We start from the raw sequence: 72,089 nt of genomic DNA on the forward strand, positions 1-72,089 counted from the left end.
TTTATAAATTATAAAAATAATATATAATTTAGCCACCAGTCCAGGTTCAACGCACTTACTGGATGCTTGGGGCTGGTGCAATGGGACGACCCAGAGGGATGGTATTGGGAGCGGGGAGGGAGGAGGGTTCGGGATGGGGAACGCATGTATGCCTGTGGTGGATTCATTTCAATATATGGCAAAACCAATACAATATTGTAAAGTTAAAAAATAAAATTAAATTTAAATATGTATATATAATTGAGAAAAATATAAATTTAAAAATTTATATTTTAAAATACAAATTATAAAAATATAATTTATAAATATAAATTTATAAATATAAAATATATTCATAAATTTATATTTATAAATATAAATTGGAAAAATTAAAATATAAATTTTTTTTTGGGAAAATTAAAAATGTTCTCAATTGAAAAAATATATAAATTGAGAAAATTTCCTCTCAAAATCCAAGGAAAACCACAGCTTTACTAAAATATAATTACAAATATCTACTAATAGAGTAACCCAATACAATAGGTCTTCTTGACATTAAATAATACCAATTAAGTGGAATTTTCAAAGTTAAAGCTCTTGTACTTTTCAGCCTTAAAGCAACCGTTAAAATTATTTTATAAAGAAAGAAATAAGATGAATGGGGTTAAATAATGTACTCAAGATTATACACATAGAAAACTGTAGGGGGAAAAAGCTCTTGCTAACTCTGCTAAATTTGTTGATTGAATTTATTCAATTATTTATTGAGTGTCTGTTATATGCTGAGTCCCAAACTGAGGATACAGCTGAAAACAAAAAGGGCAAGATGTCGGTCCTCACGGAGTTTTCCTCCTGCTAAAAGGATACAGACAATAAAAAAGGAAACAGATAGGTAAGATGATTTCAGATATTGACATAAAATAAGGTAATGTGATAGAGAGTAATGGCAGGGGACCACTTAAGAAAGCATTAGAGCTTTAGAAATCATTTCCTACTTGAGGAAAGACATTTGATGTGAACTTTGAATGACAGGAAGAAACCTAGCAAGTAAAGATTTAAGGGCAAAGCATTCTGAGGGAAATCTATAAAAGAAGAGTGACAGTAAGGTGTAACTTAAAGCAATACTTAGTATGCTAATTTTTTAACTACCCAGAATATGAGATAATGAACTACTTATTGTCAGGATTTCAAGAAATAGCGATTTTTGAGTAGGTGACTCCAATTCAAAATGACACCAAAAAGAGTTTGGAAAAAAAAAGAGATGTCAAATGCCATAAATTTGAAGCTCATCTGTCTTCCAGTAACCCTTATATTAAACAATATTTCTGGGCTATATTACTTTTAAGAAAAATAATATGCGTTAGAGCATAGCATTAAGATTTCCTAATAAGGAAGCAGAAAGAATACAAAAAAATTCAAAAAACGTAAAGGTTAGCAGGTCTGTAGTCTTTGGTATTCACACATGATTTATGTTACAAACAAAAGCAGTAAGTCTGGGCCACAATACAGAAATGAAACCCTGATGAACTCAGAGCATTGTAACTTGCCCCAATAAATCACAATTACCAAACACCAATGATAAATAGCTTGAATCTCAGAGTATTTACTAGCTCTCACCATTTGTTGGTTTGTTAACTGTTTGACTCTCTTCCAGAAATTGGTGTTCGGTAGCTCAACTTCAATGCATTAATATTTAATTGTGAACACTTGGAAACATTAGTTATGAAATGCCTAAAGAGTTTACTATTATAAACAAGACTAGAATACTGGAGAAAATTCTTCTCCATGAATCTATCTTACATTTAAGAAGAAATAAAAGGCTCAATAAAAGCTTTAGATCCAAAAGAGAAGTTTAAAAACTGAAAAAATTTTTATGTACATAAACAAAGAAATGGTTCAATTTTTCAGCAGAATATCTCCAAAAAGAGGTCCCAAGTAAACTACTAATGTATTAAAAGAACATAACCCAAAAGAAAAGGTAAAATATGAGTTATCAATAAGCCCAATGAATATTTTCATTAACACAAAAAATTTTTCTAAAATTTTAATATTTCATTCTTGAAGAATGACTGTTATGACATTTCTTTTATTCTTCTTGTCTTATTGAGATATAATTGGCAGACAGGTCTGTATAACTTTAAAGTATACAGCATTATTATTTGACTTACATACATCATGAAATGATTACTACAGTAAGTTTAGTGAACATCTCATATAGATACAAAATAAAAGAAGAAAATATATATTTTACTTATAAGAAGAACTCAGGATTATTCTTTGAACAACTTTAATACAACAGAGTTAATTATATTACTCAGGTTGTCCATTAAATCTGTATTCCTTATTTATCTTATCACTGTAAGTTAGTTCCTTTTGAACACTTTCATCCAATTCCCCCTCTCCCCACCCCTGCCTCTGGCAATCACAAATCTGATCTCCTTTACTATTCCTTGTTTCTTTTTGAAATATAATTGACCTATGTTAGTTCAAACACAAAGCAACCCGATATTTCTATATATTTAAAAATGATCACCAGGATAAATCTAGTTACCCTTTATCACCATACAAAGATACTACATTATTATTGACTATATTTCCCACACTTTACATTTCATATCTTTACTCATTTGTTTCTGAAAATGGTACTTCTTAATCTTTCACACCTATTTCTTAAGTTGTTTTGTCTAGTATCCTCCTGAAGTAGCATTGATCTCCTCATTTCTGAGGTGACAAGAACTGAGGCACTCCGATTGCAAAGGAGGAAAATAAAATGAGGAAATTCCAGAAACAGGATTAAACCTAAAAATTTTTGTTTTTAACATTTTCTTTATAATTACTTAACTAAATTATCTCTTTGCACACTGTTAAAACATTTTGGTTGACCATAACTTAAAAGGATTTCCTTGACATGGTAACACCTGAATATAAATCTATTCTCCCACAAGATTTCCAGATTCTCCAGAAGTTGAATCTAGACTCAATGCTGCATCCATAACTTGAAAAAAACAAGTCTTCAGTCATCCTGAATGGGATTTCCCTCACAGTAAGAACCTGCACACCATCACTCTAACATTGCTATTCATTTTTGTCCCCACTGACACCAGAGGAAGTTCCAAGCAGGAGAAAGGCTTTTAATAAACCATGGATTGGTATTGTAAGCTTCTGTGTGACTTCACAGAAAAATGTTTCAGGGAAAAGTAGTCCTGACCACAACTTTGAAATGCAAGTGTTTTATTTCATCACCATCATCTCTGTCTCTCTTTTCTGGTTTGGTTTACTGGGTTTGGTGCAGTTAGTGAGTTAATTGTTGGTGTTTTTGAAACCAAACTGTTGCTGACATCAATTAGAAAAGACAAACAAACAAATGCTTGCAAATAGGGAGAATTCTGTTGTTCAGTTGCTCAGTCATCTCCTACTCTTTGAGACCCCATGGACTGCAGCAGGCCAGACTTCCCTGTCCTTCACCATCTCCTGAAGCTTGCTCAAAGTTGTGTCCATTAAGTCGGTGAAGACATCCAATCATCTCATCCTCTGTCATCTCCTTCTCCTCCTGCCTTCAATCTTTCCCAGCATAAGGGTCTTTTCCAGTCAGTCAGTTCTTTGCATCAGGTAGCCAAAGTATTGGAGTTTCAGCTTCATCATCAGTTCTTCCAATCAATATTCAGGACTGATTTCCTTTAGGATTGACAGGTTTGATCTCCTTGCAGTTCAGGGGACTCTCAAGACACCACAGTTCAAAAGCATCAATTCTTTGGCACTCAGCTTTCTTTATACTCCAAATCTCACATCCATACATAACTACTGGAAAAACCATGGCTTTGACTAGATGGATCTTTGCTGGCAAAGTAACGTCTCTGCTTTTTAATATGCTGTCTAGGTTGGCCATAGCTTTTCTTCCAAGGAACAAGCATCTTCTAATTTCATGGCCACAGTCACCATCTGCAGTGTTTTTGGAGTCCAAGAAAATAAAGTCTGTTACTCTTTCCATTGTTTCCCCATCTATTTGCCATGAAGTGATGGGACCAGATGCCATGATCTTAGTTTTCTGTATGTTGAGTCTTAAGCCAACTTTTTCACTCTCCTCTTTCACTTTCATCAAGAAGCTCTTTAGTTCTTCTTTGCTTTCTGTCATAAGTGTGGTGTCAACTGCATATCTGAGTTTATTGATATTTCTCCCAGAAATCTTGATTCCATTTGTGCTTCATCCAGTCCAGCATTTTGCATGATGTACTCTGCATATTACTGTCTTTCCCATACATGTTTTCCTAACATGTATGTGCTATCTCTGGAAGCCATTTTCCATAGCCTGTTGTAGGCACTTTACTTATATTACACACATTCAGATTAGATTAAGAGTAGCTAGACTAGTGATGTTTGTCATATAATCAGCAGAAGCTATGGTGCTGTAAAAGATAAATGAGAGTCATGGATGAATTCATGGAAGATGGAGCTTCCAAGTTGGGAAAGCTGAGGAGAGAGGGAAATGAGAAGAATCTCAAATCTTCTGAGGCTGAGTCTCCAAGATGGCGGAATAGAAGGAAGTGAGCTCATCTTCTCCTGTGAGAACTCCAAAATAATAACTCACTGCTGAACAAGATTGACAGGAGAATGTTGGATGCCACCAAAAAAAGATACTCCACATCCAAGGGCAAAGGAAAACCCACAGCAAGATTATAGGAGGGGCGAAATCATTTTTAGAATCAAACCCCATACGCCCCAGAGACACTCAGAGGGCTCAAACAAACCCTGTGCACCCCAAGACCCAGACACCCCACAGAGACTGAGCCAGAACTGTGTATGAGTGTCTCCTGCGGAAGTATGAATCAGCAGTGGCCTGCCAGAGGGGCAGGGGCTCTGGGTTCAGCAGACCTGGGTATGGCATAAGCCCTCTTGGAGGAAGTTGCCATTAGCCCCACCACAGAGACACCCGAACTCACACAGGACTGGGGAAACAGAATCTTGGAGGGCACAAACAAAACCTTGTGTGCACCAGGACACAGGAGAAAGGAGCAGCGACCCCACAAGAGACTGACCCAGACTTGCCCATGAGTGTCCAGGAGTCTCTGGCATAGGCATGGGTCAGTGGTGACCAGCTACAGGTTTGGGGGAACTGAGTGCCGCAGTGAGTGCACTTCTGAAAGAGGTTGCCATTATCTTCAATACCTCCACCATATTTTAGCCTCAGGTCAAACAACAGGGCGGGAACATAGCCCCTCCCATCAACAGAAAATTGGATCAAAGATTTACTGAGCATTCCCTGCTCATTCAGAAGAAGATCCAGTTTCCACCTCAGGTCTCCCATCAGAAAGCTTCCATAAGTGTCCTATCCTTATCCATCAGAGGGAAGACAGAATGAAAACCACAATCACAGAAAACTAAGCAAACTGATCACATGGACCGCAGCCTTGTCTAACTCAATGCAACTATGAGCCATGCTGTATAGGGCCACCCAAGACGGATGGGTCATGGAGGAGAGTGCTGACAAAGCATGGTCCACTGGAGAAGGGAATGGCAAACCACTTCAGTATTCTTGCCCTGAGAACCCCATGAAGAGTATGAAAAAGCAAAAAGATAGGATACTGAAAAATGAACTCCCCAGGTCGATAGGTGCCCAATATGCTGCTGGAGAAAAGTGGAGAAGTAACTCCAGAATGAAGAGATGGAGCCAAGCAAAAAAAAAAAAAAAAACACCCAGATGTGGATGTGGCTGGTGATGGAAGAAAAGTCCAAGGCTATAAAGAGAAATATTACATAGGAACCTGGAATGTTAGGTCCACGAATCAAAGCAAATTAGAAGTGGTCAAACAGGTGATGGCAAGAGTGAACATCAACATTTTAGGAATCAGTGAACTAAAATGGACTGCAATGGGTGAATTTAACTCAGATGACCCTTATATCTACTATAGTGGGCAAGACTCAGAAGAAATGGAGTAATTATCATAGTCAACAAAAAAGTCTGAAATGCAGTACTTGGATGCAATCTCAAAAACAACAGAATGATCTCTGTTTGTTTCCAAGGCAAACCATTCAATATCATAGTAATCCAAGTCTATGCCCCGACCAGTAATGCTGAAGAAGCTGAAGTTGAATGGTTCTAAGAAGACTTACAAGACCTTCTAGAACTCACATTCATAAAAGATGTCTTTTTCATTATAGGGGACTGGAATGCCAAAGTAGGAAGTAAAGGGATACCTTGAGTAACAGGAAAATTTGCCCTTGGAGTACAAAACGAAGCAGGTCAAAAACTAACAGAGTTTTGTCAAGAGAACACACTGGTTATACCAAATACCCTCTTCCAACAGCACAAGAGAAGACTCTACACGTGGACATCATCAGATGGCCAGTACCAAAATCAAATTGATTATTATTCTTTACAGCTGAAGATTGTGAAGCTCTATACTTTCAGCAAAAACAAGACCAGGAGCTGGCTGTAGTTACAATCATGAACACCTTACTGCCAAATTCAAACTTAAACTGAAGAAAGTAGGTAAAACCACTAGACCATTCTGGTATGACCTAAATCATATCCCTGATGATTATACAGTGAAAGAGACAAATAGATTCAAGGGATTAGATCTGATAGAGTGCCTGAAGAACTATGGGCAGAGGTTCATGACATTGTATAGGAGGCAGCAATCAAGACCATCTCCAAAAAAAAGAAATGCAAATATGCAAAATGGTTGTCTGAGGAGGCCTTACCAATAGCTGAGGAAAGAAGAAAAGCAAAAGGCAAAGAAGAAAAGGAATATATACCTATTTGAATGCAGAGTTCCAAAGAATAGCAAGGAGAGATAAGAAAGCCTTCCTCAGTGATCAGTGCAAAGAGATAGAGGAAAACAATAGAATGGGAAAGACTAGAGATCTCTTGAAGAAAATTAGAGATACTAAGGGAACATTTCATGCAAAGATGGGCAAAATAAAGGACAGAAATGGTATGGACCTAACAGAAGCAGAAGATATTAAGAAGAGGTGGCAAGTATACACAGAAGAATTATACAAAAAAAGAACTTCATGACCCAGATAACCACAATAGTGTGATCACTCACCTAGAGCTAGACATCCTGGAATGCCAAGTCAAGTGTGCCTTAGGAAGCATCACTATGAATAAAGCTAGTGGAGGTAATGGAATTCCAATTGAGCTATTTCAAATCCTAAAAAGATGATGCTATTAAAGTGTTGCACTCAATATGCCAGCAAATTTGGAAAACTCAGCAGTGATCATAGGACTGGAAAGGTCAGTTTTCATTCCAAGCCCAAAGAAAGGCAATCCCAAAGAATGTTCACACTCCCTCACAATTGCACTCATCTCACACACTAGAAAAGTAATGTTCAAAATTCTTCAAACCAGGCTTCAACAGTATGTGAACCATGAACTTCCAGATGTTCAAGCTGGATTTAGAAAAGGCAGAGGAACCAGAGATCAAATTGCCAACAACGGCTGGATCACCAAAGAAGCAAGAGAGTGCCAGAAAAATATCTACTTCTGCTTTATTGACTATGCCAAAGCCTTTGATTGTGTGGATCACAACAAACTGTGGAAAATTCTTAAAGAGATGGGAATACCCAACCACCTGACCTGCCTCCTGAGAAAGCTGTATGCAAGTCAAGAAGCAAAAGAACTGAATGTGGAATTCCAAATTGGGAAAGAAGTATGTCAAGGCTATACATTGTCAGCCTGCTTATTTAACTTAAATGCAGCATATATCATTTTAAATGCCGGGCTGAATGAAGCACAAATGGAATCAAGATTATTGGGAAAGATATCAATAACCACAGATATGCAGATGCAATCATACTTATGGCAGAAATCAAAGAAGAACTAAAGAGCCTCTTGATGAAAGTGAAAGAGGAGAGTGAAAAAGTTGGCTTAAAACTCAACATTCAGAAAACTAAGATCATGGCATCTTCATGGGAAATAGATGGGGAAAACAATGGAAATAGTAACAGACTTTATTTTCTTGAACTCCAAAAACACTGCAGATGGTGACTGAAGCCATGAAATCAGAAGATGTTTGCTCCTTGGAAGAAAAGTTATGATCAACCTAAACAGCATATTAAAAAGCAGAGACATTACTTTGCCAGCAAAGGTCCATCTAGTCAAGGCTATGGTTTTTCCAGTAGTCACGTATGGGTGTGAGAGTTGGATGATAAAGCAAGCTTAGCACTGAAGAATTGATGCTTTTGAACTGTGGTTTGGAGAAGACTCTTGAGAATCCCTTGTACTGCAAGGAGCTCCAACCAGTCCATCTTAAAAGAAATCAGTCCTGAATATTCATTGAAAGGACTGATGCTGAAGCTGAAACTCCTATACTTTGGCCACCTGATGTGAAGAGCTGACTCATTTGAAAAGACCCTGGTGCTGAGAAAGATTGAAGGTGGGAGGAAAACTGGACGAGAGATAATGAGATGGTTGGATGGCATCACTGACTCTATAGACATGAGTTTGAGTAAGCTCTGGGAGTTGGTGATGGAAAGGGAAGCCTGGCATCCTGCAGTCAATGGGGTCACAGAGTCGGACACGACTGAGAAACTGAACTGAACTGAACTCTGCATATAAGGTAAATAAGCAGAGTTGACAATATATGACTTGACATACTCCCTTCCCAAGTTGGAACCAGTCTATTGTTCCATGTCCAATTCTAAATGTTGCTTCTTGATCAGCATACAGATTTTGCAGGAGGGAGGTAAGGTGGTCTGGTAATCCCATATCTTGAAGAATTTTCCACATTTTGTTGTGATCCACACAGCTAAAGGCTTTAGAATAGCAGACTGAAGCAGAAGTAGATGTTTTTCTGGAATTCTCTTGCTTTTTCAATGATCCAACGGATGATGGCAACTTGATCTCTGGTTCCTCTGCCTTTTCTAAATCCAGCTTGAACATCTGGAAGTTCTCAGTTCATGTACTGTTGAAGCCTCGTTTGGAGAATTTTGACAGTACTTTACTAATGTGTGAGATGAGTGCAATTGTGCGGTAGTTTGAGCATTCTTTGGCATTGCCTTTCTTTAGGATTGGAATGAAAAACTGACCTTTTCCAGCCCTTTGGCCACTGCTGAGTTTTCCAAATTTGCTGGCATATTGAGTGCAACACTTTAATAGCATCATCTTTTAGGATTTGAAATAGCTCAACTGGAATTCCATCACCTCTACTAGCTTTGTTTGTAGTGATGCTTCTTAAGACTTCCTAAGTAGTACTTCTTAAGTGATGCTTCTTGGCTTCACACTCCAAGATGTCTGGCTCTAGCTGAGTGTCACAGTATGGTGGTTATCTGGGTCATTAGAGGCTGATACAGAATTGCCTGTGAGTGTCCAGGAGTCTCCTGCAGAGGCATGGGTCAACAGTCAAGAGCACTCAGTACAACAGTCCTGGGAGCCCTGGTGTGCTGGCATAATTCCTTTCAAAGGCAGTCACTTATAGCCATTAACCCTACCACAGTTTAACCTCAGGCCAAACTATAGGAAGGGAACACAGCTCCACCCATCAACAGTAAATTGGATTAAAGATTACTGAACCTGGCTCAGCCCACCCAAGCAAGACCCAGTTTACCCCATTGACAGTCCTTCCCTTCAGGAAGTTTCCACAGGCCTCTTATCCTCATACATCAGAAGGCAGACAGAATTAAAACCACAATCACAGAAAACTAACCAAACTGATCATCTGGATCACAGCCTTATCTAACTCAGTGAAACCATGAACCATGCCGTGTAGGGCCACGCAAGATGGGTGGGTCATGGTGGAGAGCTCTGACAAAATGTCTTCCACTCGAGAAGAGAATGCAAACCACTTCAGTATTCTTGCCTTGAGAACCCCATGAACAGTATAAAAAGACAAAAAGTTAGGACACTGACAGATGAATTCCGCAGGTCAGTAGGTCACAACTATGCTACTGGAGAAGAGTGGGGAAATAGTTCCAGAAGGAATGAAGAGATTCATTCCTTTCCACTTAGCCAAAGTGGAAACAGTGCCCAAGTGTGGATATGCCTGTTGGTGATATTAAAGTCTGATGCTAGAAAGAAGAATTTTGCACAGGAATCTGGAATGTTAGGTCCATGAATCAAAGTAAATCAGAAGTTGTCAAACAGGAGATGGCAAAAGTGAACATTGGCATTTTAGGAATAAATGAACTAAAATATATCAAAATGGGTGAATTTAATTCAGATGACAATTATAACTACTGCTGTGGGCAAGAATCCCTTTGAAAAAACGGAGTAGCCTTTATAGTCAACAAAAGAGTCTAAAATTCGGTACTTGGGTCCAGGAAAAGTTCTATCAGCTATTGCCGCATGGAATTTACTTCACAATTTCACATATGAATCATTTGTTCATCCCTTAGGTTTGCCCCTGATTTCTAACTATACCACTAGTAAAATCAAGAAAGACTTAGAGATCCAAGGAGCCCTGAACATAAGTGATTTTGACTGACTTCTATTCTCCAAGGAAATTTGTCTTTAATCTGGACTCACATTTTTGTGAGTTAAAATTTTTAACTTATATATTAAACACGTAAAATTATGGATGATAAAGTTTTTTATAATTTTATGTATTTATTCATTTATTTTAGCTGTCTGGGTCTTTGCTGCTTGGCAGTCTTTTCTCTGGCCCCAGCTTGTAGCACTTGGGCTTCTCACTGAGGTGGCTCCTCTTGTTGTGGACCACAGGCTTCAGTGGTTGCAGCTCCCAGGCTCTGGGGCACAGGCTTAATAGTTATGGTGCACGGGCTTTGTTGCTCCTCAGCATGCAGAATCTTCCCAGGTCAGGAATCAAACCCGTATCTCCTGTATTGGCAGGCGGATTCTTTACCACTGAGCCAGGTAAAGCCCAGTGATAAATATTTGCAACAACTTATTAAAACAGAAAATTTCTCTCCATGATGTGAGGTGAGTGCCACCTCATTTTCTACCCTTCCCCACATGCGTAACCCCAAGCAGCACTTAGTATGAGTTGAAGTCTTCTTTCCATTCCCTTTTTTTCTTTTTCTCAGTTCTCCATTACCTCTTACAAAGAAATAATTATTACATTCTTGTGGATCCTTCCAGAGGTTCTGAGATAAATTAGCTATATATAGCCATGCACCTTCTATTTTATTCAATTGTGAGCATACTATACCAAGCACTCTGTATTTCTTTTGTTTTATTCTGTGGGATCATTCCATACAGGTATACGAAGAGCTTACTCATTCTTTTATAAGGACTCAAGACAACCCATCTTGAGAACTGACTCTTGTACTAGTAAGAACCCAAATGAAAACTCATTTATCAAAGCTTTTCTTGCTACCTCTACACTGGGTTCTTACAATTTTCCCCAGCCACCAACCAAAGTTTCAGCCCTACTATTACCCTTGCCTCTGTGGCTCAAATTGCCATCTTGGACATTGTTCATTCTTGCCTCTGATGAATGCGTAAGTCTCCAGCTCTTGGGCCTTCCAATCTGTGTCTAGAGTTGGTCCTCATTAACTATGTGCCTTTTGTGCTCCATCACTCAGTTGTGTCCAACTCTTTATGATCCCGTTGACTGTATTCTGCCAGGCTCCTCTGTCCATGAGATTCTCCAGGCAAGAATACTTGTGTGGGTTGCCATTTTCTTCTTCACTCATTAATTATAGTATTTTCTTAAATTACATGACTTTTAGGCAAGTCACTGAATCTGAGTCCCTTTTCTGCCATAAGTTTTTCTCTTGTCTTACCAAATATTAGCCTGGGGTATCAGTTACATTTCAGCACATCTTGTCTCAGTTGTCTATCCTCACCCATCATCAGTTCCCTTTAGTAAGTCTAAGACAAGTGCTCAGATACATATACATATCTTTCTTTATGAGCCCAGAATCATCATCTTGCTCCTGCCCTTCTTTTTAAAATACCATTGTTGGCTTTAAAAAGAAGTTTCTTCTTTTCTTTCATATACCTAAACAATTCCAATAGCAAAGACTCTCTGTTCAACTATGAAAATATTGCCTAGAGAATAACTTCTTTGACTGCCTTCTTTCACAATTTTTTTTTACATAATCCTTCCAAAAGCTTTCAGCACCTCTTAGATGTTTTCTGAGATCCTCTGAGACACAAAAAAGCATGTCAAACAAGCAGCCATTTTTTCCAGGACTCTGAGCTTACTTGCCTCTTGAAAAAAACCTACCTTCCTATTTCTTATTCTCTAGAAAAAGAGTAAAAGGTCGTTTCATCCTTCCCTTTCTCTTAATATTGTAATATTAACTGTTAATTAACTTGTAGCCCTTCTTTGCCTTCAGGGTACAGCATTTATGTTTTAAGACTACAGTAAAATTGCAAAATAAGAGAAATATCATGACCTCTTTGTTGCTTATTTCATTTAGTGTAGTAACACCATCCTCTCAGTCACAAGAGATGGGGAAATGATAATCATCTTCAATGTATCTCTCATCCAAACATCTGATCAGATTCTTTGACGTCTTTGAAATCAAACTGTCTTTTCTCATAGTACTGACCTCACTCAAACTTTCTGTCTCTAACAGCTCTCTATAAGCCATCTTTCAGGTAGGACTCTGAAAATATAAACATTTGCTTTCCCCTGAACCTTTTATTTTTTTTCCTCTAGGAGGAAGGACACTCATTTAATGAGTCAGATTCTAGGCATGTGCCTAGGCTGCATTTACTAATGAGTAGCTCACTGTGGATTAATGATCACACCCATTGCCGTGGCACGTTCTTACACTTTCTCCTTTTATGGGCCAGGAGAGGCAAAGTAGCCCAGGACTTCTCCCACATAGAGGAGACTGAATCATCCAGTTGCCTTGATCATCAGTTCTCTTTCATATAAATTTCAGTCCACTAATCCCAAAAGTTTCTGTCCTTCCCTGAGACTGGCAAGAACACAGTTCCCAGGTTAGAGTCTAGGCTTAGGGAAAGCAAAGATGTTTATTAGGATTCTGTTCTATATGCCATTTTCCAAGCCCATCTTACTGGAGTTCTTGAGAGTTGAGGACAAAAAGTCCAGGTAATAATTTTTGACCGATAACGGGCAAACTTAGGAGTGGCTGTGGTCTTGTTAATATTGGATATACAATCATTATCCTAACATTCCTCAAAATCATAAAATGCATGGTCTTATAGTTCATATCCAATTACCAGATCCTTCTTGGAACTATCTGAGGTTCTGCTTGTCTCCACTGTTAAGTCACTGTTAAGTCGCTTCAGTCATGTCCGACTCTGTGTGACCCCATAGACGGCAGCCCACCAGGCTCCCCCGTCCCTGGGATTCTCCAGGCAAGAACACTGGAGTGGGTTGCCATTTCCTTCTCCAATGCATGAAAGTGAAAAGTGAAAGGGAAGTCGCTCAGTCATGTCTGACTCCTAGCGACCCCATGGACTGCAGCCCACCAGGCTCCTCCGTCCATGGGATTCTCCAGGCAAGAGTACTGGAGTGGGGTGCCATTGCCTTCTCCTGTCTCCACTGGTATCACATAAAATTTTAAACTGTAGAATGTCATTCAAGATGATCCAATATCTCAGACTAAACCTGCCTTGATAATTGCTTTATCACTGACTGCCAAAACATGAATCCACTAGCACAGACTTCCTCAGTTCAGTTCAGTCACTCAGCCATGTCTGACTTTTTGTAACCCCATGGACTGCAGCATGCCAGGCTTCCCTGTCCATCATCAACTCCTGGAGGTTACTCAAACTCATCTCCATAGAGTCGGTGACGCCATCCAAACATCTCATCCTCTGTTGTCCCATTCTCCTCTTGCCTTAAATCTTTCCCAGGATCAAGGTCTTTTCCATTGAGTCAGTTCTTCGCATCATGTGGCCAAAGCATTGGAGTTTCAGCTTCAGCATCATTCCTTCCAATGGATACTCAGGACTGATTTCCTTTAAGATGGACTGGTTGGATCTCCTTGCAGTCCAAAGGATTCTCAAGAGTCTTCTCCAAAACCACAGTTCAAAAGCATCAATTATTCGATGCTCAGCTTGCTTTAAAGCCCAACTCTCACATCCATATATGACTACTGGAAAAACCATAGCTTTAACTAGGCGGACCTTGGCTGACAAAGTAATGTCTCTGCTTTTTAGTATGCTGTCTAATTTGGTCATAGCTTTTCTTCCAAGGAGAAATGTTTAATCTTTTGATTTCATGGCTGCAGTCACCATCTGCAGGGATTGTGGAGCCAATAAAAATAAAGTCTGCTACTGTTTCTATTCTTTCCCCATCTATTTGCCATGAAGTGATGGGACTTGATGCCATGATCTTAGTTTTCTGAATGTTGAGTTTTAAGCCAACTTTGCACTCTCCTCTTCCACATTCACCAAGAGGCTCTTTATTTCTTCTTTGCTTTCTGCCATAAGGGTGATGTCATCTACGTATCTGAGGTTACTGAAATTTCTCCTGGCAATCTTGATTCCAGCTTGTGCTTCATCCAGTCCAGCATTTCACATGATGTACTCTGCATATAAATTAAATAAGCAGGGTGACAATATACAGCCTTGATGAGCTCCTTTCCCAATTTACAACCAATCTGTTGTTCCATGTCCAGTTCTAACAGTTGCTTCTTGACCTGCATACACATTTCTCAGGAGGCAGGTCAGGTGATCTGGTATTCCCATCTCTTTAAGAATTTTCCACAGTTTGCTGAGATCCACAGAGTCAAAGCCTTTGGCGTGGTCAATAAAGCAGAAGTAGATGTTTTTCTAGAACTCTTTTCCTTTTTCCATGATCCAGTGGATGTTGGCAATTTGATCTCTGGTTCCTCTGCCTTTTCTAAAACTAGCTTGAACATCTGGAAGTTCTCGGTTCACATACTGTTGAAGCCTGGCTTGGAGAATTTTGAGCATTACATTGCTAGCGTGTGAGATGACTGCAATTGTGAGGTAGTTTGAACATTCTTTGGCATTGCCTTTCTTTGGGATTGGAATGAAAACTGACCTTTTCCAGTCCTGTGGCCACTGCTGAGTCTTCCAAATTTGCTGGCATAGTGAGTACAGCAGTTTCACAGCATCATCTTTCAGGATTTGAAATAGCTCAACTGGAATTCCATCACCTCCACTAGCTTTGTTCATAGTGATGCTTCCTAAGGTCCACTTGACTTGGCATTCCAGGATGTCTGGCTCTAGGTGAGTGATCACACCATCATGGTTATCTGGGTCATTAAAATATTTTTTGTATAGTTCTTCTGTGTACTCTTGCACCTCTTCTTAATATCTTCTGCTTCTGTTAAGTCCATACCATTTCTGTCCTTTATGGAGCCCATCTTTGCATGAAATGTCCCTTTGATATCTCCAATTTTCTTGAAGAGATCTCTAGTCTTTCCCATTCTATTGTTTTCCTCTATTTCTTTGCACTGATCACTGAGGAAGGCTTTCTTATCTCTCCTTGCTATTCTTTGGAACTCTGCATTCAAATGGGTATATATTTCCCTTTCTCCCTTGCCTTTAGCTTCTCTTCTTTTCTCAGCTCTTTGTAAGGCCTCCCCAGACAAACATTTTGCATGTTTGCTTTTCTTTTTCTTGGAGATGGTCTTTATCACTGCCTCCTGTACAATGTCACGAACCTCCATCCATAGTTCTTCAGGCATTCTGTCTATCAGATCTAATACCTTGAATCTATTTGTCACTTTCCTTGTATAATCATACAGGATTTGATTTAGGTCATACCAGAATTGTCTAGTGGTTTTCTCTACTTCTTAAATTTAAGTCTGAATTTGGCAATGAAGAGTTCATGATCTGATCCACAGTCATCTCCCAGTCTTGTTTTTGCTGACTGTATAGAGCTTCTCTATCCGTGGCTGCAAAGAATATAATCAATCTGATTTTGGTATTGACCATCTGGTGATGTCCATGTGTGGAGTCTTCTCTTGTGTTGTTGGAAGAGGTTGTTTACTATGACCAGCGTGTTCTCCTGGCAAAACTCTGTTTGCCTTTGACTCGCTTCATTTTGTACTCCAAGGCCAAATGTGCCTGTTACTCCAGGTATCTCTTGACTTGCTACTTTTGCATTCCTATCATCTGTAACGAAAAGGACATCTTTTTTGGCTGTTAGTTCTAGAACTTCCTAAATGGATCCTTTTTATGCTTCTGTGCTTGGTTTATACTCTTTCCCCTCTAAAGAAGCTTTCCCCAAATACTTGACCTCCACCTGCCATACTTAGTCATTCCACATATAGCCACTGATTACCTTCTATGTTGCAGCCACTGAGCCAGATCCTGTGGAGAGTCAAGGTAAATATAATATTCAAGCCTCGCCACACTTAGAAATATTATCAGATCCTTCCAGTTGTTAAGAATGTCTACTCCCTTTGTGCTCTAGTCTTACATTATTTATTGTGCCTTGGACTATAGAAATGTGTATATATTCCATATCTCCGCCACTGAAGGACAAACCTCTTGCAGGCAAATACTACTTTTTATTCATTCTTTCATTTTCCAGTAACTTAAAAAGAGGCATATTTATAGATAATTTTTATAAAATTATTTAATAATTATCTTGCCACATGTTTGGAAGCCAAGTTTGGCATCTCAAGTTGATAGCAAACTTGTGGTATTAACCAACATTTTCACTCCACATATTCCAAACTCAGTTTTCTCCAAACACCTTGCAGGCATTAACTTAGTTTCCTTCAAAACAGACCTTTGAGATAGATGCTATTATTGTTATTTCCATTTATATAGATGAGAAAACGGAGGCATACATATATTAAATAACTTGCCACACAAGCAATGAGTGGAAAAACCAGGCTGTCAGTGCTTATAGTGAAAGGATAAATAGGAATATTCTGCATCAAGGATGCTTTCTGGAAAGCTCCAATCTGAGAACTTTCCTTGCAATTTCTTATAAGGGTGGATATGCTGTGTCATTCCAAACAAATCAGCCACATTGTCACAAGGCGGGGCACCCTTTGAAGAAAATGATGAGTGCATCAAAATTACTGAAATATAATACCAGAGCCCTCAACTAGGACTGAAGCTTAATTTTACCCTTGGCTTTGCTACTTACAAATAGATAATTTTGCATCAGTCACCCCATGATTCTCACTTTTCTAATCAGGGAATGGAGAAGATTATGCCTGCTTTGTAGGGTTGTTGGAAAGATTAAATGAGACACTAAACAAGAAAGCATTCAATATCAGAAGGCTACTGTGTGAATTGAAGGAACCACTGTTACTTCAGTCTTACTGCAGTCTTACTCACTCTGGTGTCAAGGTAACAGACAGAGAGTTTATTGAGAAGTTCAGTGAGAAAGTTGTGATGGTAGAGGCTTGGTACAAAGCCTGAAGTCACTTCTGTGATCTGAGGGGATTCACTTTTTGCTACATTGAAACAGAGACAGAGAGGGTGAACAGGTTCCATTTTAACTCCAGAAATTGTAAGTGGAAATTTTCCTCCTTACTTTCAGTATTGCTTGAGAACTTGTTTCAGTAAATACAATAATTTTCATCTAAGTTTAAAATCCAAGCTGATATTTTTGTTCTTTTTTTAACTTGCACAACTTGGAAATCAAGGCCAGCATTGACAACATTCCACCTTCTGAGTAAGAATCTTCATAGGGCATTCAAAAATCTCCCCAGAAACTTCTTTCACTTTCTTATATTGAACTTGAATCCCTCTAGCTACAATGCCTGTTCCTCTGGCTTGTTTTAACAGGGAACATCTGGCCTGCAATCTCCATATAATATCCATTCATGGATTTATTAAATTTTAATGCATATTAGCTGGGTTACATATTCGGAAAGTAGCAGGCTCTTAGCTTTACCAGCAGTCATATTTCAGTTCTGTGCAAAATATACCCCTGGGAGCTCTTAGCAGATGTTTGCTAAAATTATTGAAAGAAACAAGAACTAAGAATTTCCCTAGTTTTGAATCCACAGTGAGTAAACCATTTGAAAACAGCCACAAGGCATTTCCAAGTCTGAAAATTAGGAATGGCATTCTTTTTATGAATATTCTTGCCCAAGTGAAGATTATGCCATCTTACATAAGAAAACATGTTTCTATCACAGCAGTTATGGCTTATGCATGTTAAAATAATGTTTTTTAAAAGATTTCATATAGTCTTACTTCAAAAGTGACAAGTGGGATCAGATTTGATGTAACAACCTAAATCAGGAAGCATAAAAAGAAAGAGCAAGAGGATAAGAGAGTGAGAACAGGAGTGAGAATGAGAGCAGGAGAGAAGGGAGGGATGGATGCACAAAGGGAAGACTGAAAGGAAAAAATATTCCTTCCTCTATTCCTAGAAAACATACGGTGATTTTATAGCATTTTATTTGTTTCCTTTGTTTTCTATATAATACTTTGTAAAATCAGTGCTGGGAGAAAATTTGGCAGGAGTAAATCCAAATTAAAAGGTGATATACCTAAATATATAAAGCAGATATTAACAGACATAAAGGGAGAAACTGACAATAATATGATGATAGTAGGGAATTTTAACACCCCACTTACATTAAAGGACAGATCCTCTAGACAGAAAATCGACAAGGCAACAGTGCCCTAAGATGACACCATAAACTGGTTTGGCTCAGTAGCTATCTCCAGAGCATCCCATTCAAAAACAGGAGAATACACATTCTTTTCAAGTGTGTATGGAGTTTTCTCAAGGATGGATCACATGCTAAGAAACAAAACAAACCTCAACAAGTTTAAGAGGATAGAAACTATATCAACCTATTTTTCTGACCTCAAGGACATGAGTTATAACTCAATCAGAAACAAAAATGGGAAAAAGACAAACACATGAGGGTTAAACATGCTGCTAGAAAACCAAAAGGTCAATTAAGAAATCAAAGAGAAAATCAGAAAATACCTCAAGACAAATGAAAATGGAAACATAACTTAGCAAAACCTATGGAATGCAGTAAAGAAAAGGAAAGCTTATAGTAATATAGGTCTTCCTCAAGAGATTAGAAAAATCTCAAATAAACAACCTAACCTACTATCTTAAGGAATTAGAGAAAGAAGAACAAAGAAATCCCCAAGTCAGCAGAAGAAAGGAAATAATATAGTTTAGAGAGAAAATAAATAAAATAAGCCAAAAAGAAAAAAAGGAGAAAAGAAAAATCAATAAAAACAAGATCTGGGTTTTTTAAAAGGTAAACTTTAACCAGGCTTATCAAAAAGAAAAGAGAGAGGAACAAATAAACAAAATAAAAAATTAAAGAGGAGAAAATTTTAAAAATACCACAGAGACACAAAATATAAGAGAATACTACAAATAATTACATGACAACAAATAGGTCAACCTAGAATAAATGGAAAATTTTCTAGAAACATAAAACCTGGCAAGTCCAAATTAGACAGAAGCAGATAATCTGATCAGATTGATCACCAGTACTGAAATTGAAATTGTTATTGAAAAAACTTCCAACAAACAAAAATCCAGGACCAGACAGCATCACAGGGGAATTCTACTAAATATGTAAAGAATACCATTATGTAACCTTCTAAGTTCACTTCAGTTCAGTTCAGTCACTAAGTCATGTCTGACTCTTTGTGACCCTGTGGACTGCAGCAAGCCAGGCCTCCCTGTCCATCACCAACTCCTGGAGCTTACTCAAACTCATGTCCATTGAGTAGGTTATGCCATCCAACCATCTCATCCTCTGTCATCCCCTTCTCCTCCTGCCTTCAATCTTTCCCAGCATCAGGGTCTTTGCAAATGAGTCAGCTCTTCACATCAGGTGGCCAAAGTATTGGAGTTTCAGCATCAACATCAGTCCTTCCAATGAACACCCAGGACCAATCTCCTTTAGGATGGACTGGTTGGATCTCCTTGCAGTCCAAGGGACTCTCAAGAGTCTTCCCCAACACCACAGTTCAAAAGCATCAATTCTTCTGCTCTCAGCTTTCTTTATAGTCCGACTCTCACATCCATACATGACCACTGGAAAAACCATAGCCTTGACTAGATGGACCTGTGTTGGCAAAGTAATGTCTCTGTTTTTGAATATGCTGTCTAGGCTGGCCATAACTTTCCTTCCAAGGAGTAAGCGTCTTTTAATTTCATGGCTGCAATCACCGTCTACAGTGATTTTGGAGCCCAAAATGTAAAGTCTGCCACTGTTTCCCCATCTATTTGCCATGAAATGATGGGACCAGATGCCATGATCTTCGTTTTCTGAATGTTGAGCTTTAAGCCAACTTATTCACTCTCCTCTTTCACTTTCTGAAAGTAAGGCTCTTTAGTTCTTCTTGACTTTCTGCCATAAGGGTGGTGTCATCTGCATATCTGAGGTTATTGATATTTTTCCTGGCAATCCTGATTCCAGCTTGTACTTCTTCCAGCTCAGCATTTCTCATGATATACTCTGCATATAAGTCAAATAAGCAGGGTGACAATATACAGCCTTGACATACACCTTTTCCTATTTGGAACCAGTCTGTTGTTCCATATCCAGTTCTGACTGTTGCTTCCTGACCTGCATACAGATTTCTCAAGAGGTAGGTCAGGTGGTCTGGTATTCCCATCTCTTGAAGATTTTTCCACAGTTTATTGTGATCCACATAGTCAAAGGCTTTGGCATTTTCAATAAAGCAGAAATTGATGTTTTTCTGGAATTCTCTTGCTTTTTCAATGATCCAACAGATATTGGCAATTTGATCTCTGGTTCCTCTGCCTTTTCCAAAACCAGCTTGAACATCTGGAAGTTCATGGTGTGCTGTTGAAGCCTGGCTTGGAGAATTTTGAGCATTACTTTACTAGAATGTGAGATGAGTGCAATTGTGCTATAGTTTGAGCATTCTTTGAGTAACCTTCTAAAACTATCCCCAAAAGTTAAAAGGAAAGAACACTCCTAAATTCATTCTTCAAGTCCAACATTACCCTGAAACCAAAACAAGACAAAAACACTACAATGAAAAAAAATTATAGGCCAATATCTTTGATGAATATAGGCAGAAAAATCCTCAACAAAATAGCAGCAAATCTAATCCAATGATACATGAAAGAAATCATACAGTATAATCAAGTGGAATATATTCCAGGGAAACAAGTATGGTTCAATATTCACAAATCAAGAAATGTGATACATCACACTAACAAAAGGAAAATTAGAAATTACATGATCATATCAATAGATGCAAAGGAAGTATTTGAAAAAATTCAACATCTATTCATAACAAAAATTCTCATCAAAGTTTATATAGAAGGAAGATATCTCAACACAATAAAGGCCATTTATGACAATCCCACAGTTAATATTATACTAAATGGTGAAAAAGTTGTAATCTTTTCCTCTAAATTCAGGAAGCAAAGGAGGAATGCCCACTCTTACCACTTCTATTCGATAAAGTATTGGGAGTCCTAATCACAGAATACAAAGAAAAGACATAAAAGGCATCCAAATCTAAAGAGAAGAAAAACTGTGACTATTTGTAGATGACATCATACTATACATGGAAAAAAAAAATTCTCCACCAAAATGCTTTAGAACTAATAAATAAATTTAGCAAAGTTGCAAGATAGAAAATTAAATCTGTTGCTTGTCTATGTACTAAAAATAAACCACCAGGGAGCAAGAACAATCCCATTTAAAACCATATCAAAAAATATATATCTAGGAATAAACTTAGCCAAAGGGATAAAATACTTTGGCCACCTGATGTAAAGAGTCAACTCTTTGGAAAATATCCTGATTCTAGGAAAGCCTGAGGGCAAGAGGAAAGGAGGGTGACAAAGGATGAGATGGTTGGATGGCATCACAGACTCGATGGACGTGAGTTTGAGCAAACTCTGGGAGATAGTGAAGGACAGGGAAGCCTGACATGCTGCAGTTCATGGGATTGCAAAGAGTGGGATACAATTTAGCAACTGAACAACAACATCAAGGAGATAAAAGATCTATATTCTCTGAAAAACCATGAAAAACACTGATGAAAGAAGTTAAAGATGATATTAAAACAAAGAAAGTGAAAAATATCCCATGTTCTTTGATTGGAAGAATTAATACTGTTAAATTATCCATATTACCCAAAGTTATCCACAGATTTAATTCAATCCCTATCAAAAGACCCATGACATCTTTCACAGAACTAGGATAAATAATCCTAAATCTTTTATAGAACAACAAAAGACCCCTAATTGTCAAAGCAATCTTGAGAAGAAAAAAATAATAAAGCTGGAGATATCATGCTCCCTGACTGCAGACTACAAAGCTACAGTAATCAAAACAGCATGTTCAGTTTAGCTCAGTTCAGATGCTCAGTCATGTCCAACTCTTTGCGACCCCATGAATCGCAGCACGCCAGGCCTCCCTGTCCATCACCAACTCCCGGAGTTCACTCAAACTCACGTCCATTGAGTCAGTGATGCCATCCAGCCATTTCATCCTCTGTCGTCACCTTCTCCTCCTGCCCCAAATCCTTCCCAGCATCAGAGTGTTTTCCAATGAGTCAACTCTTCGCATGAGGTGGCCAAAGTATTGGAGTTTCAGATTTAGCATCATTCCTTCCAAAGAAATCCCAGGGCTGATCTCCTTCAGAATGGACTGGCTGGATCTCCTTGCAGTCCAAGGGACTCTGAAGAGTCTTCTCCAACACCACAGTTCAAAAGCATCAATTCTTCGGTGCTCAGCCTTTTTCACAGTCCAACTCTCACATCCATACATGACCACAGGAAAAACCATAGCCTTGACTAGATGGACCTTTGTTGGCAAAGTAATGTCTCTGCTTTTGAATATGCTATCTGGTTGGTCATAACTTTCCTTCCAAGGAGTAAGCGTCTTTTAATTTCATGGCTGCAGTCACCATCTGCAGTGATTTTGGAGCCCAAAAATCTAAAGTCTGACACTGTTTCCACTGTTTCCCCATCTATTTCCCATGAAGTGATGGGACCAGATGCCATGATCTTCGTTTTCTGAATGTTGAGCTTTAAGCCAACTTTTTCACTCTCCACTTTCACTTTCATCAAAAACAGCATGGTACTGACACAAAGTAGACACATAGACCAATGGAACAGAAATAAATCCATGGTCAGTTAGTCCACAAGAACAGAGCTAAAAATACACAATGGAAAAAAGACCATCTCTTCAATAAGTATTGCTAGGAAAACTACTGGTAAAAGAATTAAGATTAAAATATTTCCTTACACCATATACAAAATAAACTCCAAATGGATTAAAGACCTAAATGTAAGACCTGAAGCCATAACACTTCTAGAAGAGAAATCAGGCAAAACACCCTGACATATAGTCTACCAATATTTTTCTGGATTAGTCTCTAGAGGCCAAAGAAACAAGAATAAACAAATGAGACCTAATTGAACTTAAAAGCTTTTGCACAGCCAAGGAAACCATCAATGAAAATGAAAAGACAACCTACTGAATGGGAGAAAATATTTGTAAATGATGTGACCTATAAGGGGTTAAAATCCAAAATATACAAACAACTCATATAATTCAATATTAAACAAACAACATGATTACAACAAATGAAGGAACATAACAAAACAGAAACAGACTCACACATATGGAAAACAAACTATTGGTTACCAGTGGGGAGAGAGAAGGTGGAACAGGTGAGTCAGGGGTAAGGGTTTAAAAGGTACAAAATAATATGTATAAAAGACATAAGCACCAAGCACATATTGTACAGCACAGGGAAATATTTTTTGTAATAACTTTAAATGACATATAATACATAAAAATATTGAATCACTGTGCTGTACATCTGAAGCTAATATAATACCATAAATCAACTATACTTCAAATAAAAAATTAAAAGGTATATAGAACCAGATAAAGAAAATAATTTCCTTGGAGGAAATATTAAACATTGCAACCTTGCATTTCATTCATATCTGTATGAATTTCCATTGATAGTAAGTAATTCTTTTTCTAATTCAGCAGACACAGAAATCAAGAACTTTGTATTATTGTTTCTGTGGAAGTGGTCATTTTCTGTCTCTACTCCATGAGGTTCAAATTCCTTTTTCATAAATATCCCCAGGAGTGTCAGTCAAAATTCATGCCACAGCAGTTGAGAAAGACCATGGTCCACAAAATTTTATGCTCTGCTTATAGACTAACATATTTGCTGTTTCTGAGAAGAGTAGGAAGTTTACAAATCATGCATAGTTATGAATGAAACATTTTAGCAAGTAATCATCAAGGAATAACAAAAGATCAATACCCATTGTCACCTAACAAAGAGAGATTGATCTTTAAAGTCTGTGCTAAAACTGAAACTCCAGTACTTTGGCCACCTCATGCGAAGAGTTGACTCATTGGAAAAGACTCTGATGCTAGGAGGGATTGGGGCAGGAGGAGAAGGGGACGACAGAGGATGAGATGGCTGGATGGCATCACTGACTCGATGGACGTGAGTCTGACTGAACTCCGGGAGTTGGTGATGGACAGGGAGGCCTGGCGTGCTGAGATTCATGGGGTCGCAAACAGTTGGACATGACTGAGCGACTGAACTGAACTGATTCACAGTAAGTACACACCAAAGAAACCCAGGGCTGAGACTTTGAAAGCAGGACAGAGACTGGTGGGGCACTTTGTGAAAATGATCCTCAGATATGTCCATCATCAAGTGTGCATTTAGAGTGCTTTCTCTCTTACCACATTAAGGCACCAATGTCATCACCAAAGACAAATATCACTTATATAAAAATACTTCTATTGTTCTTCCATAATTGTAAGTAATCCAATTTAGCCAATACATAAATTTTTGCAAGTATAGAAGTTACAAAGAAAAAATTAAAACTCCCCTTAATTCTGCTATCCTATTATTCATAGTTTGGTTCATTTTCCTCCTGGAAATGTATTTCCTTGAACCACAGAAATTTATTGTCTCCTAGTTCTAAAAGCTAGAAATTCAAGAATAAAGTGTTTGTAGAGTTCATTTCTTCTGGAAAATTTTTTTTATACCCAGAAAGGTTATTCCTTGCTTACAAATTTGGATTATTCTATAAATTCAGTACTTTTCATTTAATATAATGTCATAAGCATCTTCTATGTCATTAAATATCACTCAAAAATTAAATTGTGCGTGGATTTATCTCTGGGCTTTCTATTTTGTTCCATTGATCTATATTTCTGTCTTTGTGCCAGTACCATACTGTCTTGATAACTGTGGCTTTGTAGTAGAGCCTGAAGTCAGGTAGGTTGATTCCTCCAGTTCCATTCTTCTTTCTCAAGATCGCTTTGGCTATTCGAGGTTTTTTGTTTTTCCATACAAATTGTGAAATTATTTGTTCTAGCTCTGTGAAGAATGCTGTTGGTAGCTTGATAGGGATTGCATTGAATCTATAGATTGCTTTGGGTAGTATACTCATTTTCACTATATTGATTCTTCCAATCCATGAACATGGTATATTTATCCAACTGTTAGTGTCCTCTTTGATTTCTTTCACCAGTGTTTTATAGTTTTCTATATATAGGTCTTTAGATTCTTTAGGTAGATATATTCCTAAGTATTTTATTCTTTCTGTTGCAATGGTGAATGGAATTGTTTCCTTAATTTCTCTTTCTGTTTTCTCATTATTAGTGTATAGGAATGCAAGGGATTTCTGTGTGTTGATTTTATATCCTGCAACTTTACTATAGTCATTGATTAGTTCTAGTAATTTTCTGGTGGAGTCTTTAGGGTTTTCTATGTAGAGGATCATGTCATCTGCAAACAGTGAGAGCTTTACTTCTTCTTTTCCAATTTGGATTCCTTTTATTTCTTTTTCTGTTCTGATTGCTGTGGCCAAAACTTCCAAAACTATGTTGAACAGTAATGGTGAAAGTGGGCACCCTTGTCTTGTTCCTGACTTTAGAGGAAATGCTTTCAATTTTTCACCATTGAGGATAATGTTTGCTGTGGGATTGTCATATATAGCTTTTATTATGTTGAGGTATGTTCCTTCTATTCCTGCTTTCTGGAGAGTTTTTATTATAAATGGATGTTGAATTTTGTCAAAGGCTTTCTCTGCATCTATTGAGATAATCATATGGTTTTTATTTTTCAATTTGTTAATGTGGTGTATTTCATTGATTGATTTGCGGATATTGAAGAATCCTTGCTTCCCTGGGATAAAGCCCACTTGGTCATGGTGTATGATCTTTTTAATGTGTTGTTGGATTCTGATTGCTAGAATTTTGTTAAGGATTTTTGCATCTATGTTCATCAGTGATATTGGCCTGTAGTTTTCTTTTTTTGTGGGATCTTTGTCAGGTTTTGGTATTAGGGTGATGGTGGCCTCATAGAATGAGTTTGGAAGTTTACCATCCTCTGCAATTTTCTGGAAGAGTTTGAGCAGGATAGGTGTTAGCTCTTCTCTAAATTTTTGGTAGAATTCAGCTGTGAAGCTGTCTGGACCTGGGCTTTTGTTTGCCGGAAGATTTTTTATTACAGTTTCAATTTCCGTGCTTGTGATGGGTCTGTTAAGATTTTCTATTTCTTCCTGGTCGAGTTTTGGAAAGTTGTACTTTTCTAAGAATTTGTCCATTTCTTCCTCGTTGTCCATTTTATTGGCATATAATTGTTGATAGTAGTCTCTTATGATCCTTTGTATTTCTGTGTTGTCTGTTGTGATCTCTCCATTTTCATTTCTAATTTTATCTTTGACACCTTATCTTTGACAAAGGAGGCAAGAATATACAATGGATTAAAGACAATCTCTTTAACAAGTGGTACTGGGAACTCTGGTCAACCACTTGTAAAAGAATGAAACTAGAACACTTTCTAACACCATACACAAAAATAAACTCAAAATGGATTAAAGATCTCAACGTAAGACCAGAAACTATAAAACTCCTAGAGGAGAACATAGGCAAAACACTCTCTGACATACATCACAGCAGGATCCTCTATGACCCACCTCCCAGAATATTGGAAATAAAAGCAAAAATAAACAAATGGGACCTAATTAACCTTAAAAGCTTCTGCACATCAAAGGAAACTATTAGCAAGGTGAAAAGACAGCCTTCAGAATGGGAGAAGATAATAGCAAATGAAGCAACTGACAAACAACTAATCTCGAGAATATACAAGCAACTCCTACAGCTCAACTCCAGAAAAATAAATGACCCAGTCAAAAAATGGGCCAAAGAACTAAATAGACATTTCTCCAAAGAAGACATACAGATGGCTCACAAACACATGAAAAGATGCTCAACATCACTCATTATCAGAGAAATGCAAATCAAAACCACTATGAGGTACCATTTCACACCAGTCAGAATGGCTGCGATCCAAAAGTCTACAAGTAATAAATGCTGGAGAGGGTGTGGAGAAAAGGGAACCCTCTTACACTGTTGGTGGGAATGCAAACTAGTACAGCCACTATGGAGAACAGTGTGGAGATTCCTTAAAAAACTGGAAATAGAACTGCCTTATGATCCAGCAATCCCACTGCTGGGCATACACACTGAGGAAACCAGAAGGGAAAGAGACACGAGTACCCCAATGTTCATCGCAGCACTGTTTATAATAGCCAGGACATGGAAGCAACCTAGATGTCCATCAGCAGATGAATGGATAAGAAAGCTGTGGTACATATACACAATGGAGTATTCCTCAGCCATTAAAAAGAATACATTTGAATCAGTTCTAATGAGGTGGATGAAACTGGAGCCTATTATACAGAGTGAAGTAAGCCAGAAAGAAAAACACCAATACAGTATACTAACGCATATATATGGAATTTAGAAAGATGGTAACAATAACCCTGTGTACGAGATAGCAAAAGAGACACTGATGTATAGAACAGTCTTATGGACTCTGTGGGAGAGGGGGAGGGTGGGAAGATTTGGGAGAATGGCATTGAAACATGTAAAATATCATGTATGAAATGAGTTGCCAGTCCAGGTTCGATGCACGATACTGGATGCTTGGGGCTGGTGCACTGGGACGACCCAGAGGGATGGAATGGGGAGGGAGGAGGGAGGAGGGTTCAGGATGGGGAACACATGTATACCTGTGGCGGATTCATTTTGATATTTGGCAAAACTAATACAGTTATGTAAAGTCTAAAAATAAAATAAAATTTAAAATTAAAAAAAAAAAAATTAAATTGGTGTATATTATACCATAGCATAATCATGACAGTATTTGTTTGACCCTCCCTCTATTGCTAGACATTGTGTTTGTTCTAATTTTTCAGTGTTGTAAATATTTAATGAGCATACTCGTATATAAATTTTTGCTTTCTTAGGATAAGTTCCTGATTGTGAAATTGCTAAATCAAGGGAGAACAAGTATTTTGAGGCTCTTGTCCCAAATTATCAAAGTACTCTACCGAAGTGGAGTGTTAGTCATTCAGTCATGTCCAACTCTTTGTGACCCCATGGACTGTAACCTGCCAGGCTCCTCTGTCTATGGAATCCTCCAGGCAAAAATACTGGAATGGGTTGCCATTTCCTTCTCCAGGGGATCTTCTGGACCCAGGTATTGAACCTGGGTCTCCTACATTGCAGGCAGATTCTTTGCTATCTAAGCCACCTGGGAAAGAGTAGATCAATTTACAGTCCCAGCAGCTGAGTAAAAAGAGTCTATTTCCTGAACACATAGAAATGACCATTGTATTTATCTTAGACAATTTAAGTCATGAGGTTGCACATTGTTGTTATTTTTATATGCATTTCCTTAACAATCACCACAGTTGAACACATTGCTGTCTATTGATTAAGTGTTTCCCTCTATTGATAAAGCCAAAAGGTTTTTACCTCAAATCCCCTGGGCATTTTCCTTACTCATCTCAAGAACAGATGAAAGGAAAGAATAGAGTACTTGAATCCTGGAATTGGTTTGCTTCCTCTCCTTGGTAACCCTTTCATTCATAATACCAGTTTCATTCATGATATCTCCTTAACTAACCAGGAAGTGAGATATTTACTTACAAGTGCTGACTAGAGTGAATCATTGAAGCGTGTGAACATTATAAATAGATTCTTGTGGGTACTAAGAAAGATGTTTATAAATTTCAAAATATAAGAGAAACCTAAGTCAGGCAGCTGTGAAAAGAGGCCTGCATATTCCTATCAGTGTGACTGGTATGATCAACAATGAATTTCAGAATCTAATGTCAACTTTATAATTCAAATTATGCATTTTATTATTTTGTGTCTGGCTACTGGCAACAATTTAAATAAGGAGAAGAACAACAGCAAATATTTATTAATACCACATGCACAGAATAATAATTTAGATTCTAGATTTTTAAAAAAGAAGAAATTGATAGTGCTTTAACAGAATTATGGAGGGCAAGTAGATTTCAACTACAATAAGTGCTAGAAGTAGTGAGATTATATTTTTGAAAAATCATATGAGTCATTGTGAGGCCTTGAGAAGTGAATTCTTCAACCAAGAGTTGCAATCTTCTCCTTGGACAAGCGAGAGAAGGGAGCAGAAGAGACCTGCTCAGAAGAGAGTAGTGGGTTGATCTTCATCATAGGAACTGTCTGACCTCCTGACTAAAATCAGAAGCCTTTTTATTCTCTTTAGATTATGGTCTTTCAACACAGAAGGAAGGTGGGTGGTCTTCACCACTTTTGCTTCTGGTCTGACTGCAATGAATGAAGAAGATGTAGATGGTCAGAATAAAGAAAGGGTAAATGGTGATAGCAGCCAAGAAATTAAAAGACGCTTACTCCTTGGAAGGAAAGTTATGACCAACCTAGACCGCATATTCAAAAGCAGAGACATTACTTTGCCAACAAAGGTCCGCCTAGTCAAGGCTGTGATTTTTCCTGTGGTCGTGTATGGATGTGAAAGCTGGACTGTGAAGAAAGCTGAGCACTGAAGAATTGATGCTTTTGAACTGTGGTGTTGGAGAAGACTCTTGAGAGTCCCTTGGACTGCAAGGAGATCCAACCAGTCCATTCTAAAGGAGATCGGTCCTGGGTGTTCTTTGGAAGGACTGATGCTAAAGCTGAAACTCCAGTACTTTGGCCACCTCATGTGAAGAGTTGACTCATTGGAAAAGACTCTGATGCTGGGAGAGATTGGGGGCAGGATGAGAAGGGACGACAGAGGATGAGATGGCTGGATGGCATCACCGACTCAGACACGAATTTGGGTGAACTCCAGGAGTTGGTGATGGACAGGGAGGCCTGGCGTGCTGCAGTTCATGGCATCGCAAAGAGTCAGACATGACTGAGCAACTGAACTGAACTGAAAACATGGGGGACAGAAGTAGTACTCATAAAAATCTATAAAATGTCTGTTAATATGACTGAAAGGGGGTCCCCAAGATAAAAGCCATAGGCAAGTTCCACAGTGGAATCCAGCTGAGAGTTGTCAAGAGACAACACTCTCAGCAGCTGGGAGAATGGATGCTCCAGTCCTGAAAGGAGATCCTGAGCATTGACCCCAGTTCCATTTTAGCTGGTTAGGGCCTTCAACTCAAGTATAACTGCAATGAATGAGAAAGGCACAGAAAAAACTAAATTGAGATTGTTTTTCTGCTACTCTGGAGGATGCAGACTCCAGAGAGAAAAATATTGATAATCATTTTATTGATAATAAATATTGAATAATATTGATAACCACCTTGACACACTTAAATGTGGCAAATACAAAAACAAAAGTACAAAATTCATTGACATTTTAAAATTTTCTGTTTTAAATTGGGATATAGTTGCTTTACCATGTTGTTAGTTTCTGCTGTATAGCAAAGTAAATCAGCTCTATATATACATTTATCCCCTCCCTCCCACTCCCCTCCTCGCCCTTCTAGGTCGTCATGGAGCACTGAGCTGAGCTCCCTGCACTATAAATCAGGTTTCCACTATCTACTTGTTTTACACATAGCAGTGCATATATGTCAATCCCACTCTCCCAATCCACTCCAACTCTCTCCCCACCTCCCCTATGTCCACAAGACCACCATCACAAAAATATGCAAACGATAAATGCTGGAGAGGGTGTGGAGAAAACAGAACCCTCTTGCACTGTTGGTGGAAAAGTAGATTGATACAGCCACTATGGAGAAGTATTGAGGTTCCTCAAAAAAATTAATAATAGAACTACCGTATGACTACATATGATAATCCCACTACTGGGCATATACCCAGAGAAAACCATAATTCAAAATGACATGCACCCCAATGTTCATTGCAGCTATTTACAGTAGCCAGAACATGGAAGCAACCTAAATGTCCAAAATTCATTTACATTTATCAAGACTCTACTCATTTATTCAACAAAGCTACTAAATACCTGCCTCCAAGCTAACTATAGCCCAAAATACAGAGATGAGTAACATACAAAGCCTGACTTCATAGATGTTATTCTTACAAGGGTGAATTAGCAATGAGGAAAGATTGGATTACCTGATTCTCTAGAATGGAATATCTAGTTGGAACCATCTCATTGGACTATCCAGTCTGAATGATAGCAAGCCTGAGGTCGACCTATATGACAACTATGTTGGATCACTTTTTTCACCATCACAGAGTTAAAATGTAGTTTGTTTTATTAAAATTCAATATGCAGTTTTCTACTGTATAAAGCATACGAAGTGAGGTGCATCTGACATACCCTTAGACTGGGGTGCAGTCATGCAGAAATATGAGACAGGGTTAGTTTTGATATCGCCAGGTCTGCCATTTGTGAAAAATTATTACTGTGATTTACAAATCAAATCCTGAATTAATAAGATAGAATATTTGCTCTGCTAGCCACTGATCTAAATTTCATGACATTGTAGTAGTTGGACAATCCAGAAGTCAATAATCAAGCTATGGGATGACTCCTTCAATATTTGTTTTTGCCTTTAGAATAAGGACTAACTGCTAACTCATTCCATTATATTGTATCTGCATGGGCTAGCAAGATTCTCTAACTAGAATGACTACTCTCAGTATGTTTTCATGACTGTGCCAGAAATTCGAGTTATATTGGAAATGAAATCTTAATGAAGAAAAGGGTACTTGCCTTCATTCATCACAGAAGAGAAAAACTCCCTGCTATATTCTCCAAGTTCTCTTGGCTAGAGAGCAATAATGTACCACCTAGGCTAGATTTCCTGCTTCTTTTGATATCACTGTGATAAGATTATCGGGGGGGGGGGGGGCAAGCAAAGCAGAAGCAGAGCATCAGCATTTCACATTAATGTGATATTCTTGCTACCTGCAAGACCAAGTGGGGATGTGAGAGTTATAGTCACCCTCCCAGTTCCCTGGAGGATGACAGAATGCCAAGAGGATAACACACACATCTTGCAAAGGCACTAGCTCACTGCAGCAGATGCTTAGCACCTGGCTGCACTGAGCTGGCAAGAGGACTCACCATAGTCGGTGCTGCAAAATCACAGGAAGAGCTGTTTATAAACCTGTGAAAGGAGGAAGCTTCATTCAAAGGAAAAGGCTTTAGAGGAAATCCAGCTGCCTAGCACATAATCTGTTTCCCCTGCGTTCATCCTCCTGGGTACTTTGCAGTAAGTAATGAAAAAATGACCATTACATAGGGTGAAAACAGTATAGAGAGAGAGAGAGAGAGAAAGAAAAAGAGAGAGAGGAGAAAGGGGAAAAGAGAAGAGGGGAGGGAGAGGTCTAAGAAGGCAAGGTAAGACAGCTAGTTTACCAGCAGCTTCATTTGGGGGCTGGTAGGTACACTTTTTTCTAACCTGCTAAATATCTAGACATGATGTGAAAGTGATCGGATGAATATCTTTAACCCTATTTCCTTTGCAGTTCTTACGCACTCTGCAGGTAATTTCAATGCTTAATAAAACATGCCAATAAGACAACAGAAAGATCTGTGTTAGATTTTCTAAGAAGCTTTAAGTCAAACGTGTATTGCAAATTCAGACACATAATACACTCACTGTTCCAATTTACAGTCATCACATACCTTGTTCATTTCATACAATTTACCAAGATGACTAAGATCTGACATATTACAGTGCAACTCTTCAGCACAGAGAAAATCTAGTGAAACCGCTGGGGAAATGATTCTTAATAGTAGTGCTTAACTATAAATCTTTCCATGGCTGGTCACAAATTTAACCTTTGGCTAAACTCCAGTCTCAGTCTTTCTGTTGCTTTGCATTACAAGGCTTAGGATGCTTCTGAATTATAACCAAAACAATCATGGTTTTAAATTAAACTATATTCACACATGCATACCCACACATACACATAATTCATTTGACACAAACATTAGCAATTAGATTTTACTCCTAGAAACCTGATACCTGATAGAGTGAAATATGAGATTAAAAGAAAAAAAAAAGAGAGAGAGGTGAGAGAGAAAGCACAAAGAAGCACTCCTAGCATTTGGTGTTTAAATGTTTTTTTTCCCCATCCCTCTTTTCTAAATTGTTATGGATATTTTTTGGAATGCTTTGGCAGGACTCCAAAGATTATTGACACCATATTTCAGCATCACACATAGAATTATAATCTCCATTCCAAGCTGAGTGCCAGTCTGAACCTTAAGAAATACCTTATCCTTGCTCCCTTGCCCTGTTACAGAAACTCCTAATGTGGATGTAGTTGCAGGTTTGAAAGAATCAAACGCAATGCTGCACTGCTTTTCTCCTTTTAAATTCCACCCTAAGAGTCACCTCTAAGCCCACTGGTTTTTACCCACCTCAGCCTCCTTCACATAGCTTAATCCCAACCTACAATACTGAACATTCCTGACTCCTGCATTCCACTCACCCCCTAATCCGTTAAATCTCTTCCCCACAGTCCTTTGACACATTCCTAGGATTTATCGATCTCTTGTAATTCAGGATTAGTTTGCATATTTACCTTGGGTCACTCTGGGATACACAAAACTATCCTGTTACTAAGCAAGTTTGCACACCCTGAAGAAGTCAGAGGTAAGTGACATTTACATTCAGATACTGACACTGTTAAGTACTCTAAATGCTGAATATAAGGAGCTAGACTTAGCAAATGAAAGTGGGGATATCCAATTAAATTTGCATTTCAGATAGCCAATATATTTTGTATAAATATGTCCTTTGCAATATCTGGGACATACTTATATAATAATGTATTTATTATTTGTATGACATTCAGATTTATCTGAACATCCTATCTTTTATCTGCCATCCTTTGCTGAATCTGGACACGGAGAGGAGGAAGTCAAAGTTTAACAAATAATATTCCAGAAGCAGACCTCAACAAAAAGGCAGAGGACCCATGTCCAGCCTCGGAGTTTAGGAGAGGAGAGCCTGTAGCCGGACGGACATGAGAAAGCATACGGCTGCCTTTCCGCTATTCGATGTCATGACCAACATCCTTAACCAATCAAGACACCCCTTCTGGCTTCAACACAACCCCTCACACATCCATTACAAATCAGTCAGACTTCTCTCATGAGATGAAACCTTTTATCAATTCCTGGCCTAGACAAGGCTAAGTGTGCAATATGTGGAATTACTCAGGTTTAGTTCCCAAGCACATCTCAATGGGTTTTCCTTACTCTATGAAAAACAGACAATAAAATAAAAAGGACAACAACAAAAATGACCTTAAAAAAACAGGAAATTCCTTGGCTAATGAATGATTACCAAGTGGTAGTTCAGAAAATATGGATTACAATCCACATTTTACCTCACTGATAATGCACATTCTTTCTTTGGTTCTTACAAGTTAAAAGATACCTAATTCATATACTGTAACTACATACATTCAAAGATTACACATTGGCCACCTACTAAATGAATTAAAGTTATAAAAGTGATGTGTTCACAAAATTAAACTCTTGCTTTAGTAAGGTTTCTTCTACTAAACTCAGAATTAGACTCTAAGAGGTCCTACGCTACCACGTAAGGCAGACAAGGTTGTGTAACTAATTGAGCACAACTTGCAGAGTGCCTGCAGTTTTCAGGAAGCATGCTTGGTTATCAATGTGGTCTTAACTTGGTAATGGTTTCCAAGTGCCTTGTACTTATGAATTACTCTTGGCTTAGCTTTTTCATTTACATTGGACTCTGTTGTGGCTCGTTTGGTTAACCCCAGAGTGTATAGCGATATATGCTTCCATCAACAGTTTTTGAGAACCATAATTTTGCAATCACCAGACTTTAAGTCATGTATACATTGTGATTCAAAGACGAGTCATCTCCACCACTCTGCTAAGGCAAACCACAAAAATTTGCTTATACAGTGACACGTTCCCTCTTATTACTGTATTCCCTTCCCTCTCTAGAGTGGGAATGGATAGAATAAGTGGGCTGTGGGGTCTTTTCCTCTGCCAATCCGCACTACCATCAAAAATAGTTTGAGAAATACTCTTCTAGAACAATGACTCTCAACTGTAATCAGGTGGTATTAAATATCAGAACATGGAATGATATCATGTGGTCAGATCTTTTTCATATCAAGAAAAATATCCCAGCAAGAAACAATAATTTTAGGATACATAAAATTTCAACCAAAAACATATCACTAATGTTTTAAGTTATTAAACTAAACATGACTCTAATTTTTTTCCTACAAATATGTGTCTCCTCTTCCTTTATTCAGAGTGCAAAACAAATATGTCACGAACTATTAGTGAATTATGAAATCAATGCAGTAGATGTTGAGTAGGTTTAGTGGGAGAGGATTTTTTGTCTTTGTTTTTTGGTTTTCTTATTTGTTTGTTTGTTTGTTGGATAGCACAGCAGAATATAGACCAGAATATACCTCCTGAAAATTGTTTCTTTGGCTACATGTGCACACGGGTGCACATTTTCTAGGCCACAATGTAAAATGAATTTCTGGCTGTGTGAGAAGGTCTTGGTTTAAAAATTTGAAAAAAATTGCTCTAAAATAGTGCTTCTCAAATTTCATGGCATAAAAATTACCTGGAAATCTTGTTAAAATGCAATTTCTGATTTGGCAGGTTCTGGTTAGGGCATTACATTTTGCATTTCCATAAATCTGAAATTATTTTCATACTGCAGATCTACAGGATCAGTTTGGGTCATGGCAGCCTAGAGGGACAGCTACAATACACAGGCAGAGGAAGACCAGTCCTCCACAGGAATGGTGAATGAAGTTTACATCCCTGTATATCCTACTCAGGTTGCCCAAGTAGCCTGAGGAGCCTGCAGCTGCAAACCCTGGCTAAATATAGTCTGTCCTCCATGTCTGAGGGTTCTACAACCCACATTCAGTGGAACCATCATATTTGGTTGAATTCCAAGATTCAGAACACACAGATAGGAAGCGACAGTTTACTGAGGCATTTTATATAAGGGACTTGAGCATTCCTAGATTTTCGTATCTATATATCTATTGCAGGCTGGCAAGTCTTAGAAACAAACTTCTGCCAGTACCAGGGATGACTGTAGTTCTTTCTACCAGAGGTTGAGCCTTCTTGCTGTCTGCTTTTCTTCCCTCTCCTTCCTCACATGTGTTATCAAAAAGCTGGGAAAGATTACTGGTCACAAGTCATTGACATGAAACAGGTCAAATTAGGTATAGGATTCAGAGATGCACTATTGGTGAGAACTCGAGTAAAATCACTCTAATAGCTATTTCCACCCTGCTATTCATTAAATTTATTTATAACATAAATCTGTGTCTTGTTCCTCCTTAAGAGTCTTCAGTTCCTTCTCCAGTTTTGTAGACTTAGGACATGCTCTGCTTCCCTTCAGTCCTATTCTCCTCCACTGCAGCTCCCAGAACCCAACTTGCCTTTTCAGTACATCTATTTGTTTGCCCACTTTCCAGTGTGAAGTCTTTCTCTATCTGGTTAACTACTATTCATTTTCTAAGATCCCCATCTTAGAACTTCATTCTATTGATATAATTCCAAGGGAGATATCACCACCTTCTGGGTGCCATCTTGGAAATTCTAAACCTAGGATTATATACCTTTCCTGGGTGTTCCTATAATATCTCTACCTCTTATTATGCCCTGTAAGTAATTGTCTATCTCCCTTCTCCAGATTGGGTACAGATGACAGGAAGGGGGCTTGCTTTATTGTCCCACAACCTTAGCACAGGTCCTGGTGTGCAAAAACAGGATGGAACATTGAGTAGGGAACTTAATGAAAGAGTCAGCACTCTAAATCATTCAGGGAATCAAAAACCTATTGACCACCATGGAGCTCCCATAAGGCATAATGCAAAAATTCAGAACCCTGGCTTTTATTTTTGCCTTGTTCTATTGGAGCTAACATTGCTAGAAATATCCTTTGGATAAGCTTCTTCCCTAAATAAATGACTCTAGATAATGGAAACTTTCATTTTGTTGTTAGCTTTTCAAAAACACAGGGTGAGGTTTACAGGTTTCTTTCCTTTCATGTGTATACCTTGATATTTTTAAGGTGGAGTGTTCTGATTCATGGAGAGGTGTGAATAGAAATGACCTCACCATGGGTGGGGTTAGTCTTAATTCTAAGACATCCCGTAGAGCCTGCCTTGAACCATTCCCTGATTCTCCTGCCAGGCAAAATGTCCTTCTCTCTTCCTCTCCTCTCTAAAAGTAAAAGAAGAGAAAAACACCAAAAACACCCTTTTATCAAAAACTGCAATAACTGTGGGGCTGCTGCTGCTAAGTCACTTCAGTCGTGTCCGACTCTGTGCGACCCCAGAGATGGCAGCCCACCAGGCTCCCCCATCCCTGGGATTCTCCAGGCAAGAACCCTGGAGTGGGTTGCCATTTACTTCTCCAATGCGTGAAAGTGAAGTCGCTCAGTCGTGTCCCACTCCTAGCAAAGCCATGGACTGCAGCCTACCAGGCTCCTCCATCCATGGGATTTTTCAGGCAAGAGTCTGGAGTGGAGTGACATTGCCTTCTCCGAACTGTGAGGCACTAGGCTGATTATGATGTTTATGAGACTTTCTCAATCTACACCTTCCACAGAGGTAGAAAATTATTTCACATTCATCTTAAAACAATAAAAGGCATCCAGATAAGTTTCTTAGCAAGACAGACAAGTCACCCCTAAAGTGAATTTTTGTGTCTTGCTTTTAGGCAGAGATGATTTTTCTGGAAATTAATAGGTTGAATATTTGTATTGCTCTTTCCTCAAAGTGTTTAGAGATCACTAAATGCTAAGTAAATATTGTGAAATGACCCTTATTTCAAGTAACTGGTTTATTTTATGACATACCACCTGAAATCTACCTTCCAATAAAAGATGGGAGATGAGTACACTTTCTCTTTGCCTACTAGCAAGCCTCCATTTTTTCCCTTGAATTCTTCTGAGTTTGCTGCTGCTGCTGCTAAGTCACTTCAGTAGTGTCAGACTCTGTGCGACCCCATAGACGGCAGCCCAACAGGCTCCTCTGTCCATGGGATTCTCCAGGCAAGAACACTGGAGTGGGTTGCCATTTCCTTCTCCAATGCATGAAAGTGAAAAGTGAAAGTGAGTTTACCAACTCTAAAATATTTTGCCTTAGGATAAGATTAGTTGCCAAGTAGATGCTCATTGTTTTTAAGTCAAAGCTATATTTAGTTAAGTGATGAAAATGCTATCAATCAGTTACCCTTCTTATTCTATAAATACATAAGAGAGAGTTTGGCTTTGTCAGATTCTCAGTAATCATAGAATGGGATTTGTCCTAAATGCCAAAAATGGCTTCAGAAAGATTCGTCAAACACCCACTAAATCCCTGTTGAGTGCTACTGAGTTCTTAATTTCACAACAGAAAGAGTTAGGAGAAATAAAAAATTGAATAGAAAGAAAAAAGCTTACAAAAAAAATTAGAAACTTGTCAAGTTGTACAATTAAGATATAGCAGGAATAGCACACATTGGAAGGACACGGTTCTGTAGTAGTTGGTTTTGCAGAATAAAACTCGAAGAACAAGTTTATTTATTATCAGGTTTGTGGCTGTTGCCATCCCTTCTAAAGTAATGTTTCCATGTATATGGAAACAAGTAGCTTCCTGTATGAAAACTGCATTTTTTCCCACAGCCCAGAAGTTTCATTGCTTATATATGAAGGTGAATTAATATAGCCCAGAATTGTTATTAACGCTTGATTTACATATCTACTCTGCTAAACTATGTAGCCCTATTCTTTCTAAACTCTGTTGCATACTTGTCCTTATGTCCCTTAGGAGAAATTCAAAAGGAACTTGGGACTTTCACCAAATTCTCTAAATTCTTAAATTCAAACATTTTAAGCAAGATGAAGCAGGAAATCCAGAGGGCATCCTCTGAGCAGGAAAACACCTCATAGTCAAAGGCAGGTAATAAGGCAAGCCCTGGTTTCAGAGCACTTTGACTGGGCTGTGAGCAAGGTGGCATGCAGGATTGTTACAGAAAATTCCTTCACAAAGCAACCTGAGAGGCCTTTGAATATCAGTTTCCATCACATGGCTCGGTAAGGACATTAGCTGGTCCAGAGAGTAGAACTAAGATGACCTTCTACCAAGGGACCTAGGTCAGTGCTATTCAAAGTTTGTTCAGGCACTAAGGCTGGCCTTGCAACTGCTATTACCTGTCCATAGTGCAGAAGTATAGAAATTGAAAGAAAGTTTTTTAAAACTCTCTAGCTGTGTTTCCTCCATTGTATAAATCCCAGCATTATCTTATTCGATCTGTCTCCCAGAGCAACGGAAATCAAAACCAAAATAAACAAATGGGACTTAATTAAACTGAAAAGCTTTTCCACAGCAAAGGAAGCCATAAACAAAATGACAACCCACAGAATGGGAGAAAATATTTGCAGATGATGCAACCAACAAGGGATTCGTTTCTAAAGTTTACAAACAGCTCATGCAGCTTAATATCATCAAAAACATAACCCAATCAAAAAATGGGCAGAAGACCTAAGTAGAGACCTCTGCAAAGAAGACATACAGACAGCCCAGAGGCACATGAAAAGATATTCAGCATCTAATTATTAGGGAAATACAAGTCAAAACTACAATGAGATATCACCTCACACCAATCAGAATAGGTCTCATCAAAAAAAGTCCACAAACAATAAACAGTAGAGAGAGTGTAGAGAGAAGGGAACCCTTTTACGTTGTTGGTGGGAATGTAAATTGGGGAAGCCACTATAGAGAACAGTATGGAGGTTCCTTAAGGAACAAAAAACGGAGCTACCGTATGATCCCACAATCCCACTCCTGGACATATATCCAGCGAAAAATATAATCAAAAAGGATACATGCTCCCCAGTGTCCATTGCAGTGCTATTTACAATAGCCAAGACATGGAGACAGTCTAAATATTCATCACAGAAGAATGGATAAAGAAGATGTGGTGTGTGTATATATATATATATATATATATATATATAATGGAACATTACTCAGCCATTAAAAAGAAAGAGATAATACCATTTGCAGCAACAAGGGTGGACCTAGAGATTGTCATACTGAGTGAAGTAAGTCAGGCAGAGAAGAAGAAATATCGTATGATATTGCTTATATACAGAACCTAAAAAAAAAAAAAGTGATACAAATGAACTCATTTACAAAACAGAGAATAAACTTATGGTTACTACAGGAATAGGTGGGCAGCAGGGGGAGGATAGTTAAGGAGGGCTTCCCTGGTGGCTCACACAGTAAAGAATCTGCCTACAATGGAAGAGACCAGGGTTCGATCACTGGTTGGGGAAGATCCCCTGGAGAGGAAATGGCAACCCACTTCAGTATTCTTACCTGGAGAATCCCATGGACAGAGCAGCCTGGCAGGCTATAGCCCATGAGGTCACAAAGAGTCGGACATGACTAAGTGACTAAAACTTACTTACTTTGGGATTGGCGTGTTACACACTGCTATATTTAAAACGGATAACCAAAAGGGACCTACTATATAGCACAGGGAACTCTGCTCAATATTCTGTAACAACGTAACTGAGAAAAGTGTTTGAGAAATAATAAATACATGTGTATGTACAGCTGAATCACTTTGCTGTATACCTGAAGTTAACACAATATGGTTAATCAATTGTGCTGTACTGTGCTGTGCTCTTCTGTGCTCAGTTGCTTCGTCATGCCCAACTTTTTGCCACTCTATGGACTGTAACCTGCCAGGCTCATCAGTCCACGAGATTCTCCAGTCAAGAATACCGGAGGGGCTTTATACTCCCTCCTCCAGGGGATCTTTCCGATCCAGGGTAGAACCCGCGTCTCCTGCATTACAGGCAGATTCTCTACTGCTGAGCTAGCAGGGAAGCCCTAATCAACTGTAGTCCAATATAAAATAAAAAGTTTAAAAAATAAAAATTTTTTGACTGAACATGAATAAATAAATAAAAACTTTTTAGTGAATTGCTTTTCCTGATCAGACTTTTGTTTGTGCATTTTTCTTTCTTTGGAAATAAAGACTAAAAGACTGGTCTTTCACATTAGATGCAGTTCAAGAAATGTTCCCTGAGCGCTTGTAGATTGCAGCCATCCAGGGCGTCACTAGGGATGGGCATGTCTCTGGAAAAGAGCTACTCAGACACAGAATAGACGGTTGTTGCATAGGGAGTCCCCGCTGTTTGAAGTCTTCACAAAGCAAGTCACCCATAGGAAGGATGGTGCACCGCTGCTGCCTGCTGCTGCTGCTAAGTCACTTCAGTCGTGTCCGACTCTGTGCGACCCCATAGACAGCAGCCCATCAGGCTCCCCCGTCCCTGGGATTCTCCAGGCAAGAACAATGGAGTGGGTTGCCATTTGCTTCTCCAATGCAGGAAAGTGAAAAGTGAAAGTGAAGTCGCTCAGTCATGTCCGACTCTTCGAGACCCCATGGACTGCAGCCTACCAGGCTGCCTGGTAAGCATCAAAAGAATGTCGGAGACATTTTGCATTTCATCTTCATTTAAAAGAGAGAGAGAGAGAAAATAATCATTCTTCCTAGGAAGTGATATTAGACTGCCCCTCCCTGCTGACCACTGCAAATTAGACAGGGGCTCAAGACAATTTGAAGAACAAAAAGCTCTAAACTGGTATCTGGCCCTCAAAGTTTCTGCTGGAGAGAGTGGCTTGATAAAAGATGCTTCATTTTGCAGAATTATAAATAAGATCAAGAACATAGTGGGTGGAAGTATGTGTTATTTCAGCAAAAAGTTAGGTAAACTTAGGCTATTTAAAGAATTTTCACAGATAATCATCTTAGGTAGTGGATCTGGAGACGGCTGTTAAAGAGTTCCTGCTTAAAGATGTTTCTTCAAAGTCCTATTCCCCTCTTAGAATAAGGAGAAAGTCACAAAATAGAATATGTATGAGCTGGAAGTATTCAAACCCTCGAACACTATGTCAACAGGGTCTATGACTGGCAACTTTGAGTCTGTTTGCTGAAAGCCAAGCCAGGCTCCTCCGTCCATGGGATTTTCCAGGCAAGAATACTGGAGTGGGGTGCCATTGCCTTCTCTGTTTCAATGCTATAAGACATTGTCAAAGAAAGCTATGAAGGATTTCCATTTGGCCTCATAGAACATTTTTTTCCATTTAGAATAACTCTCCAGATGACTTGAAGTACATCTTAAAATCCATCTTATATCCATTAAAATACATCTTATACCAATTTATTTTGATTTTCAGAAATAATCAGTGCAGCTCAAAGATGAGGATTAAGCTTGAGGTTCTCCATGACATCTTTGAGAATCTGAAAAGGATGCTGAATGTCGTGTCTGCACAGATTTATTAGTTCTAATTGCCTGCAGATATCAAAACTAACCATAGAAGGAAATATCTAGAAGTCTACTGGGCACTGACTTTCTATTTCTCAAAGTGGAATATCCAGACAGGAACTGCAGTCTAATGATTTTATTAAATGGACATTTGAGACTTCTATGAGCATGTTGCTAGAGTCACTGAGGGAAGTATTGTGTATTCTGCAACTTCACACCCAGGTGGGACTCTGAAGATACTGTGACACAGCCTGGATTCACCATTCCCGTTGGATCCTTAGTAAGTCATGATACGAAATTTGCCAGAAATGTGACTGAAAGCTTAGACTGTACAGTGATATATGTTCTAGCATTAGCTGTGAATTGGGGGTTGGTGGAGCTCCTCCATGAGCCAGGAAGTGAAGGACATAAAATCCTACTTCACTTTGTCTGCAAATCTAGAAACAGCCACATAATGAAATGAGGGCACATTATCCAGAACGTTTAAAAAAGGCATTTGTTAGCTTCATAAACTGGCCTCATTCATAAAAACTAAAATAGCAAAGAAGTGGAAATCTACTTCCCACCAAGTGATGGAGAGAAACTCAGAGCCCCTGATAAACAATGTGCAATAACTTTTAACAACTGAGAAACGTTAAGACAAGTAAACAAGAGATGTCTAGCTTTAATGACGGGTCAATAATTTGAGCATCTGTAAAAAAAAAAAATTCACCAGCAATAGGACAATTCCTTTTATGTCAAATTCAAAAGCTTGGTGAAACACTGTAGTTCAGGGACATTGATGATAAAGAAATCCCTTTTGATTAGACTACATCACTAGTACTGGAGATACCCTGGTCAAAGCAAGCCACCCTCATTATCATGTTTATCTGTCATTCAAATTCATAGATTTAAACTGTATTCAAATTGCTAATGTGTTTTCTTATCCTAGGAAAAAAATGATAATGGAAAGAATAAACATTGTGATTTTCAGTTTTGACAGGAGATGTGTTTTTCTTCAACAAGTATTTAGGGGGCAAATTACATTTTTTCTTTCTCTTCCTCGGTATCCCTCTCCTCCTCCTTCTTGTCTTCCTATTCCATTCCTGGGTTTGGGGAGAGAGAGTCTGTTGAAAATATTACTTTAAAAAATAAAAAGGAATATTCAACATCAGTTGTGAACTGATTCCCCTCCAAAACCAAGCATGTCAAGTCTCTCTCTTGGACCACTGTTGACTAGTTACCAAAGAAATCTTTGCACCTCCTTTCATTTCCATAACTTTATAGACAATCCTGGACAAGATTTTTCCCTTCTTTGCCTCTTGGTGCACTCTGTCCAGTAAACGAAATCTCCACCCATCAAAAAGAGGAATAACATAGACAAATATTGTACTTAAATGATGTTTCCTTCTAGATATAGCAGTAGATGATTCATAAATGTCAGAGAATGTCTTTGATTCCAGAGAAGGCCAAGAGACAGGGGGATGACAAAAAAGGAGTGAAGAATTAAGTTCTAACTATGAATATCAGTTTCGAAAAGCACTCTGTTTCTGAACTTGAATAAGTTCATTTAAACTCCCTGCTTGCATTTTACCACCCAGACTGGAGGGACTAATTCAAAACAGAAATAATCTGAGAACCCCACTGAGGTTAGTGTTTCTAAAATGCTTCACACTGTAAAAAAGGGGAGTCGAGGTGACAAACGCTATCACTGTCTACTGCCATGTTTCAAATTGACCTCTAACCTTTGATACAATGGAGTGTGAAACCAGCTTTAAGATGTAGCTAATGCCAAACTGGCTGCAGGGGAAAATAGAGAAAGTAAGGCTGGATGAGTTAAGCTCTAACATATTACAATTTCACAGTCGAATCAAAAGTAGTACAAACTCAAATTGTAGGGTGTAGAGAGCCCCAGCTTTGAAGTCAGTCTCCTGGCTAGTGGAAAGAAGAGCTTGTTTACATCTGCAAGTTAACTCTTAGGTAAGGCTTCCCTGGTGGGTCAGGGGCAAAAGAATCCACCTGCAATGCAGGAGATGCTGGAGCCCCAGTTTCAACCCTTGGGTCAGGAAGTTCCCCTGGGTAGGGTAGATCTCCTGGAGGAAGAAATGGCAACCCATTCCAGTATTCTTGCCTGGGAGATCTCATGGATAGAAGAGCCTGGCGGGCTATGTGTCAGACATGGCTGAGCACACACCCAGGACAAGATCAGGCAACAGTACTCCAGCTACTGAGGTTGTTGTTTAGTTGCTCAGTCGTGTCTGACTCTTTTGCAACCCCACAGACTGTAGCCTGCCAGGGCTCCTGTGTCCATGAAATTCTCCAGGCAAGAATACTGGAGTGGATTGCCATTTCCTTTTCCAGGGAACATTCCCTACCCAGTTATCGATCTCTCGCCTCCTACATTGCAGGTGGATTCTCTTCCACTGAGCCACCAGGGAAGACCTCCAGCTACTGCTAAAGGTGTGCCTCTCCAGTTAACGAGTTCAACTAACCAAAAAATAATAATATGATAGAATTGCAGCTCACAGCGATCCCAACGATGTATCCGGAGATGTGCTAAGTGTTTGATGTGCACCACCTCACATTCATCTCCACACTGCACAGTAAGAGAGGGTGTGTTTTTATTCCTATTTTACACAGAAGATATATAGATGCTAACTAAATACAGTGCTTGGGGTCACTTGGAAGGTAATTAGGGAATGCAGGGACCAAACTCATGCCACCCAACCCCATGCAACAAAAACCATGACAAAATATCTATTCTGGGGCAAAAAAAGGCTTGGTTGGCAACCAGCAGATGCTCAGTTCAGATACAGTGCTTCTTTTAAAATTTGTCTGGCTCTCTGAAATCATTGACCTTTCAACATTCTATGACTCCCAAAGCTGTAACTTAAAGAGCTGGGTTTTTGTTTTTGTTTTTATAGAAACATACAGGTTGCAGATGAATCTGTAGCACTCATTGCATCTTCTCTGCAAAGTTCTCACTTAAGTCTACCATACTCTCAGCCATATTGTTAAGGATTTCTTTAAGAAAGTTGTTACCTCTGATGCCCCCCAAGCTGTATTTCCACTGTCCTCCTTCATTTTTATTCTTGTCTTTCAAGTTAAAGAAGGAGGATTTCCCACCCCTCCCCCTGGAGAAGTAAGACTGGCTTCCGAACAACTTTGGGCAGTGAGACACAGCATCTCTCATTCTGCCCTGGTAGACACAGGACTTAGTAGCCTCCCTGTGTGTCCCCAAACTGCCCCAAATACTGTTGACAGCTGTAAAAAGATTCCAAACAAACAACACTCCCCCTAAACTTCTTTCTTTTTTTTTTTTTTTGGCTTTTGGCTGCTTTTTTCTGCCTCTCCATATCTTTCATTTCATTTCCAAAAGATCCTGGAGAAAACTACTTCTAGGTAATTAGAAATTTGAGGAACATTTTCATCTAGAAGCAAAAAGATTTTTTTTATTAAAAAATAATAATAACCTGTCAGCTTAAAGGGAGGGCTTTTTCAAAACTAACTTAATTTTTTATTTAATTTTTGGCTGTGCTCGGTCTTTGCTGCTGCACAGGTTTTCCTCTAGTTATGGCGAGTGGGGGCTACTTTCCAGTTGCAGCGCACGATTTTCTCATTGCGATGGCTGCTCGTACGGCAGAGCACAGGCTTTAGGAAAGTAGGTTTCAGTAGTTGAAGCTCCCAGGTCTAGAGCACAGGCTTGATAGTTGTGCTTGGCTAAGTGGTGCTTGGGCTAAGTTGCTCCTGGGTATGTGGGATCTTCCCAGATCAGGAAACAAACCCATGTCTCCTGCATTGGCAGAAGGATTCTTTACCACAGAGCCACCAGGGAAGCCCAAGGGAGAGTTTTTTAATACAATGACTCACATTTCTGTGGCCAAAATCTTCGTTCCTGATCCTGACAATCTCCCTATTCAGGGAATGGTATTTGAGATTTTATTCTTTATCACAACTCTGTTTTAGCTGCTGCAGAAATAAAAACATGAGAGAGTGACTCCCTGTACTCCCAATTCCCTATGAAGTGTTGATGAGAAATTATTCATCATGTGCTCTGTAAGAAGTTGTCTTGTTTCTCCTATTAAAGCACCATCTTCTGCATTAACGACTCTTATTTACCACTGTCTGGTCAACGTTAAGGGCAATCAGCAAGGGAAAGACCAGAATAATAGCCCCCACCAATTAAGTGCATAACCTGAAGTGAAAGTGAAAGTCACTCAGTCATGTCCAACTCTTTGTAAGCCCATGGACTATACAGTCCATGGAATTCTCCAGGCCAGAATACTGGAGTGGGTAGCCTTTCCCTTCTCCAGGGGATCTTCCCAACCCAGAGATTGAACCCAGGTCTACTGCATTGCAGGCAGATTCTTTACCAGCTGAGCCAACCTAATCCTCGGTATTTATGATTATAAATACTTGTCATGTTATGTGACAAGGAAAAAAATGAAGGTTGCAGATGGAATTAGGTTTGCTAATCAGCTAACCTTGAGATTATCCTGGATTATCTGGAAGAACTGCAAGTAAAAGTGCTGTTTGCTTAGTCACGTCTGATTCTTTATGATCCCATGGACTGTAGCCACCAGGATTCTCTGTCTATGGAATTCTCCAGGCGAGAATACTAAAGTGGATAGCCATTTCCTTCTCCAGGGAATCCTCCCGACCCAAGGATCAAACTTGGGTCTCCTCCATTGGAGGCAGAATCTTTACACTCTGAGCCAGGTGTAATCACAAGGGATTTTTAGAAGTGGAAGAAGAAGGCAGAAGAAAAGTCAAAGTCAGAGAAAGAAATGCAATGATGGAAGCTGAGGTGGTGGTGATAAAATGTGAAAAGGAACCAACACTATTGATTATTTTGAAAATGGAAGAGAGCCATGAAGCAAAAAAATGTCAACAGCCGGATAAAGCAAGGAAACAGATTTTGCCCTACAACCTCCAAAAAGAAACCCAGGCCTGCCTGCCAACACCTTCATTTTTACCTAGTAAAACCCGTATCAGACTTCTGGTCTATAAAATTATAACAAATTTATGTTGTCTTAAGCTACAAAACTGTGATAATTTGTTAAGCTTCCATAGAAAACTAATAATCAGGAACTTCTAAAAGATACCAAATGGTGAGTAATATTCCATTTTACAAACATAAATGTACCACATCTTCCTTATACATTCATCTGTTAATGGTCACTGGAGATGTTTCCAAACCCCAGCTATTGTAAATAGTACTGGGATGAACACTGGGGTTCAAGCATCTTTTTGAATTATGGTTTTCTCAGGGTATATGCCCAGTAGTGGGATTCCACCAACCAACCATATATTTGCAGGGCAGAAGGGGTCTTCCATGCAAAGGGAATATCTCATATTGAAAAGAGGGGCTGCAATGGTGTCTTCCCACGTGTGTAGTGTGACTAGGCCATAAACTCCCCTTTGGGTATAAGGAATGCTTTGCCATATACATATATATACACATATATATTGCCATATTGTTGTTTTAGTTGCTAAATCATGTTCAAATCTTTTTGGACCCCATGGACACGGCCTGTGGCTCATCAGGCTCCTCTGTCCATGGGATTTCACAAACCAGAATACTGGAGTGGTTTGCCATATAGATATATATATAATGGTGAAACGCCTAGGTTTAGAAGTCAGACCAAACTAGTTAACAAACACTGCTAACATATAATTATCCTCTTTATTCTGGGGTGTGGATTGCTTGAGAAACAAAATTTTTCTAACCCCTTTTTCTTTTTCTCCACCTCTCAGGCATAAGAAAGGGAAGATGGAGAATTTTTTTTTAATTCAGATTCTCACTCCTAAGCCTGGCAAGAAACAAAGAGTTCTAGGTAGAAGATGGCATTGTTTACTGCTCCTGAAATTCATTCATTGCTTTGATCAAAGGGTCAGATAATCCAAACTCTTTAAACAGAGAAAAAACTCCTAATTTCCAGTCCTTATAGAAAAACATACATTAAATGCCACTTTTAGTATTAGTAAGTACTATTTCTCAAGCCCTGTGTAAAGAAAACAGATTTTCAAATATGGCATCCTCTCATTTGCCAGTTTTGCTAATGGAAAAGAAAGAGGAGGTGGAAAAAGTCATTCAAATTGGCTATGATGGAGCCCACTACTCTCTATCTGCTTTCTACCTGTGAGACAAAATCATTTAGAAGATATTTTTCTAAGGGAATATCGATCAATTCCACAAAACAAAAGTTCTGCTTACTTCATATTGTTAAAATCTTTTCTTCCTTAGATACACAGCAAAAGAGATAGGAATATATTTCATAAGAAAGTAGTCGAAGGATATTCATAGAAAAGGAGGATCCCGGTGCCACGCAAGCTGCATAAGGCCCTTTTGTATCCCAGGGGTGTCTGGGAAAGTCACATGTGTATGTTGCAATGTCATTGCATCATTGCTTCTCTGAATCTGAGGGGAGGGATTTTTGCTCTACATAAATTGTGGTCACAGAAACTAACTGAGCTCACTTCTGTTACATTTGTGGCCAGGAAAAGAATTACACATAATTATGCATCTTTGTTGGCTGTGCACGGAAACAAATCCTGGAAATAAAACCAACTCCTCTATCAAGTTCTCCAAGACACATCCATCAAATTTACGAGACCTCCAGAGTGTAAATGTGGAAATTCAGGCATGGCGCTTCCTCTGAAACGATTCCCCAAGGTGTGTGGGTCAACAGAGAATGGAATCCTTCGCTGCGTGACTCAGAGCCAGAAGAAAGAATCTGGGTAGAACATCGTGAATGAAGGACTGCCTCAGTCACTCTGTGCATCTGCAACAACTGTTCTGGCACCCGGTTATATAGTCCACAAAGACCTAATTTAATGGTGTGAATACACAACATGGTGTGTGTATCTGTGTATGTTTTTAATGACCTCCACACAGGCTACTATTTTATCGTGGCTTCCAGCAGAGAGAGGGAAAAACAAGATTCAACTATAGAAGCTGACTATATTTAATATTTCTGTTAGTTTTCTGTCTGCCAGTCTGGCAGATTGGCCCAATTGGAAAAACATCTATGATTGCTGAAACAGTTCCTGGCTACATTTGGCACTCTTAATCACTGAATGACACAGAAATCCCTGTCTGCAAATCTAAGGCAAAAGAGGCCAGCCTTTGTATATCACCAAGACTTATCTGTTTGTCTTTATTTCAAAGTCCAGATTCTAAGGTCATTACTCAATTCAATAGCATAGCCGTTCACAGCATTTCACAAAAACAATGCAAACTCTATGCAAATCCTTGGGTTAACTGGATGTCATCAGTACCATGCCACTATAAAAAATGAGTCTGTCTCCTGTTCTCTGTTTTGTTTTGTTTTGTTTTTCTAGGTCAAGAAAAAAAAAATCTCTTTCATTCAATCCACTCAAACTCTACTTTTAACATTAAAATAACTTTTCTATATGTTGATACACAACAAATAAGAAAAATGAAATTAACATCATATGCTTTTGATTACTGTTTGGCCAACAAAATTTATAAATGTGGTGAAGAAAAAAAAATGTTTCAAAGTTCTGAACTTGAAATTAGAAGTGCCAAGTATGAAACTTAGTAGCTGGGTGAGATTTGACAGCTCACTCAGCCTTCTGAGTCACTCAGTCTTACATTATTGGAAAATCAAGTGGGATTCCATGTGAGGGAGCTGTTGGTAAATCACAGCTTACTTTTCAAATGTAACATATTATACTATAAACTGAAGAGAGGACACCTAATCTGTAGGAACTACTTAAATCAAAGTAGAACATTTGAACAAATCTATAATTCTTTAAGGAAAAAAAAAACCTTTATCAATGTCTATACAGGCTCCTGTTGAGTGAAGAAACTGTAATATTTGGTCCCACATCGAATTATGTCCTGAAAAATTCAGCAGGATGTGAATGGAAGTTTTGTTTTTATGCAAGAAATCCTGGCAATTAGGACATCTTTTTTTCTCAGCGCATCAACATTCCATACCACAAATTACTGGCATGGACTGCCTGCAGAATCAGCTACCTCACCCTTAACACTTTGGCTGCCAGTAATGGGGAATGGAGCTCCCCTGGTGGCTCAGTGGTAAAGAACCCACCTGCCAAAGCAGGAGATGCCAGAGATATGGGTTCAATCCCCAGGTAGGGAACATCCTCTGGCAACCCTCTCCAGTACTCTTGCCTGGGAAATCCCATAGACAGAGGAGCCTGGTAGGCTACAGTTCATAGGGTTCCAAAGACTTAAGCAACAACAACTTTACAACGGGGAATACACATTATCAGCAGAGATGGAGTAGCCCAGGGAACAGCACTGGTAGAAGACTGATACCATCTTAAGTAAGGCCTTGAATTGGCTTTAAGAAGAAAACATGACCTTTGAATTCAGACCATAGTCATTCCAGTTTTGGTTATACTATTTTCCTTTTTCCATCTATAGAGTGGCATAATAATTACATACAAAATAGTAGTATTATTGACAAGCATCATAAGATGAATTAAGAAGAGTGTGCCAATGTCCAGCACATAGAAGTGTATGTGTTAGTCCCTAAGTCCAGCCAGACTCTTTTCAACTCCATGGACTGTAACTCGCCAGGCTCCTCTGTCCATGGGATTCTCTAGGCAAGAACATTGGAGTGGGTTGCCAGTACCTTCTCCAGGGAATCTTCCCAACCCAGAGATCAAACCCAGGTCTCCCACATTGGTGGCAGATTCTTCACCATTTGAACCACCAGATAAGGCAAAATGATTGACATTAATATTATCTACTGTGAGTTCATTTTTTGGAATGTCCTTATGTCCTTTTCATCATAGGGAACTGGAAGGCAAAAGTAGGAAGTCAAAAGTTACCTGGAGTAATAGGCAAGTTTGGCCTTAAAGTACAAACTGAAGCAGGGAAAAGGTTAACATAGTTTTGCCAAGAGAATGCACTGATCATAGCAAACACTCTCTTCCAACAACACAAGGGATGGCTCTACACATGGACATCACCAGATGGTCAATACTGAAATCAGATTGATTATATTCTTCGCAGCTAAAGATGGAGAAGCTGTATACAGTCAGCAAAAACAAGAGTGGGAGATGACTTTGGCTCAGATTATTAACTCCTTATTGCAAAATTTGTACAGGAGACAGGGAGCAAGTCCATCCCCAAGAAAAAGAAATGCAAAAAAGGAAAATGGCTGTCTGAGGAGGCCTTACAAATAGCTGAGGAAAGAAGAGAAGAAAAGGAGAAAAGGAAAGATATAAGCATCTGAATGCAGAGTTCCAAAGAATAGCAAGGAGAGGTAAGAAAGCCTTCCTCAGCAATCAATGCAAAGAAATAGAGGAAAACAATAGAATGGGAAAGACTAGAGATCTCTTCAAGAAAATTAGAGATACCAAGGGAACATTTCATGCAAAGATGGGCTCAAAAAGGACAGAAATGGAATGGACCTAACAGAAGCAGAAGATATTAAGAAGAGGTGGCAAAAATACACAGAAGAACTGTACAAAAATGATCTTCAGATAATCAAGATGGTGTGATCACTCACCTAGAGCCAGACATCCTGGAATGTGAAGTCAAGTGGGCATTAGGAGGCATCACTATGAACAAAGCTAGTGGAGGTGATGGAATTCCAGTGGAGCTATTTCAAATCCTAAAAGAGGACACTGTGAAAGTGCTGCACTCAATATGCCAGAAAATTTGGCAAACTCAGAAGTGCCCACAGGACTGGAAAAGGTCAGTTTTCACTCCAATCCCAAGAAAGGCAATGCCAAAAAATGTTCAAACTACTGCACAATTTCACTCATCTCACACACTAGAAAAGTAATGCTCAAAATTCTCCAAGCCATGCTTCAACAGTACGTGAACTGAGAACTTCCAGATGATCAAGCTGGATTTAGAAAAGACAGAGGAACCAGAGATCATATTGCCAACATCCATTGGGTCATCAAAAGAACAAAAGAATTCCAGAAAAATGTCTACTTCTGCTTTATTGATTATACCAAAGCCTTTGACTGTGTGGATCCAAACAAACTGTGGAAAATTCTTAAAGAGATGGGAATGCCAGACCACCTGACCTGCCTCCTGAGAAATCTGTATGCAGGTCAAGAAGAAACAATTAGAACTGGACATGAAACAATGGACTGGTTCCAAATCAGGAAAGAAGTAGGTCAAGACTATATATTGTCACCCTGCTTATTTAACTTATATGCAGAGTACATCATGAGAAATGCTGGGCTGGATGAAGCACAAGCTGGTATCAATATTGGCAGGAGAAGAAACATCAATAACCTCAGATACGCAGATGAAACCACCCTTACCGCAGAAAGCAAAGAAGTACTAAAGAGTCTCTTGATGAAAGTGAAAGAGGAGAGTGAAAGAGCTGGCTTAAAATTCAGCATTCAGAAAACTAAGATCATGGCATCCAGTTCCATCACTTCATGGCAAATAGATGAGGAAACAATGGAAACAGTAACAGACTTTATTTTCTTGGGCTCCAAAATCAATGCAGATGGTGACTGCAGCTGTGAAATTAAAAGACACTTGCTCCTTGGAAGAAAAGCCATGACCAACCTAAATAGCATATTACAAAACAGAGACATTACTTTGCCCACAAAGGTCCATCCAGTCAAAGCTATGCTTTTTCCAGTAGTCATGTATATATGTGAGATTTGGAGTATAAAAAAAGCTGAGTGCCAGAGAACTGATGCTTTTGAACTGTGGTGTCTTGCGAATCCCTTGAACTGCAAGGAGATCAAACCAGTAAATCCTAAAGGAAATCAGTCCTGAATATTGATTGGAAGGACAGATGCTGAAGCTCAAACTCCAATACTTTGGCTACCTGATGTGAAGAACTGACTCATTGGAAAAGTCCCTGATGCTGGGCAAGATTGAAGGCAGGAAGAGAAGGGGATGACAGAGGATGAGATAGTTGGATGTCATCATCAACTTGATAGACATGAGTTTGAGCAAGCTCTGGGAGTTGGTAATGGACAGGGAAGCCTGGCCTGCTACATACAGTCCATGGGGTCTCAAAGAGTTGGACATGACTGAGTGACTGAATTGACTAACTGACTCACATGTGTCTAATCAGTCTTCTAATCCTGTCAGACTAATATCCAAAGTCCTTCCTCAGAGTCCGGTTCCTTCTCTTGTCCTTCCTCTGCTCTGTTGGGACCTCATCACTGCTCTTCTCCACAGCTTCCTGGTCTCTTACTTCCATCCCCGCGTGTGCTATACTCTCACTCCTTGCCCAGGTCAGAGCAGTGACCCAATCCATGGGTGCCATGACCAAAGTGTCTCATTAACCTAAAAGTGCAAATTTGTTATTGTTAAATACAGTTCACTTGGCAGACTGACTCAGGTAACCTTTCAGTCTCACAGTCAGGGTCTCCCTCTGAATGGCCATTTTGCACCTAAGACTTCACTTTTGCTTTTCACTTTCATGCACTGGAGAAGGAAATGGCAACCCACTCCAGTGTTCTTGCCTGGAGAATCCCAGGGACGGGGGAGCCTGATGGGCTGCCATCTATGGGGTCGCACAGAGTCGGACATGACTGAAGCGACTTAGCAGCAACAGCAGCAGCATACTCATTCATGCATGCTAAGTCACTTCAGTTGTGTCTGACTCTGCAACTCTATGGACCATAGCCTACCAGGCTCCTCTGTCTATGGGATTCTCCAGGTAAGAATACTGGAGTGGGTTGCCAGGCCCTCTTCCAGGGGATCTTCCAATCCAGGAATGAACCCACAGCTCTTATATCTCCTGCCTTGGCAGGCAGGTTCTTTACCACTAGTGCCACCTGGGAAGCCCTAAGTATACACAGAAGTTCAATGGGAACCTCATCCCTTCCACAGACACAAGATGACAGAGAGGGTGTATGGCTGATCCAGGCAAGCAGACAGAAGCAAAGGAAATAGCCAACCACACACACACACACACACACACACACACACACACACACAAACTGAGTCACTTTGCTGTACAACTGAAACAAACACAACATTGCAAATCAACTATATCACAAAATAATTTTTTTAATTAATTTTATTTTATTTTTAAACTTTACATAATTGTATTAGTTTTGCCACACACCAAAATGAATCCGCCACAGGTATACATGTGTTCCCCATCTTAAACCCTCCTCCCCCCTCCCTCTCCATACCATCCCTCTGGGTCGTCCCAGTGCACTAGCCCCAAGCATCCAGTATCGTGCATTGAACCTGGACTGGCAACTCGTTTCATACATGATATTTTACATGTTTCAATGCCATTCTCCCAAATCTTCCCACCCTCTCCGTCTCCCACAGAGTCCGTAAGACTGTTCTATACATCAGTGTCTCTTTTGCTGTCCTGTACACAGGATTATTGTTACCATCTTTCTAAATTCTATATATATGCATTAGTATACTGTATTGGTGTTTTTCTTTCTGGCTTACTTCACTCTGTATAATAGGCTCCAGTTCATCCACCTCATTAGAACTGATTCAAATGTATTCTTTTTAATGGCTGAGTAATACTCCATTGTGTATATGTACCACAGCTTTCTTATCCATTCATCTGCTGATGGACATCTAGGTTGCTTCCATGTCCTGGCTATTATAAAGAGTGCTGCGATGAACATTGGGGTACATGTGTCTCTTTCCCTTCTGGTTTCCTCAGTGTGTATGCCCAGCAGTGGGATTGCTCAAAATAAATTTTTAATTAAAAAAAAAAAAAAAAAAAACTAACCTGAGCTTCTGAAAACACTTCCCCCACATTGAACAGATAAAAATGGGCCCAAGTGTGGAGAAAGGGGTTTTTGTAGGATGCCTGTACTGGAGAGGGTTGTTGTCATGTAGAGTCTTATCCCTACCTTTTGAGAGAGGGGTTTAAGGATCCTACCTTCTAAACTACCCCATCAGGGAAGGACTTGCCACAGGTTCGGGGTGGTGGGGGGGGGGGGAGGGGGCACTCGTGGCACACTGCTCTCAGCTGTCAACCCTGTAGGGAATCCCTCAGGTGCAGAGAATAACCTTTCTCAAGATCACTGCCCTGTCAAGATGGCCCACATCCAGTGAAGGATCCAATGACAGATAAGGCCGAGCTATTTCAGCCTATCCAGTCAACTCCAATGGACCTTTCCATGCCAGAGATGATTGTGCAATCAGCTGAGATTCTCTCTCTTAGCTCAACAACTCCTTCTGCCCAAGCCTACATAATCTCCTTCTCTTCAACAGGTGTTGATTCCAGGGACCTTTCCCAATAAACATTTTACATATTAAACTTCACTTCAGAACCAGCTTTGAGGGAATCATTAGTGTGTTCTAGTGGTTTATTTTCAGATATAACCGCCTTCCAGGCTGCAAGTCACTTGAGGGCAGAAGTGGATCTTTTTTGCTTTTTTGAAGTATAGTTGATTTACAATGTCATGTTAGTTTCAGGTGTACAGCTTAGTGATTCTTTTCCCTTATAGGTTCTTGCAGAATATTGAGCAGAGTTCCCTGTACTGTGCAGCATGTCCTTGTTGATTATCTATTTTACATGTAGCAGTGTTTATATGTTAATCCCATCCTCCTAATTTATTACTCCACCATCTCCCCCTTTGCTAACCATATGCTTGTTTTCTATGTCCATAAGTCTATTTCAGAGAAGGCAATGGCACCCCACTCCAGTACTCTTGCCTAGAAAATCCCATGGATGGAGAAGCCTGGTAGGCTGCAGTCCATGGGGTCCCTAAGAGTCGGACATGACTGAGCGACTTCACTTTCACTTTTCACTTTCATGCATTGGAGAAGGAAATGGCAACCCACTCCAGTGTTCTTGCCTGGAGAATCCCAGGGACAGAGGAGCCTGGTGGGCTGCCGTCTATGGGGTCGCACAGAGTTGGACACGACTGAATCGACTTAGCAGCAGCAGCAGAGTCTATTTCTGTCTTGAAAATAAGTTCATTTATAAGTTTTTCCTCAGATTCTACATATAAGTGATATCATATGATATCTGTCTTTTTCTGTCTTGTTTATTTCACTTAGTATGGTAATCTCTAGTTCAATCCATGTTGCAGCTAATGGAATTATTCATTCTTTTTGATGGCTGAGTAATATTCCAGTGTGTGTGTGTATATGTAGTGAAAGTAAAAATGTTAGTCTCTCAGTCATGTCCAACTCTTTGTGACCCCATGGACTATAGCCTACCAGGCTCCTCTGTCCATGAAATTCTCCAGGCAAGAATACTAGAGTGGGTAGCCATTCCCTTCTCCAGGGGGTCTTCCAGACCCAGAGATCAAATCTGGGTCTCCTGCATTGCAGGTGGATTCTTTACTGTCTGATCTACCAGGGAAGCCCATATATATGCATATATGTGTGCACATATATACATATGCATATATATGGGCTTCCCTGGTAGATCAGACAGTGTGTGTATATATATACACACACATGTATATATCACATCTTAAGAGATAGATCATAAGGCATCTTTGCATTACTGAGACCTGACTCCTGAGAAAGGGCTCAGGGTTTTCAATTAATATAAAACATCAGTCTAAGACAAGAAAATAAAATGTGAAATTTCAAATTAGCACAAGGGAGATTTTTCTTTGCCAAGCACATATTGAATTTCACACTGAGATAGAAAGTACTTAATTTTTTTACTACTCTCATTTTTTTCCTAAATACCCCCAGCCTATGACTGCAACTCACTCCTACCTGTAGAAATGAAGTTATTTATGTGGTCATTAGGTAACCATCTGACTCAAGGAAACTCATCCACTTGCATTTGGAGTAAAGATCCTGGCTTCTCTCAACCCTCACTCTTCTCCAATGGAGAAGAAACTGATTTATCAGGAGGTAAGTTTGGTAAAAGGAGAGGTAATCCTCTCTCTTCCTCAATTGATTTGGAGTCTGCCTGCCTAACAAAACCATAGTGTCTTCTCTGTTTCCACAAGCTATAGAAGATGAGGTATGTAGTTACTCAGTCCCTCCAGAAAGTAAGTAGGTATATCTGTCTACTTTAGGGGCAGAGTATTAGCAAGGTCATTTGGCAAACAAAGGTGTATTAGTCATCTATTGCTTAGGGGAAAAATTACCCAAAACTTAGCAGTTTAAAACAATTAACTATCTCACAGTTTCTGTGTGTCAGGAATCTTGACCTGGTTTACCTGGACCCTCTGCTGCAGCGTCTTTCCTAAGGCTGTTGTCAAGGTGTCAGTTACAGCTGAGGCTTCATTTGACGTCTCAATTGGAGAAATATTTGCTTCCAAGCTCACACGATTTTTGACAGAATCAATTTCTTGCAGTATATTGGAGTGAGGGATTTATTGACTCCTGTGCAGAGGCTGCCCCCAATTTCTTATCATTGAGTGTTTGCAATGTGCCATATTAATGCCAGTAAGGGCAATAAGGGAGAGGATCAATAAACAGCACCTGCTGACCAGACAGTAACTATGATTGTATGCCTATAATCATCACTATTGCCATATTCTATTCATTACAGCCAGTTACTAGGTCTTGCCCACTCAAAGGGAATGAATTACCCATGGACTTGAATACCAGGAGATGGGTATCATTGGCGGTCATATCAGAAGCTGCCTTCAACAACTCATAAGGCTCACTGTCCAGCAGCCTTATCAAAAATCCTAAAAGTGATATTCTTATTTCTCCACTGGTCCCAATCTCAGGAAGGGGAGAGAGATTCTCTTTATTGCCCCCACCCAAGTCACCAACGTGCATCCCTAAGATTGTTCAGTTCAGGGCTGAACAACCTCTCCGCAGAGAAAGCACAGGTTGATTTCTAACTGCCCTCTCAACTGCGCCTTTATCCCAGCATGGGGCAGAATCTCACTGAGGATCTTAAACTTACCCTGTAAGCAAAAGGCACTTATCCTTACAGGAACTTGAGAGAGCTGACCCCATGTGCTCATGCAGGCCAGTGATCTCACATAACCATGCGCTGAGGCCAAATGTATACTTGTCATGCCAGCTCCCGGGAGACACAAGTACTAAAGACTCATGTGACTCTGGAGGAACGGAACCAGAGATCGTGTGACGCAAAAATCCACGCTGCATCTCCGTCAGAGAGAAGCGTTGAGAAGTGTGCCCCTTACTTATCACCACAAAGGTCCTGTCCATGTTGTAGCTAATCCAAAGAACAGGATTGGCTGAGTGACACAAGTCCTCCTGTGCTCAGGAGGCGTCCCCAAGTGCCACACATGAGACGCTGACATTTACATGCTGGAAAAGGGCTCCAGAGCCAAATGGGAAGCAGCTAAGCATCACCTGGGACATGTATATCCCTGCTCCTCTAAGACATTAAAATGAATAAGCTCTGACAACACAAGCGTCGACTCTGTGTAGAGTCAAAGCCACGTAAGCCCACCTTGTGGACAGAGACTGGGTCATTGCCTTACCACTGAGATCTACATATTGCCATATGCATAGGGTGTTTCATAGATATGTGTTCAGCTGTTTCATTGCTAGGTTTTTGTTTGCTGTTGTTGTTTGGTTACTAACAGCCTTTTTCAATTCTTAGTTTTACCTGTGCTACAATATATATGATTGCTACATAAGAATTCTAGATGGATAAGGAGCTACTCTGCAGTTTTTAAATTATTTAATCAGAATATACATCAAGAGTACCAAGATAAGGTATTGGTATCTTATCTGAAAGATAAGCACTGCATCCAAGAGCTAAACTGGATGCACCTGTTTGCTGGGATGCGGCGACGGATGCCGGGCATTTGCGTACGAGCAGGAAAAGAAGATCTCAAGAGAAATCTCATAGCTTAGATTATACCAGATCTTAAGAAGTGCTATGTCTTTGGTTCTGGACCTTCTGAAAGCATAGACCACTTTTTCTGGGAAATGGTGCTACCTTGAAATTTCAAGAAACCCCATCCTATTTAGAGCATTTCACTCAATCTAGAATTGGACTGTCCCTCTTCCAGTACAAAGTTGTCCAATAGATATTTCTGAGATGATGGAAGTGTTCTATTTCTATGCAGCCCAAAACTGCAGCACAGCCAAGGGTGATTATTGAGCATTTAAATGTAGCTAGTGAGACAAAGAACTATATTAATTTTATTTAACTTAAATAACCACATGTGGTTTCTGATTACTCTATCAGTACAGTTGCTAGAGAGTTGCTATTCAAACCAGCAGCTTTGGCATCACCTCCTGCATTTCTATTAGAAATACAGAATCACAGATCAATCGACAAACAGAATCTGCATTTTAACAAGATTTTCAGGTGACTTGCATACACATCAGAATTTGTAAGTTGCTGTTTTAAAATATTTCTTTATAAAATTGATTAGTTTCTGACTCTCTAAGGGAATAAAACTTCAAAGCTTACTTTTTTGCAACAAAAGCCTAGAGAACACAGTATTATTTCAGCACTCTTCCTAGAGAGATATCAATGTAGAAGGATGACTCCAAAGTTAAATCTTCCAGAGTCTTCTAAAATGTGATCTGTATTCTTTCTCCAGGGGATTGTCCTGACTCAGGGATCAAAGCAGGGTCTCCTGCATTGCAGGCAGATTCTTTACCATCTAAGCCACTAGAGAATAGCCCCCAAAACTTTCATCCAACCACATTTAACCAAGACCCTCTTTCTTTCCCATTAGGGTGGCTTTCCATGTGAGCTTCATATATGTACTTGCTAAAAGATTTCCACTGGCCCTAGAAAGAGGCCTCTTCATTCACTACTCTTCTTGCCATTGAAATCAGTTTGCCAGTTCTTTCCCTTAAAAAGGTCAGGCTTCAAAAGTGTATATCCTGAAAACATTTAAAATTTGCACTGGACTAGTAGAAACCACAATATAAGTTATCTGAGGACTAAAGGTGATAAGGAAGGAGCAAGAAAGGACATGCCTTAAGGAGAAATGGAAGAGAAATAGCAGCGGTGAAGGAATAGGGAAGAGAGGGAGGCTGACTTTCCACGTAGCACGTTATTCAGGCTATGATTCCAGACGGAGAAAACCACTGAGGTCCAGAATCATATTCCTCAGAGTGACTGCAGTCACTAAATTCTAGGAATATTAGTCGCATGCATTAGAAAGTTCTGAGTACCTCCAAAGGCACCTACACTAAATCATTCTTCCTAAATTGTCACGGGCAGGAACTCCCAAGAACCCTTCAGTGATGGTCATTTTTGTGTTTGTTATTTTCTAGTTCTGCATACACTGCACTTTTTTCCAATATTAATTCTAGAATATTATTTGAGCATTTACTTTCCAGTCACTCTTAGCCAAGTGTATTATTGTTGTTTTTGTTCAGTCTCTCAGTTGTGTCCGACTCTTTGCAACTCCATGGCCTATACAGTCCGGGAATTCTCCAGGCCAGGATACTGGAGTGGGCAGCCGTTCCCTTCTCCAGGGTATCTTCCCAACCGAGGGACTGAACCCAGGTCTCCTGCACTGCAGGCAGATTCTTTACCAGCTGAGCCACCAGGGAAGCCCAAAATTCTGTAGTAAACAACATTAAAAAATTAACTTGTGATCATAAAATTCTCAGTTGTGTCCATTCATTTATGACCAGCGTAACATTATCCACCACTTGGGTGAAAAGTCACAACATTTTCAAATGTACAGTTTAAGTACTTGCTACAGATTCAGCCAAATTTAATTTTCTTATACAAAGAGAAATAGAAGTTAAGATGCACATTTCCAGGTATCTTGTCTTATTATTAAAATATGACTTCTAAGGGAAAGCTAGGGGAACAGAAAAAATAAAGGAAATATTTTAATTGGGATTCCTAAAATGTCAGAAACAATTTAAGTATGTTGAATACAATTACTTTACGTTAATATGTCTGGGTTGTTTCTTATTAGTGAAACAATGTTTGGAACTGAGAGTCTATTTCATGTAAGATATTAGATGGTGTAAAACATATCAGTAACAATAATAAATCAGTGTCAGTGCTTCTGACGGTGCATAATGTAATACCAGGCATAGAGTGGCATTCTATCTTGAGCCACTTGAGCCACTTACACCCCTAAAGGAAATGGCAGTCACGTGTCCTAAATCACAAGTTTCCACAACACCAGAGACTTCCAGCATGCCATTGCTTTTTTGGAGGCTATATGCAAAAATGCATCTGTATATAGATTCATTTTAACAGAGATTTTTGTGAGAGGAAGCAAAGTGTTCTGTGTCAAATTAGGAATGAGAGTTGCAGCCAATGAAGATGGGGGGGAAAAAAAGACAGCTTATCCCTTACTGCTGGCAAAGTCAATTAGGCGTATCTTTGTTTCATGACAGCTATATAAAGAATTGGGGAGTGGAGAGTGTGGGCATTTGATATGGATTGCAAACTAATTCATTCTGTTGGCTCACATAAACAACAGTTAGTAGAATATCCGGTAGATGCTTTATGGCCTCACCTCCCTAAAACATGTAAGGCAATGAAATTTAATACACACAGTGGTTTTCTGTTTTCTATCTAAAAATATGAGTTTCTTCAAATAGAGCATTTAAGATATGTCGAGATCAATCCTGATTCATTAGATTATTCAATTCAGAACTAAAATCAAACTCACATTTGTGTAATGCTCCTGATGACTTTGACTTTCTGTTTATCTGCCACATACTAGCAATACAGTAAGCGTTCAATATGCATATTCAGCACCAAAATGAATTTTGTTATTGTAATTTATTTCATTCTTTAAATCTTTGCAATTTATGTATTCCTCCATCACTTCTACTGTACTGTGACTCTTGAGAGTCCCTTGGACAAAAAAGAGATAAAACCAGCCAATCCTAAAGGAAATCAATCCTGGATATTCATTGGGAGGACTGATACTGAAGCTGAAGCTCCAATACTTTGATACCAAGAGCCAACTCATTGGAAAAGACCCTGATGCTGGGAAAGATTAAGGGCAAGAGGAGAAGGGGGCAACAGATGATGAGATGGTTGGATGGCATCATTGACAAAATAGACATGAGTCTAAACAAACTATGGGAGATAGTAAAGGACAGGGAAGCCTGGCATGCTGCAGTCCATGAACAGCAACAACAACAAAAACAAAAGGCTTTCATTTGTGTCTACTTTGTCTGCACTACACAAAGACATTGGGAACTCAACAGTTTGTGAAATAAATTCAGTATCAGTTTCTATAGAAAAATATGTTAAGCATTTTGATTAATAGTTTATTAAGGAAGTCCTGCTGGAGAAGGCAATGGCACCCTACTCCAGTACTCTTGCCTGGAAAATCCCATGGTGGGTTGCAGTCCATGGGGTCGCCAAGAGTCGGACACGACTGAGCGACTTCACTTTCACTTTTCACTTTCATGCATTGGAGAAGGAAATGGCAACCCACTCCAGTGTTCTTGCCTGGAGAATCCCAGGGACGGGAGAGCCTGCTGGGCTGCCGTCTATGGGGTCTCACAGAGTCGGACACGACTAAAGCGACTTAGCAGCAGCAGCAGCAAGGGAGTCCTACAAGGTATAGCGGGATTCTCCTAACCAGCACTCATTCTTATTTCACAAACACATATTTAAAAGATAAAAAATTATTTTAAGCACAAGGCTGTAGCAATTAGATAGCAATTCTGACTGCTTACTGTCAGCCAGATAAAATGTCATGCACTCTCAATCCATTATTTCTTCTCTTTTTACAAATGTTCTATACGGTAATGATATTTCTATCCAAACATCACAAGTAAAGAAACTAATGCTTCCTTAATAGAGGACTTAAGTGTATACCCAAGATCATACAATCTGACACCTGAGTCTTCATTCATAGCCATGCTATGCTGCTACCCAATAGGTTCTTTATTTTGATGACCCTGAGAAATCGTAGGTGAAGGCTAAGCCTGTGGGAACAGGTAGGTGGATAATTGACTTTACCATAAACTCTAATCTCTCCTGTTTGTTTCCTAGTTTCAGAAATGAGATCAGCCACATAAATTCCTTCAATCCACAGGGTAAATACGGGAAGAGATCATATGAGATTTTAAATAAGGAAATTGTTTGGTTTGAGGAGGTTGGCACAGACCAGCCAGCATGGAAAAGCACAGTTGGCTGTGTGCTCAGAGAAAACAGGTCTACAGAGAGGGAAATGAATTGTGAACCTGCCTGGGATCACTGGTCCAGGAAAGGTAGTTTGCTTGGGATATCATCATCCCCTGTTGTATCAGCAACTCCTCCAGTAAAAGATGTAAAAATGACCAAGGGGGAAAATGTGAGCATTTTGTAAGACAATTGGAGATGTTTGGTTAGACAGCTATCACCCTAAACTGACAAATAATTAATAGTAACTAATATTCCCTAAAGGCTCAGCAGGTAAAGAATCCTCCTGCCAAGCAGGAAATGCAGGTTGGATCCCTGAGTCAGAAAGTTCCCCTGGAGTAGGAAATGACAACCCACTCTAGTATTCTTGCCTGGGAAATCCCATGGGCAGAGGAGCCTGGTGGGCTACTGTCCATAGGGTCACAAAGAGTCGGCATGACTTAGCAACTAAACCACAGGAATATGTATATTTAAGCATGCATTCCCTTATTTCCTGGTTTTACTTTTTACTTTCTTACCTGTGAAATCTATACAGAAAAAAAAAAAAAAATGACTTACTTGCTTCAGAAAAGATTTCCATCATTTTATATAAACTTTACCTTGGCTATCATGATCCCAATGTTAATTAATTCACAAATTCTATTAGAATTTAAAATGACAATTTCAATTCTATCATAAAAAGAGGTTTAAGGATTTAGAAAACATTTCCAAGTCACCCTAAGGAATGTTTTTTCTCCTCTTTTATTCTTAGAATGTGAAATTAATACAGTTTTCACTCTGAATTTTCCTATTATAGAAAAGGAAAACAACTAAGATTCTATACCCAGTAAAAATAGTCTTTTAAAATTGCTGTTATTTAGTCTTTCACATTTAATATATCAAGGATTTTAATTTTCTATTAGATGATTAATATCCAGAGAAGCTACACATCTATTGGAATAGCTAAAATTTAAAAGATTTAAAAGATTAACCATGTCAAGTGTTGGCAGGGATGAGAAGGAGCTGAAACTCTGGAACACTGCTGGTAAGAATGTAAAATGTTTGGCCACTTTGGAAAGCAGTCTGGCAGTTTCTTAAAAGATTAAATATACAACTAACATTTCATCAGACACTCTGAAATTCTAAATCTAAGTAAAGACCTGTGTCTATGCAAAGATTTGCTCATGAAAATTAATAGCAGTTTTGTTCATAATAGCCCAAATATGAAAGCAATCATAATGCCCAAACTGTAATCTATCAATACTGTAGAATTACTTAGTAATAAAAAGAAATGAATTATTAATACAGGTCACAGCATGAATGAACCTCAAGATAATTATGCGTGGATAAATCCTAAATAGTATGTTGAGAGAAAAAAGCCACACATACTCAAACAAACAAAAAAAGACATATCTATGACCCACCCTATTTGACTTCCAAGAATAAGCAAAATAAGCAATACTATGTAAAACTCAGGATATTCATCGTCCTGTAGACAAGGAGGGTGGGTATTGACTAGAAAGGGGCATAATTGGCCTTTTTGTGGTGATGGAAACCTTATTTTCAGTTTAGGTTATTCAGCTGTATACAGTTGTCAAAATTCCTCAGCATGAACACTTAACATCCATGCATTATATTTTATATAATTATATATCAATCATACTTTAAAAGAAGAGCCATGAAAAGTAAATTACTCTTTATACCATCCCTCACATATAATTTCCTCAATGATTTACACATTGCTATTGCAGTTGGAGTATATTTTCCATACTCATAAAAACAAGCTCAAAACATAATTAAGGAATATTAAATGTATTTTTTCCATAAAGGACCTCAAATGCAATAGCAGGACAAGCAAATGGCCAAACAAGAAAACAAACAAATACAAAGGGATATTCTAAAACAAGAGCCTTCCCCAAACTTAGCTTAAACCCTGTGTTTTCTTCACGATCAGATCATTTTGTTAATTTCAGCTCATCTATGGATGGAGGTTCGTGACACTGTACAGGAGACAGGGATCAAACCATCCCCATGGAAAAGAAATGCAAAAAAGCAAAATGGCTGTCTGGGGAGGCCTTACAAATAGCTGTGAAAAGAAGAGAAGTGAAAAGCAAAGGAGAAAAGGAAAGATATAAGTATCTGAATGCAGAGTTCCAAAGAATAGCAAGGAGAGATAAGAAAGCCTTCCTCAGAGATCAATGCAAAGAAATAGAGGAAAACAACAGGATGGGAAAAACTAGAGATCTTGTCAAGAAAATTAGAGATACCAAGGGAACATTACATGCAAAGATGGGCTTGATAAAGGACAGAAATGGTATGGACCTAACAGAAGCAGAAGATATTAAGAAGCGGTGGCAAGAATACACAGAAGAGCTGTACAAAAAAGCTCTTCACGACCAAGATAATCATGATGGTGTGATCACTCACCTAGAGCCAGACATCCTGGAATGTGAAGTCAAGTAGGCCTTAGATAGCATCACTATGAACAAAGCTAGTGGAGGTGATGGAATTCCAGTGGAGCTATTTCAAATCCTGGAAGATGATGCTGTGAAAGGGCTGCACTCAATATGCCAACAAATTTGGAAAACTCAGCAGTGGCCACAGGACTGGAAAAGGTCAGTTTCCATTCCAATCCCAAAGAAAGGCAATGCCAAAGAATGCTCAAACTACCACACAATTGCACTCATCTCACATGCTAGTAAAGTAATGCTCAAAATTCTCCAAGCCAGGCTTCAGCAATATGTGAACCATGGACTTCCAGATGTTCAAGCTGGTTTTAGAAAAGGCAGAGGAACCAGAGATCAAATTGCCAACATCTGCTGGATCATGGAAAAAGCAAGAGAGTTTCAGAAAAACATCTATTTCTGCTTTGTTGATTATGCCAAAGACTTTGACTGTGTGGATCACAATAAACTGTGGAAAATTCTGAAAGAGATGGAAATACCACACCACCTGACATGACTCTTGAGAAACTTGTATGCAGGTCAGGAAGCAACAGTTAGAACTGGACATGGAACAACAGACTGGTTCCAGATAGGAAAAGGAGTACGTCAAGGCTGCATATTGTCACCCTGCTTATTTCACTTATATGCTGAGTACATAGTGAGAAACGCTGGGCTGGAAGAAGCACAAGCTGGAATCAAGATTGCCGGGAAAAATATCAATGACCTCAGATATGCAGATGACACCAGCCTTATGGCAGAAAGTGAAGAGGAACTAAAAAGCCTCTTGATGAAGGTGAAAGTTGAGAGTGAAAAAGTTGGCTTAAAGCTCAACATTCAGAAAATGAAGATCACGGCATCCTGTCCCATCACTTCATGGGAAATAGGGAAACAGTGTCAGACTTTATTTTTGGGGGCTCCAAAATCACTGCAGATGGTGATTACAGCAATGAAATTAAAAGACGCTTACTCCTTGGAAGGAAAGTTATGACCAACCTAGATAGCATATTCAAAGGTAGAGACATTACTTTGCCAACAAAGGTCCATCTAGTCAGGGCTATAGTTTTTCCAGTAGTCATGTATCAATGTGAAAGTTGGAATGTGAAGAAAGCTGAGCGCCAAAGAATTGATGCTTTTGAACTGTGGTGTTGGAGAAGACTCTTGAGAGTCCCTTGGACTGCAAGGAGATCCAACCAGTCCATTTTAAAGATCAGTCCTGGGTGTTCATTGGAAGGACTGATGCTAAAACTGAAACTCCAAGACTTTGGCCACCTCATGTGAGGAGTTGACTCATTGGAAAACACTCTGATGCTGGGAGGGATTGGGGGCAGAAGGAGAAGGGGACGACAGAGGATGAGATGGCTGGATGGCGTCACCAATCGATGGACGTGGGTTTGGGTGAACTCTGGGAGTTGGTGACACATAGGGAGGCCTGGCGTGCTGCAGTTCATGGGGTGGCAAAGAGTCGGACATGACTGAGTGGCTGAACTGAACTAAACTGAAGGTAATTAAAAATTAATATGGATTTTCATGACCATTTGAAAATAAATGTCCTGCAACAATATTCTGGGGATGCATTGGTCCCATTAGGCCAATTTAAACTCACATTGTGAAGTAGTTTCTTTGTTTTGTTGCCAAAAGATAGATATATATATATATTTTTTCAATGAAAAAGGAGAGAAAAGGGAAGATTATTAGTAAAAAGAAAAAAGGCAATGAAGAAGTAGATTTAAATGAGATGACCCTGCTGCCTCAGTCATTAGGCAGACTTTTTAAATTACATAGCAATTATCCAAAAATGCCCTGTAGGAGGGCATGGCAACCCACTCCAATATTCTTGCCTGGAGAATCCCATGGACAGAGGAACCTGGCAGGCTGCAATCCATAGGGCCACACAGAGTCGACACGACTGAAGCAACTTAGCACAGTGCACCACACCCGACTTTAGACATCAGAAGAACTAATACCAATTTGGGTACAGGGGCATCTGTGTGGGGGTCTGGTTATAATTATTTATGGATTTTTTCTCCTTCATTACTTACCTCAAAGGAGAGCTAAATACCCCATGATTTTAATGCTTTTAAGCCAAAGCATTTTCCTTTTAGGGCAGAGATAATTAGAGTTCTTTGAACTGCAAAGAGATCAAACCAGTCAATCCTAAAGGAAATCAACCCTGACTATTCATTGAAAGAACTGATGCTGAAGCTGAAGCTCCAATACTTTGGCCACTTGATGCAAAGAGCCAACTCATTGGAAAAGACTGTTGCTGAGAAAGACTGAAGGCAGGAGGAGAAAGAGATGACAGAGGATGAGGCATTGCCAACTCAATGGACTTGAGTTTGAGCAAACTCCTGGAGACAGTGAAGAGCAGGTCAGCCTGGCATATTGTAGTCCACTGGATTGCAAAGAATTGTATATGACTTAGTGACTGAACAACAACAATTTAGAATGTGTGTACACCCTGTGTATCTAGAAGTTAGAATTAAAGTAACTGTATTGCTAAGTCTCAGTGAAATTTTGCCAACTATTCTCTTTCCCAGGAACCATGATGTGAACAGCACCCCCTAGAGATGTGCAGGGTACATAACCATCTGTGGAGTCCTGCAGTCCCCCTTCCTTCATTTAAACATCCATATTTGAATCTCACATTGTCAAATTTCCACCCAGCCCTTCTTCCCATGATAGCCATCTCTTGCATTTCTCAAAGACATTAGCTCCTGGACCTGCTGTTCCTCTCATTTGACATTTCCTATCTCCAAATAGATGATTCTTCCAACATCCTGGTTTCTTAGAGTTTTGAACCCTGTTTATTCTGATGGTCATATTCTTCCACCTGTCTCAGTCATTAACTTACCATTGTCACATACCATTGGCTCTCAAAGTTCAGTCTCAATATCACCTGGGTACTTGCTAAAAATGGGCATTCTCAGACCTCACTTCAGATCTACATTGAAACAGGAAATGTGGGATAAGGCCCAGAAATGTCTGTTTAACAAACCCCGCATGTGATTCTGGTGATTGTTCAATTTTAAGATCATTATTATAAAAAACTATAGCACCTCTATAAACCAAGTTCCAAGAATCCTACACTCTGACCTCAGTTTAACTATACTGCCCTGGCTCTTACCAGAATCTCATCTCTCCCTAGAGTATAACTTGAACACTGTATTTCATATCAATCATATTCATATTATTTTACTCACTTGGCAAAAAAGCTCGACTCTAATTAAGACCAAACTTCAACCCTTTTCTGTCTGACCTCAGAAGAGCTAAAGATGGCTAAAGAAAATCTAGTATAACTTAAATTTGCAGTCATTATCCTTGGGGGCCTTTCATGATGCAGGACAATCATTCTAGATAGATCATCTCTATTCTTCCTTCCTCCCCACTGAGGGACTATTAGGAAATTCCACACTTCTGTTCCAGTCTTCACTCCTATCTGATAACTTTGCTTCCTATGTCAACAAAAGGTAGCAACAATCAGAATAGAACTTCTCCTCTCTAGTCTCTTCTATCCACCTACCAGTATCTGACTCTAACACTCTGCCTGCCCACCACTTTCTCCAACTTGAGTGAACTTCTAAGATCAACCTTTTCTACTTTTGCACCAGTTTTCATTCTCTCTTGCCACTCAAGGATGTTATTCTAGTACCTATCCACTCTTTTCTGCTTCATAAGCTTTTCCCTCTTACTGGATCATTTCATCTACGTAAAGCATCTTTTTCTACATTTTAAAAAAATAACAAAACCCTCTTGATATTAATATAACTTTCTCCTCCAATTACTGCCCCATCCTTGCTATTAATAGCAGAACTTCCTCCACAGAGTCATCTATACTTGTTTTATACAAATCCTCAGGCCTCATTTTCTCCTAAACCCATTCATTAGGTTTCACTCCCATCACTCCAACCAAGTGTTTCTATTAAGGTCTCCTCTGATGTACTTCACTGGCTCAACCTTCAGGCCACCATATTTGACTCATTCTATCCTCCCTACCAGCTCTTCTTCTCTTTAGCTTTCACCATGTTTCTACCACATGAAAAACCCCTCCGTCTGTGTCTCCATTCTCATTTCTCAGCCACTGTACACTGGAATTCCCCAGTTCTTGACCTTCTTCTTATTTTCTTCTTATCCTTCACTGACACCCTTAATGATGTCATTAGTCTCAAGATTTTACCCTGATCATCTCTAATTTTATATCACAGGCCAAGGCTGCTTGGCAAACTTTATACTTGTATATTTAACTGCGTTAATTCAGCATTTCCACTGGCTTCTCAGGTGACACAATGGTAAAGAATCTGCCTGCCAATGCAGGAGATGCAAGAGACATGGGTATGATCCCTGAGTCAGGAATATTCCTGGGAATAGAAAAGTCAATCCACTCTAGTATTCTTGCCTGGATAATTCCATGGAAAGAAGAGCCTGGGCTACAGCCCATGGGGTCACTAAGAGTCAGACACATGGAGCACACACACAGGCAACAGACACTGAAAACTCAATATGATCAAAATCAAACTTCTCTTCTTCCTCTGCAAACCAGTTCTAACTAGAGTCTTGCCATCTCCGGAAAGTGTAACCACAAGCTTCTAACTGCTAAGGGTCAAAACTTTCAAATCTCCCTTGACTTCTTTTTTCTCTCTTACATCCAAGTCATCAGTAGTCCTATTGACTTTATCCTCAAAATATACCTCAAATCTCACTTTTCAGATATCACATAGCCACATCATCTCTCACGTGGATTATTGAAATAGCTTCTCAACATCATCACTTCACCTTTCAGTCAGGCAGTCAGAGTAATCCTTTAAAAAAATGTATCAGAATATCACATTCCTCTGCTCAGAATGGTGCAGCATCTTCCCAGGTCTTCTAGTTGGAAACTCAGAATCCTTACAGTCCTAAATAATCTGACCTGCTCCCCTTTATTTCAATAATTCATTGACGACTGGTTTTCCCTTCGATAGTTCTGCCAGTCAGTCCAATGCAATTGTTTCAAAAAACAACTTTTTTGTTGATGGTGAAATAAGAATAAAAGAGAGAAAACAGGCTGAGTAATTGAGGGATGATGACAATAATAGATAACACTTATTCAGCACTTACTATGCCCAGGCAATATCCTAAGTGTGTTATATATCTATTAACTCACTTAATCCTTCAACAACTCTATGAAGTGAGTATTACTATTATGGCCCAGATTTCCAGATGAAAACAATTGAAGAGCAGATGTGGGAAGTAATCTGCCCAATGTATCCAGGGGCTAAGTAGATGAGCTGGAATTTGGACTTACACAATATAATTCTACAGCTCATGTTTTTATCCACTTGACTAAGCATGTGTGCTAAGTCACTTCAGTCATGTCTAACTCTTTGTGACACTGTGGACCCACCAGGCTCCTCTCTCCATGGGTATTCTCCAGGTAAGAATACTGGAGTGGGTTGCCATGCCCTCCTCCAGGGATCTTCCCTGACCCAGGGATCAAACTGGCACCTCTGGTGTCTCCGGCATTGACAAGCCACAGTAGCCCCCCCCTGGAAAGCCCCCACTTGACTATATTGCCTCTAAACAATAACAGATTATAAGGATTTTATTATTATAAAGGATTATTATAAAGGATTTATTATTATAAGGATTTTAATTATTTGAAAAATGTTAACCCACTAATAAAACAGAAAAGCTAGTAGAGAAAGTTGAGAGAAGAGAAGATAAAGCAAAATCTAAAGGTGAGAAAGAAACTCAGGTGTAATTTTAATTTCAGAATAAAAAAAGACACATTTTATTTTCTTTACTTTTTCCCAGTTTTCCCAGTATGTCAAAATTAATTGACGTACAGCCCTCTATAAGTTTAATGTAAACAGAAGAATGATTTGCCTTACATACATTATGAAATGATTACCACAATAACTTTAGTGAACACCCATCATCTGATATAAACAAAAAATTAAAGAATAGAGAAAAACATTTTACTTGTGATGAAAACTCTTAGGATTTACTTAACAACTTTCATATATAATGTACAGCAGTTACATTGTACTGTTATGCTATTCAGTTATGCTGTATACCAATTAGAGGTAGAGCTCAGGGCACAGCTGGGCCAGGTGGCCCAGATTTATAACGGGCCCAAACAATGGTCATATTCTTACTCCTGTAATATACGCCAATTATGTCAATGATCTATTTATTAAGGCAAGTCGTCTAGTGACCCATTAGTCTATTTCAGTTGTTATCATTTGAAAGTCACAAGCTATGTCCCTTCTTAAAAGTTTCTACAGGTATGCTCAGTTCAGTTCAGATCAGTCGCTCAGTCATGTCTGACTCTTTGCAACCCCATGAACAGCAGCACACCAGGC

This window comes from Bubalus kerabau, chromosome 3, assembly GCF_029407905.1.
Source record: "Bubalus kerabau isolate K-KA32 ecotype Philippines breed swamp buffalo chromosome 3, PCC_UOA_SB_1v2, whole genome shotgun sequence".
In the NCBI taxonomy this organism is placed as follows: domain Eukaryota; kingdom Metazoa; phylum Chordata; class Mammalia; order Artiodactyla; family Bovidae; genus Bubalus; species Bubalus kerabau.